This window comes from Nelumbo lutea, chromosome 6 (genome assembly GCF_056320005.1).
Source record: "Nelumbo lutea isolate HS-2025 chromosome 6, American lotus-T2T, whole genome shotgun sequence".
NCBI lineage: Eukaryota > Viridiplantae > Streptophyta > Magnoliopsida > Proteales > Nelumbonaceae > Nelumbo > Nelumbo lutea.
The window spans coordinates 72,416,236-72,488,324 of record NC_142689.1 but is presented as its reverse complement, the minus strand read 5'-3'; the positions used below and the strand labels follow the sequence as shown (position 1 = coordinate 72,488,324).

Here is a 72,089-nt window from a genome sequence, read left to right as displayed (position 1 = left end):
AGCAAGAGGAGGGGTCCTTATTTGCAGTTCGCCAACACCACTATTGCCACCACTAGAATCGGATCCCAACCACTTTTACTTTATCTTAGTTTTAATTTCTGTTATTTCAATTCCAGTTTTGTTATTTCCTTTTTGCAATTTATTTTCATGTTGTTTGATCTTCGCTTTCTTTTCTACAGATCTGGAATTCAGCCAGGTAAGACAGAAGGCCTAGCTCGAGAAGTTTGAGGGTCAAAGGAGAGATCCAGAGACTGCTACCTCTAATTGGATTATAGATTTTTATTTCATTTCTTTCGTTTATTTATTTTTGTATTTATTTATGTTTCTGCACTTTCAACACTATTCAAATTCTATATTTTTATAGTTTAATTAATTAATTTTTATATTTATGCAACTCCTTCTTGTGTTCTCTTGTCTGGATTTGAGTACATATTGATTTTTCCCTCACTTCCCTGTGGATACAACCCGTTCTCATCACTTTACTATGTTAGTAGTTGTTTAAGAAATAGTAAAAATTATAAATGTTTAAACTAGTGTTCCAGAGCGTTTAACGATCCGCTTCCGGACACACCACCTTTTTAACTATTTGCCAATGTTTCCATCCTGGATTGCTTTGACATCTCCACAACATTTCTACTGTAAAACATAAGTTAGGTCAGGTACAAATCATGGCATACATTAGGCTTCCAACTATAGACGCACAAGGGATGTTCTTCAATTTTTCCCGCTCTAAGTCATTCTTAGGACATTGATCAAGACTTAAAGTGTCCCCTTTAACAAATGGAGATTCTCCAAAAGAATAAGATTCCATGCCAAATTTCTTCAGCGTTCTCTTTATGTAAGTTTCTTATGAAAGGCTAAGAAGTCTCAACTTCCTATTTTGACATATTTTAATTCCCAAAACATAGGATGCCTCACCAAGATCTTTCATGTCAAATGAGGTAGATAAGAATTGCTTAGTTTCTAACAACATTGACCAATAATTTCCTGATAAGAGGATATCATCAACATATAATATTAAAAAAGCAACTCTACTTCCACTGACCTTCACATAGATACAATTGTCTAAAACGTTCTCTTTGAATCCAAACGATGTTATGACAGTATGGAATTTGATGTACCATTGTCTTGAAGCTTGTTTAAGTCCATAAATGGATTTTCTAATCTACAAACCTTCTGTTCTTTTTCTTCTATGATAAAACCTTTTGCTTGAAGCATATAAGTAACTTCTTCCAATTCTCCATTGAGAAAAGCAGTTTTTACATCCATTTGAAATAAATCATTGTCATAGTGAGCTACCAATGCCATTAATTAACGGAATGAATCCTTTTTGGATACTGGCAAAAAAGTCTCATCATAATCTACTCCTTTTCTTTGAGCGAATCCCTTAGCAACCAATTGTTCCTTAAATTTCTCAATGGTTCCATTAGAGCTTCTTTTGGTCTTAAAGACACATTTACAACCAATGGGTTTACTCCCCTTTGACAAATCAACCAACTCCCATACTGAGTTATGTTCCATAGATTTAATTTCTTCTTTCATGTCTTCCAATCATTGCTTAGAATTCTAATGTTTTAAGGCTTTTGAATAATTTCCTGGATCATTAGCAACCAACCATTTGGAATTGCAGGTCTTCTAATTCTTTGAGGTCTCTGTAAGGGTCCAACATCAACATTATTTGGAATAACATTTGGAATGAGATCCGGTAAACTTCATCAATCAAGTCTTCCATTTGAATTTTGTCCCTTTCAAAATTGTCATTACTAGTTTCAAAAAACTTCACATCCCTAGATTTGATGATGGTAGGGTTTGATGGATCATACAGCCTATATCCCTTTGATCTTTCTGGATACCCCACAAAGTAGCAACTAATGGATTTGGATGAAGTTTAAGGTAATCCTAGAGATAAAATCTTAGCTTCAACAGCACAACTCCATACACGTAGGTGATTCAAACTTGGCTTGTTTCCAGTCCATATCTCAAATGGTGTTTTGGGCACCGATTTAGAAGGCACTCTATTCAAGACATAAACTACCATTTTAATAGCTTCTCCCAGAATGATGTAGGTAAGGTGGCATTGCTCATCATACCATACACCATATCCATTAACGTCCTATTTCTTCTTCCAGCAATGCCATTTTGTCGAGGCATACAAGCTATTGAGGTTTATGAATAATCCCATGCTCTTGAAGAAAGGCATCAAAAATCTCAAACTCACCACCTCTATCAGACCTTACAATTTTGATTCTTTTATCCAGTTGATTTTCCACCTCAACTTTGTAAACATTGAATGTTTGTAAGGCATCTAATTTTTTCTCATTTAGATATAGATAACCAAATCAAGAACAATCATTAATAAATGTAATAAAGTATCTATGTACACTTCAAGCAGGAACTTTGAAAGGACCACAAATATCAGTGTGAATGATCTAAAGGAGCCTAGTACACCTAGTACCCATGGGAAATAGTTTTCTAGTCATTTACCCTTAAGGCAATCTACACAATCACTAAGATCGTCAAAATCTACCCTTGCCAATGTTCCCTCTCTTACTAGTTTATTAAGATGAAGGTTCCATCTCTTTTCTTTTAAGTGGCAAGTTGTCAACATGACAAGATTCAACATTCACAAGCAATAATGATTTTGCATATGATTGATCAATATAAAGCCCATCGAAACAAGTTGCAAAGCGAATATTATTCAAACCATAACTGATAGTAAGACCTCCTCCAGAAAAATAAAATGAATACCCACAAGTATTTAACTTTGAAACTGAAATTAAGTTTCTTCTAATAGAAGGCACATAATAAGTGTCAAAAAGATCTAGTGTGAATCTAGATTCTAAGATAAGTCTATAAGTGCCAATTCCTAAGACTCTGACATGCTCTGCATTCCCCATGTAGATGTAGATGCTCTCCAAATCAACATTCCTTACGTTCAGGAACCCTTGTAAGGTATTTGAAATGTGAACAGTATAGCCAGAATCAATCCAAAATGTATTTAAGGGTATATCCACAAAATTCAATTCTGAGCACACTAAGGCTAAGGCGTTACGTTGCTTGCTCTCCTTCTTCTTTAACTTCCAACAATTAGACTTGTAGTGTCCTGGTTTTTTGCAATAATTATAGAAAATTCCTTCTACCTTCTTCTATTCAGGCTTAGTGAATTTTTTCTCCTTAGGGTTATACTTATGGTTTTTCCTTTTTCCATTCTTCTTAAACTGTCTTTTTTTTTGGTCCCAGAGTAGCAACATGTGTAGATTCAATTTTGCCTTTCTTCTGTCTCTCCTCCTCTAGAACACATTGGTTTATCAACTCATTCACACTCCATTTGTGAGTACTAGTATTGTAATTAACCACATAGGTTTCAAATGACTTAGGCAAAGCAAATAACAATGCATAAACAAGGAAATCATATCTAAGTTCATCTTCAGATCGCGTAGTTGATAAACAATCCCATATACTTTACTAATGAATTCTCTAATATTCTCATGTTGTTTAAATTTTACAACAAAGAGTTGGGAAAGCAAACTCATGATCATGGCCTTTATGGAGCCTATAAACTGACTATTGATAGTATCAAGGGTTTCCCTAGAAGTATCAAAAATGGGAATGCCAGCCTTCAGTGGTTCGAAAATTCAACTTTGAATAATAAGAAGAGCCATTTTATAGGCTTGTTGCCAACTGTTATATCTAGTGTGAGCTTGGTTACTTGCATTTGTTGGAGGTTGTAAAGGTTTGGGTTGTGTGAGGCAATTGCCATATCCACAGGCTCCCAAGACTGTGTTAATCTGACTTCTCCATCTCTTTTAGTTGGTTCCATTCAAGGGTTCAATGGAGTGATTGAAATTGAGCAAATAGGTTTTGAGCGTTCAAGGCTGCCATGCAAATATGAATACCAAATTTATACATTAGGAGTGAAATAAACAAACTACAAATGACAAAGTTATATATAAAATCACCCTCTCTCCTTTGGGTTCACGAATGATTTCATAATAACCATGTGAGTTTAATCACACTACAAGGCAAACCACGCATGTATATAATGACCATTAATCACTTAAACCTCTAGGTTCAAGTATTTAATAATAAATATACACACATGAAGTTCCCTTAATCACTCAATTAAACTATGATAAATAATGTAACATTTGGGTAAATCATTCATGGGTTCAATGGAATGGTCAACTAATGCAAAATCACAAGTATTTGATACCAATTTGAGCCCCAAATGCTTTGTCTTTTAGTCCTCAAATTGATCTTAAGAACAAATGAATAATCAATCATTATATTGCACATTCCTTAGTTTATTTAAGGCTGAACCGAGCATTTTATTGCCAAACAAAAGTGCAAAAAAGCAACTTAGTTTAGAATAAATGGTCAAAAATATATTAATTAGGTGTTGATATACTAAATATCCCGTGAATCGGTCCCAAAACCTATTTTGGTGAGTTCAAAACCGATTTGGTTCGAATGGACCGGATTAAATCGATCCGAATGGTTCGGTGTGTGTGTCATGCCTGACACGGTACCATGGCCACGATGGCCCACCGTATACGGTACGGGTTTGTCGAAAATGGGTCATAGTTTACTCGAAATTTTCATCTTCTTTGCCCGACTTGCTCAATCGGGTTTTGTGCAACCTGAGTTAAAACACCAAATTTAGACCATCTATTTTTGGTCATCTCCAGCGATTGGTCAGCCTTCAATAGATCAGGTATGGACGACGGTCAACTAGGGATCTGTTTCCAACATATATTTCATCAGAATCTGGCCAAATCGCCAGTAAATGCAATTTTTGTTTTTAAGCATTTTGGATGGCTCTAATACCAATTTGTAGAAAAAGAATGTTGGAAATAACATTCACCTCTAAGCATTTTAAAACTAAAGAGAAAATCAAATAGGCGCATACCTTCCATTTTGGCTACTCAAGACTTGAAGAAAACTCTTACTCAGTTTGCTTGTCTGAGACATTCTCCACTCGACTCCAGGCTTCCAACGATGGGATAGAAGCAACTAAGAGGACGCCTTGCCGAGTGGTGACAGACTCTATTTATAGGTGCTCTTGAGGCATTCAAAAAGTCCTCCCATCAAGGACTTTGAAGTTTTTGAACACATTACATTTTGCTTCCATTCTTTATTAATTAATAGGAGTCTATTGATCTCTTACAACGTGGTTTTCAACGTTACCACTCTAATAATCAATGTGACCACTCCAACAAATATGTAGAGTGTAAAACGTTCCATATATAAATTTCAAAATTGGGTTAGTTTTGCATTGACAATTTTACCTTCTTACCAAACAGACTTTTAGTGTAATGGATGCAAACACAAATTCCATTAAAGCATATGCATTTTTTTTATCAAAAGCCCACTTGAATGGAAATTTACTTCTTTTTATTAATGTACTTTTACATCTTATTATCAATGTAAATATGCATTGGGAAATATGTTTCATTTGTCAATGCATAAATGTAATAATGCCGAATACAGTCAAAAGTGAATTAGAGTGCAAATTTACCCCGAATTGGAATTTACACTCCATTTGCATTGTTTCCAAACGCAGCCATAGCACCATAGGTTGTTGAACGAGCACCATTTACACTTTCACAATTAATCAAAGGCAATTTTGTAATTTCAACAATTTTCGTAAGAGAGATTTTTATCAAGTTTTTTAAATATTCAAGGGATGTTTTTGTTAAAGTAAAGCTACATATATGCTTTTTATATTTATCGGAAACCTTAGGCAAGGTTTTGTATCTCACCCTTTATTTTAAAAGGGTAAATTACAAAGACCCTCCCTGTACTATGCAGTCTGTGACAAAGACCCCCCATATTTGTTTTGCGACAAAGACCCCCTTATACTATGACGTGAGACAAAGACCCCCTTGACCGTTAAATCAGATAGAATGTGTTAAATTACCAAAATACCCCACTAAACTTTTTTATTTTCTTTTTTGCCCATTTCTCTTAAAACCTATTTAACCTGTTCTTTTCCCTTTCTTCTCTTCTTTTCCCCTCCCTCACCATCCTCTCTCGTTCTTTCTCTCTCCCAACTCTCCGAAATGAACCGCCGTGGCCTCCCTCACCATTCTCTCTCATTATTTCTCTCTCTCAATCCTATTTAACCTATTGTTTACATGATCGAAGAACCCATTGTGCTCGTCGAAGATGGTCTTCTGTGGGTAGCCTATAGCTAGCTGCTTCTTGATGTGGTTGGTCGAACCGTGAGACGTTGCAGAGTAGACGAAGAGCCTGTTTGGTTGGGTTGGCCCAGGAATCATGGAGAAACATCAATCAAAGATGGTGAATTCACGCACTAGGGAGGCGTATATGGGTACATTTTCGGGTTTGAATCCTTTCATCACGGTGTTTGAGAGATTGGAAGACATTGTTAGAGCTTGCTCGACAAATCCTGACATAGAAGGAATGAGGTTGGATCCAAAGACCTGTTCTTGGACAGCCTTGAATGAGTATCCAGGATCCGAATCAACAAACTTGGCATCGTCGATAAAGCAGATTGATTGGGACTATGGGGTTTTAGTTGGCACAGGGTTGCATTCCTTGCTTGTAACTCCATTGGTTGATGGGTTGACCGATTTCTTCATCCATTCGAGCATTTGATTGATGGACTGGTCCTCGAGGACAAGGATTACGATGGTTTTGATGGGTGACCGGTTAGAAGCAGCAGTAGAGGAGAAGGTGATGAGTAGGAAGAGGAGAAGAGTGGAGACATGAGGATATTCTCTGGTTTTGAATCTTTTCATGTGTGGTAATGACTAATGAAGAGGTGGAACTATAGCAAAGGAGATACTCCTCCAGTTTCTCTTGAAGTTTGAATGAACTGGGGGTCTGGGGCAGAAGTTTTTCCAATGAAGTATTGTGGAATTGGATTTTCTGCAATTGCTCAAGATAGAACTAAAATTGTCTTTCCACAAAAGGTATTCAGAATTATAAAGCTCAGAGATAATAAAATCATGAGATTCAGTTCAAGAACAGAGAAACCGGGGAGGCTTTGATTCATAGATGTAGGTTGGAGTCTGAGAGCATACTGGGTTTTTTTTTGGACAGATTGTCCAACTTGCGATGTCGTAATTGTAAAAACTAGTAGGCTGGATTTGTTCACATATGAAACTTGAGGTTAAAATTCCTAGCAGCAGTTGATTTGACTCTAATGCTTTTGTGGAGTCACGAGTTCCTTCTGTGGCAATTTCACTTGATGAAATAAAATGTATAGTTTTGTATTTGCTCTCGTTGAGGAAGAGATGGCTGGAGGCCCTGCTCATTTGGTTGCTATCATTGTTGAGTACTTACGGAGTGTGGCTGTGGAAAAACTCCCAAATCTGTATGTTTTGACTATACAACTGCTAGCTCGTAGTGATCATTATGAAGAGCTTATTCTCCTTGATATCGGGTAGAAGAAAAGGGAGGAGAGAAAGGGGAAGGGGAAGAAGAGAGATCGGGGAAGATAAATAGTATTTTTTTTGAATAATTATTACAAACATAGTATGGAGATTTAAAAATATTACAACGGATGATTTCAACGGAAGCTATCGAACTCATGATCATAATAACAAAGTAGAGGGGGTCTTTGTAATTTATCGTATTTTAAAAGAATAACTACCATTTGTGCTTAAAACGTAGAGGTAGTTTAAATATTTTACCCTTTTATATATAAACCAAGGGAAAAAAGCCCACAAAACCGGTTGAAGACGTGAGGTGACAAGTTGTTTAACATGAGGACAAATGTGCTTCCCTATTGGATGTGGTGGATTCCTCCGTCAACGTTTTTTTTGGCTCCAATTAATTACAGATTTACAGTTGGACCTGGGAATTTGGAAACAACTGTGATCACGGAGCTGCGGTGTTGGAAACAACTCATTCCTCCCTCTGCTGCGCAGTGTTTCGCTTTCCCCATGCTACCAGCCTACCAGTAGTCCAGTACCAGACCAGTCTTCTGCAAGACGCGTTGCGCGTTGACTTCTGTTCTGGGTCATCGTCTACATCAAGATTGGTTAAATTGCAACACGCAAATACCAAAACCTACAGCAATTAAGCCCGTAACCGCATCAACAGAGTCTCTCCTGACCTATGTTCAGAACAATGTATCTTCCATCATCGCTTCTATCTTTCTACTTCTTCCTCTCCTTACTTCTGTCTCTGTCCGATCTCTCACACGCCCAACAAGCTTACGTTAACAACAAGCAGCTTAATTGTTACAATAACCTTTCTGTAACAAAAGGGTTCCTCTGCAATGGCCCCCAAAAATCTTGCAACTCCTATCTCACCTTCCGTTCCCACCCTCCCTACAACAGCGCCGTCACCATCGCCTACCTATTAGGCTCAGACGCTTCAGACATCGCCAAACTCAACAACATCTCCGACATCGATACCGTGCCCATCGACAGACTCCTCATAGTCCCTGTGAAGTGCACCTGTTCAGGTAATTTCTACCAGCACAATGCCAATTACACCTTAAACTCTGCGTCTGAGACCTATCTTTTAGTAGCTAATGACACTTACCAGGCCCTGACTACCTGCCAAGCCATGATGGACCAGAACCCGTATGAAAGTCATAACCTCTCTGTTGGTATGCGACTGTTGGTTCCTCTTAGATGTGCTTGTCCTACTAAGAACCAGACTGAAAGTGGTGTAAAGTTCTTGCTCACTTACTTGATTAAACAAGGTGACAGTGTTTCTGCCATTGGTCAGATGTTTGGTGTTGATACAGATAGTATTAATGAAGCAAACGAGTTGCAGGAGAATAGTGTTATCTATTATTTTACACCCATTTTAATTCCTCTTAAAACAGAACCAACCCCGATCCAAACTGCATCCCCCCCGACACTACCGCAGTCTCCGGAACAATCTATTGGCCCTGATAAGGGAAGTAAGGCTTCGAAAAAATGGATTTTTGTTGGAATCGGAATTGGAGTTGGTTTACTTTTTATAGCCTTGTCTGGGTTTCTGGTTTGGTTCATTCGTGTCCGGTCTCGGCAAAGCATGCCAATCCCAGAAGTCAAGAAGCTTGGAACAGACTCTGTCGACTACTCCGCCATATCTGAAAGCCAGCAATTCGGGTATGTTTCATCTGAAGGGGTTAGATATATAATTGAGTCCTTGATGGTGTATAACTTTGAGGAGTTGCAAAGGGCTACTGAGTTTTTCAGTGAAGACCACCACATCAAGGGATCTGTTTACCATGGTGTGATAAAGGGTGATAATGCTGCCATAAAGAGGATGAAAGGAGATGTGTCAAATGAGGTCAATATGTTGAAACAGATCAACCATTCTAATGTGATTAGGCTTTCAGGTTTCTGTGTGCATGAAGGGAACACCTATCTTGTTTATGAGTTTGCAGAGAAGGGTTCGCTCAATGATTGTCTTCATGAGAAGGGGTATAAGAATTCTTCTTCCCCTCTTGGATGGAAACAGAGAATTCAGATTGCCCATGATGTAGCAGATGGGCTTAATTACCTTCACAACTATATCAGTCCTCCTTATATCCACAAGGACTTGAAGAGTGATAACATTCTCTTGGATGGTAACTTTAGAGCCAAGATTGCAAATTTTGGACTGGCGACAAAAGTGGTTGAAGAAGAGGAAGGTCTGCAATTGACAAGGCATGTGGTCGGAACACATGGCTATATGGCACCAGAGTATATTGAGAGTGGAGTGGTCACCCCAAAACTGGATGTATTTGCATTTGGGGTGATTATGTTGGAGCTTTTATCAGGAAGGGATGCAGTTAGTGCCTCTGATGATGAGAAAAAAGGAGATCTCTTATTGTCTGCAGAAATTAAACAAGTACTTGAAGGAGAGCATGTAAGAGAGAAGCTGAGAGATTTCATGGATCCAGTTCTGAGGCATGAGTACCCCTTGGACTTGGCCTTCTCCATGGCTCAATTGGCTATGAACTGTGTGAATCAGGATCTCAGTTCTCGACCAAGCATACCTGAGGTCTTCATTTCCCTCTCTAAGATTCTCTCATCTTCATTGGATTGGGATCCATCGTATGAGCTTGAACGCTCCTGGTCTCTTGGGCTTGGAAAGTAAAGCAACTGTTCCACTTATAAAGACGAGGTGGAAAGTTATGCAGGATGGAGGCTCTCTATGGTAACAACCATGCATCTTGCAGTGAGCAGAACACAGTATCTCCAATGAAGCTACTCTTCTAATACATGCAGAATTCAAAGAATTTATGCTCTACAGTCTGAAGTTCCTTGTTTAAAATAAAGGGATGATTTATGCAAGTCTTCTATATCAGAATACTGTCGTAAGAGCAAGAACAACTCCTTTGATTGTATTTCTGTATCAATTTCGATGCTTGAAGAGTGGGCATTGGCTCAAACCAACAATGATTTCTTTTAGTTCCATAAACGTTAGAAAAAGAAGATACTCAAATTACCGTTTTTTATTCTAGAGTTGCTTGTTGTTTTAAATAAAGGAACGATGTATGCAAGTCTGGTGTATCAGAACATTGTATTTTTGTATCAACTTCAATGCTTGAAGAGGCATTATCTTTTTTTTTTTATCAGTAACAGTAATTTTATTAAAATATATATGGAAATTACAACCAAATTGGAGGGTTAAGATATCTTAACCCTCTCTTACAGAACTGAAAACACCTATTACAATATAGCCCAAGAGAAATTAGTTCTTCCCACCCCCTGTTTAGCCAAGGTGTCAGCCGTGGAATTAGTACTCCTCTTGGCATTATCTCAAACTATGAGCTACTCACTTTAGTGCCATAGAAATAAAAAGTGCTCAAAATGGCTGCAATTCTGTATCAACTTTGATGCTTGAAGAGTGGGCATTAGCTCAAACTGTGAGTTTTTAGTACAATAGAGACGGGCAAAAGCTCAAATTTCCAAGTATTTTATAATGTTATGTCTCCAATTGCATGAATACTTTCTCCTTTTTATGTTTTTCACTTTTCTCCATAATGTGCTTGATTAAAGAAAATAACTGTGAGGATTAGGATGATTTTGATATTCTTATTACATCCATTGGATCGTTTGGTCAGTGCTTTACAGTTCAGCATATTCATCTTCCTCATTTAGGGCACATTAAGGCTGTGTTTGGTTTGAAGGAAAAGGAAAAGAAATGTAGGGAAATCTGTACACACCTTGTATGGGTTTCTCTACCTTTTCCTTCAAACCAAACACAGCCTAAGTGAAGCAATGACCTGGTAATTAATTTCTAAAATGGCAACTAGCAGAAAACATGGAAGATCCAGTATCAGTTTCGGGTCTATTCATGGAGCTGTTTGTGGTATTTTTCTAGTACATAAAAAGTGAAGGGTTTTTTTTTTTTTTGGTGTCCAACTACAAGGAAAATTGAAATGCTTGGTCGTTTAAATAATATGATAAATATCAGTTGTCCCACTTAAAATAATTATGAGCCTTCAAACAGGAAGCCAGATCTAGTTTAGCCTATGGATATTTTTTGTGTTGCTTTCTTTCTTGTTTCTTCCACTTCCATTTGCCAAGGTATTATTTCATCCACCAAGGTCCATAAGTGGTTTGTCTCTTCAAGTGACAATCTGCACTTTGGAGATTTCAAGTTCCCCTCATTGTGTACAGTCTATGGCAAACTGCACCACAGTTATGTGTGGGCATACCACATACATATAGAAGCTCATGATCTAGGCCTTACTTGCTAGGAATGGGATATATACTACATGAAATGGAACTAGTTAGCTAGATTGTAATTAAGAAACTGGAAATAAAGTTCCTATAGCTGTGTAATAAGATGCCTTAAATTACCTGATAAATTTACATTTAGTCTCAGTTTGGAAGGAGTACAAATATAAATATGTAGTGTAAAGCCATGTATGTTGTATTATTTTGTATGTATTTGTACTTTTTCCAAACTGATCCTTATGATTTCATTGTCCTTATGGACCTTATCAAAATCACGCCGTTTCTTTTTCCCCCAGCAACAGTCTCATCACACAAAGCCTCAGTTTCTATGATGCAGGTTAATGACACTAATCCTCTGGTGAGGCCTCAACAATTTTCATCTGTTCCAGTTTCTCTAAATTCTACCACTGGTTTAGTCCAATCACCACCGTGAGGGGAAGATAAGATGGATGTATTACCAAGTAGTTCTAGGAGGAAGAGGAGGAAGCGTATTAGGAAAGAGGCATCTGATGAGTTTAAGGTTGCGCCTCCTCTGCTTAAAACTGTACACTCTGAATGGCTGGTAGGATTTATTTTGAATTTCTCATTTATTCTTTGCAGTTAGACTTTTGGGAGCTTTCTTAGTTTGTTTTGTTTTGTTCATCCTTGTATTTGTCTATTTGGTATTGAAATATGTATGGTCTTTGCCACCTCATGGGGCACTTTTATATGCCAAGAAAGAGATCAACCATGCCCAGTAGTTACTGATGATCCTGATCTCTATGCTCCTTTGAAATATTTCAATCTTTAAAAAGTAAGTACTAAAAAATTCACATGTTGGTACCTTTTCATTATTTCGGTATATGCAATGGAATCATTATACTGTGAGTTAAATATGGAAATCCTGAATATCTAGTACAATTAAAAAAAAAAGGAAGAAGGAAAATCTCCTGTCACTATTTGAACGGGTAACTTGGTCTAGGAGTGCAGAGTTATGTATAGTTTGCCTGAAATGACTAAAAAAATTGTACTTGATAGGATCTTTTATATGGCATAGAATTTTGACAACTTTATTTTCACTTCTATGAGAATTTTTATGAAAGCATTTTATTTGCTTCTCTTCAATAGAGGTTTCATTTTCCTACAATGTCTCCTAATTTTTGGCCTAATTCTTGTTCTGATGCAGTTTAAAAAAAAAAAAACAAAAAATCTTGCTCCGATGGATAAAAGAACTGTAGTTAGCTTCTCAAGAAATTTCCAACTGAACAATTTCATGAAATCTTTTCAATTTCTTATTGTACTATGTTCGACTCTGTTAAGATGTGCCGAATAGGGGTAGTTTAGTCTTCTTCTGTTTATTAAGTAACTTGCTTATGTGGCAGTGTTATTAGAGTTACTCTGCTCCACACTTAAGTAAGGGCATTTCTGTCTTTGTAAACATTATTAGAATCTAATATAGATTAAGGGGGTCGACTGGATGGGTTAACCATCAGATTTTCGACAGACCCTTCTTCTTCTTCTTCTGCTTCTTCTTCTTCTCCTCTTCCTGTTCGGACTACTGTAGCAGCAGTCAAAACATGGTATCGAAGCCATGCTTCTGACCTAAGTCAGTTGGTAAAGCACCTCAGCATTGTTCGTGACTCTTCACCTTCGTTTCTGGTCAGTCGATGGAGAGAACTGGTTCGCCCTAGGTCAGAAACATTACAGCTTGTCTCTCCGCTGCGCATAACCTTCTTCAACAAGGAAAGTGACTTCAGCAGTGAATGGTTGATTGATATTCTCAAAGGAAGGTCGGTTCTCTCTTCTTCTAGTGTTACTTATATTTCTGGGTAGAAACCCTACAAGAAGCTGTTGTACTGAGTAGAACCTAGAGAACTAGGTTCATTGTTGCCCTAGGAAGGGCTGTGTGTGCAGTAGCCGAATGGTGTAGGGCTGCTGTAAGTTGTTGAATGGTGTTAGGGCTGCTGTAAGTGGCCGAGTGGTGTAAGGTAGAATGCAGTGACCTTGCCGAACTCCTTGTGGTTGTGTAATGCCCTCTTAAGTGTGTTAAACAAGTCTGAACTGGGTGCAGCAGATTTGGTTGTGTTGTGGTGCTTGAGTGGTTGTAAGAGGGCCTCTACTTGTGATTAGTGAATGGTAAACTGATGCTTATGTAGGACGTAAGTGTGTGAAGTCAGCAGTAGTGTGAATAAGAACAAGTGTGTGAAGTCAGCAGTAGTGTTTAGAGGCTGCAATAGGTGCTGAAATATCAAAATGTGAACAACATCAACTGTGAAAGAGTACAATGGCAGCAATAGGAGATGGCTACAATGATAAAAAACCTAGTGTAGTAATTTCCTCCGACTACCTAGGAGTACAAATGACCTCAATTAAGCTAAATGGGGAGAACTATGTTCCATGGGCTAAATTAGTGGAAGTTTTTCTCAAGGCAAAGAATAAAGTAAAGCATGTTAGAGATGAGAAGCCACCGGTTGACTCTCCAGGGTTTGATGATTGGGAACAAAAGATGCTCAAATCATGACTTGGCTATGGAATAGTATGGAACCCAAAATCAGTGCCAACTTCATGTTCCTTGATACGGCTAAGGATATATGGGAGCATGCTAAGAAGCTATATTCTGGACAAGATAACACAACAAGAGTATATCAGCTGTATCAGGAGTACTTTGATTTACAACAAGGAACCAAAACACTAGAAGAGTACTATGCCTGCATGAAGAATATAAGGATGAACTCAATGTCTATCATCCCCTTACTCCAGATATTCAAGTTCAGCAACAGCAAAGGGAGCAGCTAGATGTTACAAGATTTTTAGTGGGGCTGAAGTTGGAATATGAACCAGTTAGAGCTCAAATATTGGGGGGCTCTACTCTTCCTACACTTGAGGAAGTATTCTCAAGACTTCGTAGAATCTCTTTGGGCCAGACAGAGAACCCCACACAGTATGATAGATCAGCACTTGTGACACCTAGAGGTGGTGGACATAGTACAAGAGGGGGAGGTCGTTCCAGAGGGGGCCGTGGCAATTCCATGATTGGTCGGGGTGGCCGTGACTCAGGGGGAGGCCGTGGCAAAGGAAAAAATAACTCTACAAGGAAGTGTACTCATTGTGGTAGGGATGGACACACTGTGAATTTCTGTTATGACCTACATGGCCCTCCCTCTAAATGGGCTAATCATGCTGTAGCAGGCGAGGTTGCTATTAGTGACAGTAAACTGGCAGACCTAACACCTCCCACATCTACATCTACTTATGGGAGGGAGATGGTGAGTGTTCCGCGTGATGAGTATGAACGGTTCCTTCAAACTACTTCACAGCATACCATTGCCACATATGCCCAATCGGGTATCGCTTGCATGTCATCTAAAACTCCTTCCTGGATTATTGACTCTAGAGCCTCAGATCATATGACCGGGACTCCAGGTGTGTTCTCTTCTCTTTCTGAAACCTTCACATCACAAACTGTTACACTTGCCAATGGGTCCTCATCTCCCATTTGTGGTGTTGGTAATGTTGACTTGGCTTCTATCCCCTTATCATCTGTTTTATACGTACCTAAGTTTCCATTCAATCTTATGTCTGTTAGTAAAATAACCAAAGCTCTTAACTGTTCTGTTACCTTCTTTCCTTCCACTTGTGTTTTTCAGGATCTCAAGACGGGGAAGAAGATTGGTGGGGGGCATGAAGCTGGTGGATTGTATTACCTTGACGGCGGTGGATCTTCAATTGCACTTCAGACTTCCCTTACTCCTCTACAATGGCATTGCCGACTGGGACATCCATCTCTCAAGGTTCTCAAGATGTTGGTTCCATCATTGAGTCAGTTGTCAGTTTTACAATGTGCGTCATGTCAGTTTGGTAAACACCGTCGTGTGTCCTTCAGTCCAAGAGTTGAGAGTTGTATGTTGAGTCATTTTTCTTTAGTTCATTCAGATGTTTGGGATCCAATCAAAATAGAGTCTTATAATGGGTACAAGTATTTTGTCTCCTTTATTGATGATTGTTCAAGAATGACATGGATTTACTTAATGAAAGAAAGAAGTGAATTATTTTCCATTTTTCAAAAATTCCATGCTGAAATACGCACACAATTTGGTGTTCCAATCAAAGTTCTTCGTTCAGATAATGGTCATGAATACATTCTTACTGCATTTCAACAGTATTTAGAACAGCATGGCATTATTCATCAGACCTCGTGTGCTTTCACCCCTCAACAAAATGGGGTGGTTGAACGGAAGAATCGTCATCTTCTTGAAATTGCTCGGTCTATGCTTCACCACATGCATGTTCCTAAACGGTTTTGGAGTGATGTTGTACTCACTGCATGTTTTCTCATTAATCGAATGCCCTCTTTTATTCTTCATGGTCGGTCCCCCTTCTCCATCTTGTTTCCCACTTTATCTCCGTTTCCATTAACTCCTCGTGTCTTTGGTTGTGTGTGCTTTGTTCATAATCTGAGTCCTGGAATAGACAAGCTAGATGCACGCTCAATTAAATGTGTCTTCCTTGGCTACTCTTGGACTCAAAAAGGGTACAAGTGTTATAATCTCATTGCCCGAAAGTGCTATGTCTGCCCTGATGTCACCTTTTTTGAGTTTGTCCCCTTCTTCTCCAGTCATGAAGCACCCTTGTCCTCACCCTTACCTCCTCTTCCTCTTCCCGTCAGTGATTCAGTTCCAGAGGCTGTTGTTGGAGTAGACTCATCTCCTCATCCAGTGCAGGTCACCACTGAACGATCACTGATCCGACAAGTGTATACACGTCGAACGACACTGGCCTCTCCTCCTGCTTCTACCTCATCTGCGGATCCTCTCATGGCTCCTATTGCTGAACCTTTAGATCTTGACCTACCCATTGCCTTATAGAAAGGTAAACGTAGTTCTACACTCAATCCCATTTCCAATTTTGTTTCATTATCTCGTCTTTCTGCCTCACATCGCCAGTTTGTTTCACTTTTGTCTTCTATTTCCCTACCTAACAATGTTCAAGAAGCTCTTAGTTCACCTGGATGGCGGCGGGCAATGGAGGAGGAACTTTCTGCTCTTCAACATACTCAAACGTGGGAACTTACTACTCTCCCACCTGGGAAGCATGCTGTGGGTTGTAAATGGGTGTATATTGTGAAATACTTGCCAGATGGTAGTGTGGAGCGTCTAAAGGCCAGACTTGTTGCTAAAGGTTACTCACAGGTGTATGGTGTGGATTACATGGAGACATTCTCTCCGGTGGCTAAAATTGGTTCCGTTCATGTCCTAATTTCCTTGGCAGTTATGTATGATTGGCCTCTCCTTCAACTTGACATAAAGAATGCCTTCCTCCATGGTGATCTAGTGGAGGAGGTATATATGGAGCAACCACCTGGGTTTGTTGCTCAAGGGAGGGTGGTAAGGTGTGCAGGCTGAAGAAAGCAATTTATGGGTTGAAGCAATCTCCACGTGCTTGGTTTGGGAAGTTGAGCGAAGTGGTGAAGAGTTTTGGAATGAAGCAATGCCAGGTTGATCACTCAGTGTTCAGCTATGACTCAGAAGCTGGGAAGATTTTATTAGTGGTCTATGTGGATGATATTGTCATCACTGGTAGTGATAAATTGGGGATTGGCAAACTAAAGGTATTTCTGCAAAATCATTTTCAAACAAAGGACCTTGGAACATTAAAGTATTTCTTGGGAATAGAGGTTGCCAGGTCAAAACAAGGTGAATCTATGCCAAAGGAAATATGTCCTTGATCTATTGGAAGAAACAGGATTGTTAGGTGCAAAACCGGCTGAGACCCCTATGGAACCAAATGTTAAGTTGAGCAGCGATACAGGAGAAGTATTTGAAGATCCTGGAAGGTATAGACGACTAGTGGAAAAACTGAACTATCTGACTATCACGAGACCCGACATCTCCTTTGCAGTCAATGTGGTGAGCCAATTCATGTAGAACCCTCGTATACCTCACTGGGATGCAGTCCTTAGAATTGTGAGGTATCTGAAAGGAGCTCCAGGCCGTGGGCTATTGTATAAACCAGGAGGAAAACTTGAAGTAGTTGGGTATACAGATGCAGATTGGGTAGGCTTAGTGAGTGACAAAAGATCTATTACAGGCTATTGCACATTTCTGGAGGAAATCTTGTGACATGGAAGAGTAAAAAGCAGACGGTTGTAGCCAGAAGTAGTGCTGAAGCCGAATATAGGGCCATGGCTCACACTACCTGTGAATTAGTGTGGCTGAGGAATCTCCTACAAAAAATTGGGTTTCACATGGATAAACCTATGAAATTGTACTGTGACAACCAAGCTGCACTACATATCTCATCCAATCCTATCTTTCATGAGAGAACAAAGCACATAGAGGTTGATTGCCACTTTGTGAGAGAGAAGGTTCTTGCCAGAGAGATAAATACAAAACATGTGGGCTCCAATGACCAGTGGGCAGATTTGTTTACAAAAGCTCTAAGCTCAGGGAAAGTGAACTATCTATGTAACAAGCTGGGATTATATGACATACATTCTCCAGCTTGAGGGGGAGTGTTAAGATGTGCCGAATAGGGGTAGTTTAGTCTTCTTCTATTTATTAAGTAACTTGCTTATGTGGCAGTGTTATTAGAGTTACTCTGCCCCACACTTAAGTAAGGGCATTTCTGTCTTTGTAAACATTATTAGAATCTAATATAGATTAAGGGGGTCGACTGGATGGGTTAACCATCAGATTTTCGACAGACCCTTCTTCTTCTCTTCTTCTTCTTCTTCTTCTTCTTCTTCTTCTTCCTGTTCGGACTACTGTAGCAGCAGTCAAAACAGACTCAATGTGTTTCTCTTCCATGAAGTACATTGAATATATAGAAATGGCTATAACAGAGTTTCTATTATTAGTAGTAACAACTACTCTGGGAGAAATGTTATTATGTAGTGCGAATGATTTAATAACCATCTTTGTAGCTCTCGATTATTTTAGCTTATGCTCCTACCTATAAAATATTCACTCATTGATGGGGCAAATGTTTAACTTCCAAGGAACTTCAATTGTGCTTATATTATTCATCACCATAGGAATGAGGCTGTGAATGCTGCATTCAAATTCTACCTGTTGCACGAGAAAAAGTTTCAATAAATAAACTAATGCAGATATATTTACTGCAACCTTAGTGAAAATGCATAAAGAAGATGTTTCACCTAAGTTTAATAGCTAGGAGGAGCCCAAACATCATTCTTTTTTGTTTTTTGTTGCGATTGAATTTTCAAGAGGAAGAGGTTGGAAAATGTTTCCCATGTAAGGATCATTCAGGCAAAGATGTAGTTTTGGAGTATTTTAGACCAAAACAAAAAGGATGTCTTTTGGAAGAATATTCTGAGAAAGAAATAACCCATGTATGCTCTACTGAGTTGATGCTTTGTGATTATGAAACATGCAAAAGGACGACTTCTCTGTTGGGATGGATGATTTACAGGAGCTACGAAGCTAGAAAAGATACATGTAGAGTATTTTTCAGTGGGGGTAGGCATGAGGAGGCTATGGGTCAATCTAATAGATGATGAGAAAAAGGACTCAATTTTGATGGATTTTTTGGTTGCAGTGAAGCCATTGTAAGTAACTGCAAGGAGTTCATTGGTGGTTCAAAATGGACATGGTTTTGTTCAATGAGACATGATTTGAAAAAGTATTGATATGGTATTGAACAGAGTTGAGCTATGTAACACGATTTACTTAATAGCTGGGAAGATACACCAGAGGCTTGCTTAATATAGTATATGTTTGGTTCTGTGGGTGCTTATTGAAAAACGGCACCACATCAGCACCACATAGGTGTTGGTGTTTATTGCATATGAAACCACTGTTTGGTTTCACCTTTTATCAAATAAACACTAGAAAACTGAAACACTTTGATTTATGTGCATGGGGCATTTGGGGAAACATCAAATTCATGTTTCCCCCAATTCCTGGGCATTTCTTGAAATGAAATGCTGATGTGGTGCACTTTATCTGAGGTGGAAAGCAACTTTATAGGGTGTTACTTGAAACACCCATAAAACGTCCAACCAAATAGAAAAAGCGAAAAACGTTTAAAGTAGCGTTTTTTTCAGAGAAATGTTTATCTAAAAAAATGCCTCGCTGGATACTACTACAGAACCAAATATACATATAATTTGATTCACATATGAATAATTTATTCTACTTGGCAATAATGTTCATGCTGCAGTCAATAAGTGACTTCTAACTTCCTGCTTGCATGAGCCATAATATGTTTATTGTCAGAATGACAGAGATGATTCCTTTGTTGTCACTGGCCTTAATTTGAGTTGTTATAATTGTTAGACTAAAAGTAGTAGACTTCTCACTCTTTTTAGTTCATAAAAGTTACAAATTGATTTTCATATATATTTTATTCTGAGTACGATGTTGTTAATGGTATGATATTCTATCCTAACAGTGGATTATCTTTGGCTTCTGTATGCATATGGTTTCCATGATAATGGTCAGATAGAAGGGTTATGGATGTTAAGACATTGGAATGGTACCTGTAGCTTTTCAAGACTGCTATTCAGTCTTGACCACTAAGAGATTTCAGGTTCGATGAGAAGAGAAAGTGAAGAAGTAGAAGAAAGAGTGGTGAAAGAGCAATAGAACACAGTTTTTGAGGAGAAGAACAGAATGTCAATATTCTGCCACCGCCACTTTAAGTTAATATATATATATATATATATATGTAGGTTATGCTAGTTACATGAAATGACATATCTGCCCTTGGTGTTTACATCATAACTGCTAACAAATAACAAACAATATAGAACTGAAACTAGAAATAACAGAATAGCAAAATAACCACAGCTGTGAATAGATACATTCTACCCTACGGACAGAGTGGGACCACAGTTGTGGGGCCCACATCAATGTTCTCTACAGTACCCAACCTGCAATACTTGGATATTCTATCTAAATATGACTCTTATTTTTATTTTTTATTATAAAGTACAGAGATGGTTTTGGGATCTGATATATCATGTATATCTTCTTGATCATCAATGAACTGAGTTGGTTGGCCAAACAAGTGGTGTTAGCCCAATGTATATTGGGTTTCTCTTTGATATCAAGCATTTGAGACATCTTTTTTACTTTTGAATTCTTGTTCATCCTTCCTGATTTACCAAGGGTTTCAAACTGTTCTGTGATAAATAGCATTGAAATTCATGCCATTAAGCCTAGTTATACCTTGGAAACATATTTCTATGGCAGTATCCATCTATTATCAAGAAATTGTTCGGAACTTCTATGTGCCTTACATATTGTTGGGGGACCTTTTCTCCCCAAGTTCTTTATGCAAGTACTTTATGTATGAGAATTGATTGGTTTTTCTTTGTCCCTACTAAACTCTCATTTCTTACTCTAAAGGGACGGTTTTCTTGTAAGAATTACTCTCTTTTATAGATATGATGTCCTCTTGGCATCCTGAAATTATGTCTATTTTACTAATAATGTCATAATGTAGGGCAAGACCACATGTAAAGTTTGCTCTCTCTGGATTTGTTGCACTGTTATTTAACATTGAAAGACCCCAAGGTGCAGACTAGCTGGAACCAACGGTGGGTAATGGCCCTTAACCTTGAAAGACCTCAGAAAAATGTCTGATACTCTCACGAGAATTGCTGAATTTGAACAACCAGAGTTGATGGGAACTAAACAATGAAAAATTGAAAAGAAAATAAAACAGAAGAAAGGAAAAACAAAGAAAATAATAAGGATTGTGGCCGGATGAGTGGAACATGAGAACTGGGGAGGGAGTTAAAAGATCCAAACTAAATTCAGGACATAATTTAGATTCTAGGGTTAGTAACATGATAGTAAAAAAAGCTAGAAAACAAGTTATGAAAGATAAATAGAATTGAAGTGTGATAAAAATGAATAGAAAGTGGAGTCCCACCTATCTTATTGAGTTTAAAATGTGATTATAATCTTAATAACCTAGAACAAGGACTTGACAGAGTTTCATGATCCTCACAATCAAGAGAAAGTACCAGAAGGTTGCAACATATAAAGTGAAAGCTTTATCTTCCACTCAACATTGATGTGCATTCTAGGTCCTGTACTTCAATAGATAGATGTAGCTTTCCAGGGTTTGAGGGGTGTTGTTTTTTTCATTTTTAGAGTACAAATACAATCTGGCCGCCAGGGGAAGAGACAGTGAATCAAGGGCAGATTTATCTCAAAAGTAAGTACATAAGAAAATTTTGAACTGTTCAATTTGAAAACTAAATAGTAAATACATAATACTCAGTTTCAGTTTGAATAACTGAAACAAATTAGGAAGTAAATTAAAGAACCTAGAACTGAACAAGAGCAATTTAGTTTTCGAAAATAAGTGATTCTTGTAACAAATTCATATGGTGTCCACTCATATGACCGGAACTCTCAAATAACATCCATCATTCCCTATGCTAATTTAGTAAAATAAAAATAGTGGTTTCCATAACAGACTCCTATTTTGTCATACGACTATAGCTCTCTTGGATCACATCCAAATCATGTGACATTGGTAGGTAGACCAACGCCTTTCAATTTTCAAATGATACCAAAACCAAATTCATCTTTGTTTGTGTTAGAAAAGTGTGAATTAACTTTCCAAAAATCTATTATTTGATGATTTATATCCATTGTCTATAGCAAGAAAGGTCTATAGAGCCTATAATTATTAACAGGCTGAGCCTCACCACCACACAGCTACCTAATCTTACAATGGCTAACTTTTCTTTTAATTCATGAATCCTCGCTACAACTCATTTTTCTTAATTTGAATTTCATGATAAACACAATCTCTTAGATTTGATTATGGCCATGCACTACTTGAAAGCTACAAGATATTTTAGTTTTGATAATGGGATGCATTAATAAATGCCCGTATAACTCTTTGATAAGGCATATAGATGGTTAGATATACCATATTAGCATCATTTTTGGAATCAAGAGAAACATGTGTTTATCTAGCATGCCAAAAAATTCAAAAACGTTCAACATGGTATCCAAATTGTTTCGACTGCTGCTACAGTAACCCGAACCAGCAAGAGGAAGAAGAGGAAGAGGAAGAAGAAGAGAAGAAGAAGAAGGAAAAGAAGGGATTGTCGAATCTGATAGTTAAACCCTATAAGTCGACCCCTTAATAGTAATTTGTCTCTAATAATTTCTACAAAGACTAAACTGCCCTTACTTAAATGTAGGGCAGAGTGTATCTAATAAAACTGCCACATAAGCATACAACTTAACAAAGATAAGATGACTTAACTACCCTTATTCGGCTCACTTTAACACTCCCCCTCAAGCTAGAGAATATATGTCATATAATCCCAACTTGTTACATAGATAGTTCCCTTTCCCTAAGCTTAGAGCTTTTGTAAACAAATCTTCCCACTAATCATTCGATCCCACATGTTCTGTGCCTCTCTCTCTACAGCAAGAACCTTCTCCCTCACAAAGTGGCAATCAACCTTTATGTACTTCGTTCTCTCATGAAAAACAGGGTTGCATGAGATATGTAGTGCAACTTGATTGTCACAGTACAATTTCATAAGTTTATCCATGTGGAACCCAATTTCTAGTAGGAGATTCCTCAACTACACTAATTCACAGGTAGTGTGTGCCATGGCCCTATACTCGGCTTCAACACAGCTTCTAACCACAACCGTCTGCTTTTTACTCTTTCACGTCATAAGATTTCCTCCAAGAAATGTGCAATATCTTGCAGTAGATCTTCTATCATTCACTGAGCCTGCCAAGTCTGCATCTGTGTACCCAACTACTTCAAGTTTTTCTCCTGGTTTATACAATAGTCCACGGCCTGGAGCTCCATTCAGATATCTTACAATTCTAAGAACTGCATCCCAGTGAGGTATACGAAGGTTCTACATGAATTGGCTCACCACACTGACTACAAAAGAGATGTTGGGTCTTGTGATAGTCAGATAGTTCAGCTTCCCCACTAGTCATCTATACCTTCCGGGATCTTCAAATACTTCCCCTGTATCACTACTCAACTTAACAATTGGTTCCATAGGATTCTCAGCCAGTTTTGCACCTAACAATCATGTTTCTTCCAGTAGATCAAGAACATATTTTCTCTGGCACAGATTTACACATTGTTTTGACCTGACAACTTCTATGCCCAAAAAATACTTCAATGTCCCAAGGTCTTTTGTTTGAAAATGATTTTGCAGAAATACCTTTAGTTTGTCAATCCCCAATTTGTCACTACTCAACTTAACATTTGGTTCCATAGGATTCTCAGCCAGTTTTGCACCTAACAACCATGTTTCTTCCAGTAGATCAAGAACATATTTTCTCTGGCACAGATTTACACATTGTTTTGACCTGACAACTTCTATGCCCAAGAAATACTTCAATGTCCCAAGGTCTTTTGTTTGAAAATGATTTTGCAGAAATACCTTTAGTTTGTCAATCCCCAATTTGTCACTGCCAGTAATAACAATATCATTCACATAGATCACTAATAAAATATTTTCAGCCTCTGAGTCATAGTTGAACACTGAGTGATCAACCTGGCATTGCTTCATTCTAAAACTCTTCACCACTTCACTAAACTTCCCGAACCAAGCACGCGGCGATTGTTTCAACCCATAAATTGCCTTCTTCAAGTCTGCACACCTTACCATCCTCCCCCTAAGCAACAAACCCAGGTGGTTGCTCCATATATACTTCCTCCACAATGTCACCATGAAGGAAAGCATTTTTTATGTCAAGTTGAAACAGAGGCCAATTATACATAACTGCTATGGAGATTAGCACACGAACAGAGCCAATCTTAGCCACCGGAGAGAATGTCTCCATGTAATCCACTCCATACATCTGTGAGTAACCTTTAGCAACGAATATGGCCTTCAGACGATTCACACTACCATTTGGCAAGTATTTAACAGTATACACTCATTTACAGCCAACAGCATGCTTATCAGGTGGGAGAGTAGTGAGCTCCCACGTTTGAATATATTGAAGAACAGAGAGTTCCTCCTCCATTGCCTGTCGCCACCCAAGTGAACTAAGAGCTTTTTGGACATTGTTAGGTATGAAAATAGATGACAAAAGTGAAACAAACGGACAATGTGAGGTGGAAAGGCGAGATAATGAAACAAAATTGGAAATGGGATGGAGAATAGAACTGCGTTTACCTTTCCGTAAGGCAATGGGTAGGTCAAGTTCTGAGGGTTCAGCAACAGGAGCCATGACAGGATCCGCAAATAAGGTAGAAGTTGGAGGAGGGGCCGGTGTCGTTCGACGTGAGTCTACTCCAATAGCAACATCTGGAACTGGATCACTGACAGGAAGAGGAAGAGGAAGTAAGGGTGGAGATGAAGGTGCTTCAGGTCCTGAGAAGAAGGGGACAGACTCAAAAAAGGTGACATCAGGACAAATATAGCACTTTCGAGTAATGAGATTATAACACTTGTACCCTTTTTGAGTCCGAGAGTAGCCAAGAAAGACACATTTAATGAATCGTGCATCTAGCTTGTCTATTCCAGGACTCAGATTGTGGACAAAACACAGCCAAAAACACGAGGAGTTAATGGAAATGGAGATAAAGTGGGGAACAAGATAGAGAAGGGGGACCGACCATGAAGAATGAAGGAGGGCATCCGATTAATGAGGAAACATGCAGTGAGTACAACATCACTCCAAAACCGTTTAGGAACATTCATATGATGAAGAATAGACCGAGCAGTTTCAAGGAGCTGACTGTTCTTTCGTTCAGCCACCCCATTTTGTTGAGGAGTGGATGCACATGAGTTTGATGAATAATGTCATGTTATTCTAAATATTGTTGAAATGAAGTAAGAAAGTATTCATGACCATTATCTGAATGAAGAACTTTAATTGGAACACCAAATTGTGTATGTATTTCAGCATGGAATTTTTGAAAAATGGAAAATAATTCACTTCTTTCTTTCATTAAGTAAATCCATGTCATCCTTGAACAATCATCAATAAAAGAGACAAAATACTTGTACCCATTATAATACTCTATTTTGATCAGGCCCCAAACATCAAAATGAACCAAAGAAAAATGACTCAACATACGACTTTCAACTCTAGGACTGAAGGAAACACGACGATGTTTCCCAATCTGACATGACTTACATTCTAAAACTAACAAATGACTCAAAGACATAACTAATATCTTGGGTGCCTTGAAAGAAGGATGTCCTACTCGGCAATGCCACTATAGAGGAGTGAGTGAAGTCTGAAGAGCAATTGAGGATCCACAACCATCAAGATAATACAATCCACCAGCTTCATGCCCCCTACCAATCTTCTTCCCCGTCTTGAGATCTTGAAAAACACAAGAGGAAGGAAGGAAGGAAACATAACATTTAAGAGTCTTGGTTGATTTACTAACAGACATAAGATTGAATGGAAACTTAGGTACATATAGAACAGATGATAAAGAAAGAGAAGCCATGTCAACATTGCCAACACCACAGATGGGAGATGAAGAGCCATTGGTAAGTGTAAGAGTTTGTGATGTGGAAATTTCAGAAAGAGAAGAGAACACACCTGGAGTCCCGGTCATGTGATCAGAGGTTCTAGAGTCAATAATACAGGGAGAGGTTTTAGATGACATGCAAACAATACCTGAGTGGGCAAGAGTAGCAGTGGTATGTTGTGAAGTGGTTTGAAGGAACCGTTCATACTCATCACGCGGTACACTCACCATCTCCCTCTCAGAAGCAGATGTAGATGTGGAAGGAGTTAGGTCTGCCTGTTTACTGTCACTGATATCAACCTCACCAGCTACAACATGATTAGCCCATTTAGAAGGAGGGATCCAGGGTTTGACGAGCCATCTACGTGAAAGATCCAGGGTTCCTCATCCCAGTTCGCGCTTGGCCTAACTAGGAGAGAGGCCGCGCTGGTTGCTACTTCATGGCGCTCGAGCTCAACCATCTCGGGAACCCCGGGCTCACCCGCACTGGGGGCCTCGTGTTCCACTGGCCTGGGGACTTTGGAGCTATAGGTGCATTCTACGACGAAATCTGCTAAGGCTTGGGCCTTGGTAGTAGTTCACGGCTTATACTGAAGTTCGTAGTCACTGAGCTCGATGGCCCACTTTGTCATCCTTCCTGAGGCCTCGGGCTTGAGCAATACTTGCCTCAGAGGTTTGTTGGTAAGGACAATGATGGTTGGAAGTACAGGCGGAGCTTTCGGGCTGCTATGACTAGTGCATAAGCTAACTTTTCTATCTCGGGGTACCTTGTCTCTGCTTCCTGCAACACTTACTAACATAATAGACGGGTTGTTGGACCCGATCTACTTCTCTTATTAGTACCAAGCTAACCACCTCATCACTTGCCGAGAGGTATAATTCTAAAACATCACCATCTTCGGGTCAGGTTAAGACTGAGATGCTGGCAAGGTGCCTTTTGAGCTCGTCGAACGTGAGCTGGCACTTTTCAGTCCATTCAAAGCCTTTGGTTTTTATGGCCTTAAAGAAGGGCAGGCAGCAATCTACCGACTTGGACATGAAGCGGCTCAGGGTGGCTAACCAGCCGTTCAACTTCTAAACCTCCTTTAATTTCCGAGGTGGTCTCATTTCTAGGATGGCCTTGATTTTGTCCGGGTTGGCTTCAATGCCTCGCCGGTTAACGATGTACCGTAGGAATTTACCCGATGTGACACCGAAGACACACTTGTTCGGATTTAGTTTCATATTAAATCCATGCAAAATTTCAAAAACCGAATGTAAATCGTGTATTAAATCATGTGAAAATTGGGTTTTGACGACCATGTCGTCTACATAACACTCTACTTTTTTGCCAATTAGTGGCTCAAACAGTTTATTTACAAGTCTTTGGAAAGTGGCCCCAGCGTTTTTCAACCTGAAGAGCATGACCTTGTAACAGTACAGGCCGAACTTGATTATGAAGGCAATTCTTTCTTCATCAGCTGAGTCCATCATGATCTGATTGTAGCCTGAATAGGCATCTAGGAAGCTCAACAACTTGTGCCCCGAGGTCGCGTCCACTAGATGGTCGATCCTGGGAAGTGGGAAGCAATCCTTTGGGCAAGCTCGGTTCAGGTCAGTGTAGTCGACGCACATGCGCCATTTACCGTTAGCCTTTTTCACCAGAACGAGATTGGCCACCCAGCTCGAGTAATGAACTTCCCTGATAAAATCGGCTGCAAGGAGTTCCCGACCTCCTCGTCGACTATCCTCCATTGCTCTAGGGCTAGATTGTGTTTCTTCTGTCTAATGGGCCTAACTACAGGATCAGTGTTGAGCCTATGAATTATAACGCTGGGGTTTATGCCCGACATTTTTGTCACTGACCATGCAAAAACCTCTAAATTTTCGAATAAGAAACGTACCAGTTGAGACCGTAGGGGTTTCTCAATAGAAGCGCCAATCTGAAGCACCCGAGCTGGGTCCTCTACCGAAGCCGAGATGGGAATGGTCTCTTCGGTAGGTGTGGCTCGCTCCGCGAACTGCTCCGCAGGTCGCTCTAGCTCGAGGTTGTCTGCTACCTTGGCCTTTCCTTTGAGGGTGGCTACGTAGCACTTGCAGGACTCGAGCTGATCGCCCCGCATCACTTCGACTCTAAAGTCTGTAGGGAACTTCATCGCCAGGTGGTAGGTGGAGACTACTGCTCATAAGGCGTGGGTGATGGGCTGACCTACTATTGCTTTGTACAGGGAGGGGATTGCGACCACAAGGAACTCATGATTGAGCCGTACCACACTAGGCCAGGTGCCAACCTCCACCGGTACAGTGACTCTCCCTAAAGGCCTGACCTCCTCACCGTTGAATCCCACAAGTGGAGTGTTTGTGGGCTTCAGGTCACTTTCCTGGAGTTGGAGCTGATCGAAGGCCGCCTTGAAGAGAATGTCTGTCGAGCTGCCTGAGTCGACTAGGACGCGCCTAACCTCGAAGTCGTTGATCTTTATCTTTATGACGAGCGTGTCATCACGGGGATAATGGACCCCTCGCGCATCACTTCTATGAAGAAGACCAGTTGGCCGCTTTGGGGGGTTAAGCTCTTCCCTGGCGGCCTCGCAAGCTGATGATCGAGTTGTAGTTGAAGTGAAGCCTGCGGCAATTGATCCTCCGACAATTACATGGATGGTTCCCCGGACTGGTCTCTCATCAAGAGACTGCTTCTATGGCTGTTTTGCTTGCCTGCTGGACTCGGGAGCCTCTTTACTTTGCTCCCCCTGCCGACCTACTTTATTATTATTGTTCTGTACAAAATTTCTCAGATATCCGCGATGGATAAGTTCTTCTATCTCGTCGCGGAGGTTCTTACAATTTTTGGTACTATGACAGTGATCTTTATGAAAACTACAATACAAATTTTTATTCCTAGCATTGGGATCGGCCTTAAGCCGAGGTAGCCACTTCACATATGGGGCGTCCTTGATCACCATGAGGATCTCGACCCACTTTGTGTTGAGGGGCGTATAGTCCCTTTCTACTGACGGAGCTCGGAAAGCCTGAGTTGGCTTTGCCCCTTGAGCTTGGTCCTTCTTCTTGTTGTTGTCACTTGGAGCTGGTTGAAACTTGGCTCCTAGTTGTGACAGATGACACCTGAGACAAAGAGGAACGTGAAGGATTCCCAGGGAGCTCTCCTGGCAGGAACACTCCGATGGCTAAGTTAGAACTCTGAGAAAAACTCAAGGAAAACACAGAGAGTTAAGAGTGTTGAAAGTGCTAGTTTCAATACCTTTGCTTCATGAGGATCTCGACCCACTTTGTGTTGAGGGGCGTATAGTCCCTTTCTACTGACGGAGCTCGGAAAGCCTGAGTTGGCTTTGCCCCTTGAGCTTGGTCCTTCTTCTTGTTGTTGTCACTTGGAGCTGGTTGAAACTTGGCTCCTAGTTGTGACAGATGACACCTGAGACAAAGAGGAACGTGAAGGATTCCCAGGGAGCTCTCCTGGCAGGAACACTCCGATGGCTAAGTTAGAACTCTGAGAAAAACTCAAGGAAAACACAGAGAGTTAAGAGTGTTGAAAGTGCTAGTTTCAATACCTTTGCTTCATGGGGGTCGGGGTCCTCTTATACTGGAGTTTAGTCACATCAGGCGTATCCGCCACTACCCTAGCCGTTACTGCCAGGGCTGAGGTGGCAGGTGCAAGCTACTGCTGCAGGGTACGGACTCATCAGGCATGCCATGCTTTTCAGAGACTACAGGCACAACGCCGCCTGGCAAGGGATGCAGGCACTGCCATCAGATCCGGCAGATATGGATGTCAGGTGGATCTCCCTTGCAGGTTGTTGAGCTACTTTGCACCGAGCCTCCTGGGGCTGATTTGCCTTGCATCGAGGTGCCAAGGTGCTTGCACTGGAGGTGAGCCCTAAGCAAGTACGAACAAGAGTCTCGACGGTGCTGTCTCAAGGTGTTTCTCCCTCGGGACACTTAGCCAAAAGCTGGGGTGCTCCCTTCTTAGGAAGGGAGAGCTCGGGTCCCTTTGTATGGGGGAGCTCGGGGCGCTCCACCCTCAGGCTTGGGGCGAGTTGGGCCTTGCTTCTCGGCGAGTTGTCACACCCGCCGAGTCGTTTGGTCGGGCCTCGGCGAGCTTGTTATGCCATGTTGTGGCCAGGCTGTTGCATTGAGTTGTCACTTATTCCAGGTCATATCCAGGTGTCCCCATGCTACGATGTCGGGCCAAATCACCCTACATCAACGACCACAAGGAACTCGGCTAGGTCACTGCATTACACTTTACACCACTCTGCAACTTACAACAGCCCCTACACCATTCAGCTACCAAGAACTAGGGCAACAATAAACCTAGTTTTCTAGGTTATGATTAGTACTAGCAGGTTCTTTTGAGAGTCTCAACCAACCATTCACTACTGAGGTCATTTTTCTTAATGAAGAAGGTTATGCGCAACAGAGAGAGACGAGCTTAGATGTTTCAGACCTGGGACGAACCAGTTTTCTCCATTGACAGCCCAAAAATGAAGAAAGAGAGGTCACGAAGACTGCTGAGATGTTTCACGAACTGAAGCAGGTCAAGAACATGGTTCTGATACCAAGTTTCGACTGCTGCTACAGTAACCCGAACCAGTAAGAGGAAGAAGAAGAGAAGAAGAAGAAGGAAAGAAGGGACTGTCGAATCTGATAGGTAAACCCTATCAGTCGACCCCTTAATAGTAATTAGCCTATAATAATTTCTACAAAGACTAAACTGCCCTTACTTAAATGTGGGGCAAAGTGTCTCTAATAAAACTGCCACATAAGCATACAACTTAACAAAGATAAGATGACTAAACTACCCTTATTTGGCTCACTTTAACACAAATTAATTGCACCTTAACCAGTGTCATTATGAACTTGTGAATACATCCTTGAGAATTATGCTTGTATTAGTCTTTGATTCTACTAGTTGTGACCTAGTATGGTGTTTTCCTCCCCCCTTTTCTTTCTATAATTCATAACAGTTGCTACTCAGATTTAACTGCTAGCTTACTCATATTTAGGCTTGATATATATAGCTCTCATGTTTTATGAGTATGAAGTCACTAGTCGTTATGAAATTTGATTTATGTCTCCAATTGCATGTATACTTTTTCCTTTTTATGTCTTTCACTTTTCCCTATAATATGCTTGATTAAAGAAAATAACTGTGAGGGTTAGGATGGTATTGATTTTCTTATTATATCCATTTGGCTGCTTGGTCAGTGCTTTACATTTTAGCATATTCATCTTCCTCACTTAGGGCACATCAAGTGAAGCAATGCTCTGGTAATTTGATTTCTAAAATGGTAACTAGTAGAAAACATGGAAGATCAAGTATCAGTTTGCTTGATATATATAGCTCTCATGTTTTATGAGTATGAAGTCACTAGTCGTTATGAAATTTGACTTATGTCTCCAATTGCATGTATACTTTCTCCTTTTGATGTCTTCACTTTTCCCTATAATGTGCTTGATTAAAGAAAATAACTGTGAGGATTAGGATGATTTTGATTTTCTTATTATATCCATTTGGCTGCTTGGTCAGTGCTTTACATTTCAGCATATTCATCTTCCTCACTTAGGGCGCATCAAGTGAAGCAATGCCCTGGTAATTTGATTTCTAAAATGGTAACTAGCAGAAAACATGGAAGATCAAGTATCAGTTTGCTTGCGATCATTTTCTAGTTCATAAAAAATGAACTGTTGTTTAGAAAATGGCATTAAATCCTCATCTATGTTTTATTTCTAAAAATTAAAAGAAAAATGCTACAAGAGTAACAATGGCAAAGATGGTGGTGAATCCAACAGGTTTCGTCTCAATTCTTCTGATAGACTCTTCTTGCTATTAGTTGTCCCCGTGGTAGCCCGAAGCTAAATACAAAATACTATTAAGTATTAAATGGAATGGAAGGGATAAAACTGTCCTCAAGAAATCAAAAGGGGTATACAGTATACTTCCTCAAAAGTATCATCCATCATGTGCATATTATCTATTGAAAGTTTGGAACACGAGAGAGAGAGAGATTCTTACTTTGGAATTAGGTTGGAATTCAACTTCTCCCTCTATATCTCTGTTAAGTTTGAATAAGATCTTTCTTAAATTTAATATAAAGCCTAAAGCTTTCACATTATCCCAAAAATATCACACGTAAAAGTAACAAAGTGGCCCCCTCCTCCCCCAACGCATTTATGAATTGTCAATTACATTTATTTTTCCTTATCATCATTGTATTTATTTTTGGTAAAATTAGTGGTAATCTAATGTAATTATCTCTCAGGTGTTTTTAAATCCCAACTCCCAATGGAGTAACGTTTTGCGCGGGAAAACGATGTAAAATGAATTCATCTGGTACCCATCGCTTCGCCTCCCTCCAGACTGTGTTTCAGGCTTTCCTCCATTGCATTTGCACAAAAACTTTTGCATATCATTGTTGATTAGTGGAATAATATTCCGTTATTTCACAAGGAAGAAATATATATGTTCTTTGCAAGATTTTGCATTATTATGAGATTAATATGGGATGAAACTTGAAAGAAAGCTCAGAATTACATGCTTCAGCAGGAACAACAGCTAGAGCAATTGGATTGGACCTAAATATTGAGATAAGTCAGTGCCAATCTCAAGAAGAGCTCACCATTAAAATGTTTACTGATGGGTATTTTGATCCAGCAACTAGTAATGATGTTTTTGGGTTTGTTATATTCTCCAATCAAAACTATATTATTGCAATGCAAAGCCAGAGGAAGTTCTGATGCAGAATTATGAAGCATAATTCAAAGTTTCAAGGCAACATAACAGTTGAGATACATCAAGGTTACTGTCTTTTTTGATGCTAAGAATATAATTAAGAATTTAGCGGGCAGGGGCAATAAATTCAATTGGATGGATCTTATATAGATAAAACAAGTTCGGGATATTGTGAATAGTATGGGTCAGGTTAAATTTGTATATATTAGCAGGTATTGGTGATGCTTGTTCTGATGAAAATGTTGATGTATATAATCAGGAGGTGATGTACTACGCTCCCTGTCAAAGAAAGGCCGAGAGAAGCTCTGCTGCAGTAGTATGTCCTGATTTTTTTTTTGGGGGGGGGGGGGGGGGGGGGGCTCTGGCTTCCAATTCCAACTGAAGTTTGTCTGTTTTTTAATTTTTGGGCCTCGCATAAAACACTTCATCTGTAAGATTTCTGTTTTCCCGCTTAATAGTACGGACAACGAAAATAAAGACAAAAAAGGGGAGACAACCCAGCCCCAGCAAAAGAACATAAATCTTAATTAACTAGGTTTTATATCACCGATAAATGATAATTAGGTTTTGAACCCTGTAATCCAAATTGATTGAATATTTCGGTCAGATTACCAAAATCATCACCCGAATCTGAAATTCTAAACATCAAAAGCAATGACATAACACAAAAAAAAATCATAAAAAGAATGGAAAACCATGAATACCTAAGGAGAAATGAGAATGGGGTTAGGTTAAAATAGTAAAATCTCATACCAAAAGACCATGAAACAGATCGAAACAGGGCATTTAGGCAGTGGTGCATGACACTCAGAGAAGAAGAGGGTGATGATAAAAAAACCTCTCAACTCATAATCTGGGAGACTGAAATCTCTTGCATTCAGTATTCCAATAATAAAGAGAAAAACTAGGAAGAGAAAAAAAAGTTGGAACTTGGATAAACAAAGGGGAGAACACACTTAGGTCAATTTTTTGAAAACTCCACAGCCATGGAGGCATTTATCATGATATAGAATTCCCCCCAGAAGGTACAACAAACAAACAATTGAAAAGGAAGCATGAAAATAGAAGCGGATTAAATTCATCTGCCTGCTTTAATACTTGAGAGATACTCTGTGTAATAGTACAAGCAAAAAGCCAGGTTCAATGTTTCAAATAAAAGCTCTAGACCCTTTTTTCCATTACCAGTACATAAAAATCGCTCAGAGATGGTAAGACAAACAAGATCCTAAAAGGGAAAGGAAATAAATATGAAACAAATTGATATTTGATACTAATTTTTCACCACATCCAAGCTAGCTAGCTAGCAAGCAAGCAAGCCTGAGGATGAGAGGCCAAAGTGTTTACACAGAAAGCAAAGAAGGGGAGGGCTTGAAGCCGAAAGAGTGACAGGCGACGAGGTAAAAGGCGACCTTGTGCTTCAACTTCCTCCTGAGAAGGAAAACTTTGCCCTCACTCCATCGAAGGACGTAAAGGACTCGCTCTTTCAGTACATTAACCTTTCCAGCTTTTGAGACTTTGAGCATCCCTTGTGTCGTTGCATCTGCGTGTTCATCATCGATGACCTCTTCGTCGTCCCAGTTAAGAGGGTAGCTCCTCAAGAACACCCTTCTGTTGTTGTAGTCTTCGTACCTGAAGCTTCTCACTCTCTTCTCACTTTCTTCTTCCTCCATGATCGAGGAATCCATTATTTGGGAAAGCTAGGAATAAAATACACTCGACAATGTTGGTGGGCACACTGAGAGAGGAGGAGGAGAGAAACCCGACAAGGCTGATGATGATGGGGTTTGTCTGTCGTGTTTGTGTGTGTATGTGAGAGAGAGAGAGAGAGAATGCCCTGATGGTTTATCCAGATTAGAAGAGAACAAAATGGAATGAGATCTACCAAATTGAATAACACGACAGACACAAATTCGTTCGTTTATATAAAGCCAATGCATCATTGACGTACGTTGTATGACCGTTCCAAGTCGTTGATCAGGAATATAAGGGGAACAGGCTCTGAAGGAGTGTTAGGTTGTCGATTCGATAAGGCTGCAATTTGGGTCGGGTTGGTTAAGTTCAATCCGAATTGATGTTCGGATTAGGGTTAGGGTTGAAATTTCTGAATCTGTTTTTATTTTGGGTTGGGTTAGGGTTGATCTTTGGATAATCCAATTCAATTCAAATCCGACTCTATAGTATATATTACATACAAATATATATGTTATATATATTATATATCATAGGTTTTTTAAATGTATGATAGTTGTATAGCCCTCACTGCATACTATCATATATTTTTTTTAAGATAATCATTTCACTTGATCCTAAATGAAAATACTAAAAACTTAATATTGTATTTTATGTTTTTTGAATATTTTACTTCCATCTCCTCCCTAATCTTGGGCGCCTATAAAAGATTTATCATAAATCATAGTAAATTATAGTCATTTCAAACACTTATTTTTCTCATTTTGTACTAAAAGAACCAATAAAAGCATCAATAAACAAATACTAATAAAACATAGGACTAATATATAGAGAGAGAGAGAGTTAAGATTTAGATTAAATAGTTTTATGAGATTTTAAGGGATGGGAAGAAGGTTGGGTTTAGAACTTAGGATTGGCCTCAACCCGATTTAATCTGGCCCAACTTGCAGATCCAAACTGTCCATCTCATTAGTTTGTTAAAAAATGTGGGAAAACATGGACTATGGCCATGGCTCAGTCATTTTTGACTTCCAAAACTTGAGATCTTCTCTCAACAAAATAGGTTCCAACCCTCTACCAATTAGATTTAACACTGCACTGAATCCCACCATAAAAGTGGGATCCACCTCACACCCCTACAGTAAATCCCAACCGTGTATTAAAAACACCACTCATTAATAACTTGAGAGATGTTCCTAATGCACACTGAAATGTACATATGAGGCATCTGCGGGGCACAGATGTGATCTTAGAATCCAAACCCATTTACACCAGCAAAAAACACCGTCCACTCTTGCTAGTGCTAAGTCAGTACTGAGTATGTAGAAATCCAACTAACAGTTGGACTTTGGTGGGTGGTGGATAACAGGATAAAGCCCAGTAAAGAGCATCATAAGGTTATAATTGTAAACAAATTAGCGTTCCTATTCAGGGCGTTGTGAAGCCTAAATTATAATACAACAGGCTGATAATCTAATACAAGTTTACATCAAAAGCCATTCAAGAGTTATGATCATCAGACAGGCAAGGTTTAACAATATGATATGTCTCCTCTCATATAAGTAAGGTTCTAATACACCATTCATTACACCTTTGCCAATACATTTGGATGTATCGATACAATCTGGGCACATAACGTAAGCCATCGGAGGGTCAGTTTTACTGATTCAGATTCTCTGAACCTGATGGTTACACCGCTAAATGACCAAAGTATATGTCATTGACCATGACAAATCCAAAGCTGATCTTCAAAGTATAGAAGACCCTCCAGTATTACAAAATTCAAATTTTGTATGCCTTCCCCCCTCCCCTCTTTCCTTATGTGTGATGTGAGTTTATGTTCTTTTTCTTTTTCTTCTTAACCTTTATGTGTTCTTCTTTGGCACTGAATTCAGCAGATGAAAAGGTGCAAAAGAAACAGAATCGGATATTTGGAAGATCTTCTGACTCAAATAGAAACTGCACATTTCTTAATAATACTTGCCAAACGTTTCTGCATAAGCTGACAAGCAGACAACCCAACTACAAGTAGCATACATCTTCCATTTTTTTTCCAATTCAATAATTCAGCTACACAACCCCAAAAATCCAATAATTCAATTGGCCTTCAGATGGACAATAATTCGATTGCCCTCTACTTTTATTTCTTTTCATAAATGGAGCACCATGCTTCTCCATAAAAGGTTCATTGATGATGTGTGGAATCGCCAACCACCTTACTCCGCAACCCAGAGAGATATTGTGACCAAAACAAACCACCATCCATTAAATGGGAGAGCTAGACCGCACAAATCTTATACTTCTTAGTTCAAAACACCCTGTATCATATATTTGGGTATTCAATACACGTATTCATAGGTGTTTTTAAGAATTTATTTTTTAATAAATAATATATAATTGAAAAAATATGTAATTTAAGGTACTAATGCATAGGTTTATTGATACTTTTAAGGGAGAATGACAGTTCAGTTCAGGGTCAGAATTCTTAGGTTCAGAATACAGTTGGAGCAGGTGATAACTCGAAATTGATGCCAATTCACGGAAAACTTTTGATGTATAAAATGGAGGTATTTGATATTTTAAATATTTATAAATTTGCAGTAGAATTCAGAAATCTATAATAGATCTATCCTTACTTTTCCCTACTTTTTAATCAAACCATAGCCCAGCCCATATGAGACATCTTGTACGGGCAACTTTCAAGTATTTATCAACCACATCTAAGCTTGTCCCAATTAAACGGTGAATCCTATTTCACCCTTCCATTTAGTTGAGTGTCATATCCTTCATTAAATTATATCGGCCTTCTTATTATTTCTAAATTCCGCCAAAGTTTTCGCTTATCCGGTCCCTTCAACTGCTACACATTTTTTTAGACATTTGTGCGACTTTCACAAGTAATCCAACAGAAATTTGATAAGCAAGGTTCACAATCAGTCGATGCATATCAGTTTTCAAAGCCACGAATATGATAAATACAACAATTTGGGATAAATGACCATATTCAATATGGACCCTTTGAATAACAGTCAAGAAGATCTTATGAAAATTGAACGTTTAAAGATAGATGTAAAACAGATATTGAACATTCTATAAAAGCATTTGGCAATTGATTTACCCAAGAATAAATTTTAATTCCGTTGGAATTATTTCATTTTTTTATAAAATCTAAAATGAAAAATGGATTTTGAAATTTCATATATTCGAATTAGATCCAAAAAAGATAAAAATAGATAGATGTATCTAGGGAATAATTGCTTCAAAGCAAATCCTCGTATGCTAAAACTTGCAATGTAAAACAATTTTTCTCCTGTGTTACACCCTTTGAATCACATTCTATGCAATTCTTGTGTCTCACAACTTGGAACCTTGACTTTAAGTCTCCGTGTGGTCTGGGGGAACTGGGAAGATTTGGGTGGGATGGGTTGAGAAAATGTAAAAAATTTAACTTTCCATTGGCTTTATAAGAGAAAATAATAGGAAAAGTGCCCATCACAAAACAGAATCCACCTTGTATCCCCATTTTTTCCGTCTCATAGGCATTGTCGTGATGAGCAGAGGAAACGAAGCTATGCTTGTTGCATCCATTGCTGCAAAGTGCTGCTTGAAGACCGGACATCATCATGGCCATCGTCATCATTTCTTTGCCTTCACCATACCTTCTTCCATCGCCACTTCCACCATTTCTGCCTCTGCCACCACTCCCATTAAAACCATACTCTTGCCACCATACCCACCACTACGACCACATTGGCCATCACCATAACCATCCCTCCTGCTTCCCTGAAACAAGATCCACTGAGGCTGGTCACCATCGTCCAAGGTAATCGCAATTCATCAAGACTGGTCACCTAAAATAAGATTCCTGAAACAATGATCAAAATTTCGTCACATATCGGTCTGTATCAGTAGATACATATTGTATCGTGCCCTTACCAATACGCCCCTACAGGGGGTGTATCGGGCCAGGCCATTGTTCAGAGGGTAGCCAGGGCTTAAACCAACCCCTCTAATCCAGTTTTGAAAAAAATAAATAAAACACAAATAAAAAGCATTGATATAGGCCGATACGCCCTACAGCCTGTATCGATATTTAGAACCTTGCCCTAAAATACCTACATCTTCGACAGCATCAATCATGGATTCAACCTTTTATCACTCAGCAAAGCTCCAAAGCCCTTCATCCCGCTAAACCTTTTCACAAACTCCAGTTGTTTTGGCACTCTCCTGAAACATGGATTTGATCTTAACTTTGAACTAAATGTCCAAAAAAAATCACCGGATATCCAACCGTTGGGACTGGTAGAGGTTGAACCGTTGAAGAAGAATCTCTCAAAGGCTTTATTTGATAAGGCCCAAGATATTTTCTCAAATTTTCTCACCAAGGTCACTGTTTTGGTAACTTGTGGATGGTAGATCTCCTGTATTCTATTTGCTGAATAGCTAACAGCCTAATACTTGGTTCCACCCAGCTTAAGCGGCAACTTCAGTACAAGTATTACAAATAGGCAAAGCCTTCAAATCCAGAACAAGGCACAAATGGATCAAATCTTCAGGACAATAAATTCAAATAGTTTCTTTCCAGGTTGGGCTGAATAGGAAGTTGATGAATGTGCTGAAAATTGGCAAATTAGGATCAATCCATTATAAGTGTGTGCAAGCAAATGAGGAAATGCTTGAGACAACCTCTTGGGTCTATAACAATGTAGGACATTGAGAAAAACTAGGATAATTAAAATAATTGTGATTAGAACAAATCCAATTTTTGATAGGGGGCATACCCCTGTGAAAAGAACGGAAGTGATGCTTTGAAAAGACAGGCAGGCACTCCTATGCACCTGTGTACTTTAATAGGAGTACTTGTTTGTCTTTTCATAAGGGATGTGCCCCCTTTATGCAGAACCTCATTTAGAATTTAGAAAAACTGAAAATGCACAACCTCAGAAATCAACCAGTCCACTTCTGCAAAACTCTCCAGTATCTCAAACAAGACGGATTCAAATGAATTGCCCGGAGAAGCCACTTCTGCGAACTTTGAAAAGACTCCACGTAAGAAGAGTCAGAAATAGAGTCGGCCTGTCTTGCAAGCACATGCATCTGAAAATACACTTCAGCTGGCCTCATCTCTGCAGGACAAAAGAAACAAAAATTAAGCAGAGAAGAATCACAAACAATGTGAAAAACAAGTAGCATTTAATATGGCATCAAATATAGAACTTCATTTTTGTGCAGAATAATACATGCTTCTCACTGTCATCCACCAACCTTGGCCAAAATAAAAGCAACACCAATCAAATGAACCCAACTGTCCCAAAAAATCACCACCATTCAGATGGTAGAAAAAGAGACAAGCAACTTGGATATTAGCATCACCAAGTACATAGAAATTTAGTGTCATTGAAAAATCTATTGCATCATGAAAAGCAACCCTTCCAGATAACTAGAATATACATGGGTGAAATAAATTTATACCTGGTGGCCAAGAAAACCATTCAAGACGGAGGTTTTTTTCCCACTTTGCTCTGGAACCAAGGCTTGCCTCTGCTTGAGCCAGCAATGTTGAAACAATAGGTAATGGAATGATAGAGGCCTCTTGAGCCTTGGTGAGACTGCCCACTGCAAGCGATAAGAATTGAGAGCCACACTGCTGCCTAGCAAGCTCCATACAGATGGCACCTATCAAAACACACAACTAAATTAGTAAGCTAGTGTAAGAGTGAAGTAATATATATGGAAAAATCTTGTTGCTGGAAGGCATGATACTGTAAGAATTTTAACCAATCAAATACATGATTATTTACCACTTTTATGGTACAGGTTGATTGGTTACTAGTTCTTATAGTATCATAGTCGAACCATAGTAAGAACTACCTTCAGGCTCAAAGAGCAGCATATACAAACATATTATTCCTTTGGGTCTTAGAAGACTTCAAATGTCACTGGCATTTTCAGAGAATAACTACTAAAGGTTAAGAAGTTGAAATTTCATTAGCCTTTGGTTTAAACACCCCAGAAAGAAACTACAATGCAAAAGCACTGAACCAAACAACCAAATGAACAAGTACTGATATATAGATACCATGACAGAGAAATAGGCAACTTTCAGCACCCGCCAATGAACAAGCATGTGCAAGAGCCTCCTCTGCAGAAATATAATCATGACCCCATATGGAACTCTGACCCTGCAGTAAATTAAAGATGGCCATCCATTTATCCCATGAACTCCTGTTTTCCTTCAAGCTTTCCTCACAGTTCAACTCTATCTTGTTAACATCAATTTGTAGTTTATGTCTAGATTCAATTAATTTGAGGCATATCCAACCAATTTCATGGTTTGTCTTGAGTTGCAAGCATTTCAAATACTCTTTGTGCATGTTTGGAAAGTCCCCCTGTAGTGCATAGGCACGGCATAAGAGCAAATGTGCAAAGAAGAGATTGCCATCAGGAACCAGAAGCTTTGATGCATTTGTAGCATGATTCATACAGTCAATGTGGTCCCCACTTTGCAAACTGATCTCAGAAGCACATAGTAAGATCTGAAACTTTCGATAAATATGAGAAGCATCTTTCTTCAAGTATTGTTCTTCATTAAAGAGAGCAGACAATACTAGCCGCTTTAGTGTAATACATAGATGCCAAGGAAATCTCTCCTCACGAGCTTTCTGAAGAACGTTAAGTAGAAGCAAGTACCTGGCATTATGGTTCCATGGTTCTTGATGCAACCATCTGCCCATGCAAAGTAAAGAAAAAATAATTTAAGATCTAAAAGCCCAGAACAATAGCCTAGAATGAAGCCACAAATCTAAGTATAGGAGTTGTTCATCATTTGGCAGAATGTTATTTCATTTGTTGGTTCTATATCACAATAGGCATGAATTACAAAGACAGAATTTAAAAGAAAAACAAAAAAAAAGCATTCGTATGCACAGATCTCGTCAACTAATGAACAATACAATATTCTAATACCCGGTAAGAAGAAAAAAGTGGATTAAAAAATCTTGGAAACTATCTTGACATTGAGAGAACAGAGAGGAGGGAATGTGAGAGCCTTGTAAGAAAACTATAATATACCTCTGCATCTGTTGCAGTGCTTGTGCTCCATCCATGCACTGATCCTTACACGTATGGAAAGAGAACCTCTGGTCGGTAGTGCTACTGGCATAGCATGCAACAGCTGCAGCACCTAAAATCCCATATCCTGATTTTGAACCTCTCACAGCTGGACAATCAGGAGGATTTATGATGGAACACCTGGTTGCAATGTGAGTATCTTTCCATTCTTTACTGGACAGTAAAAGATGCCCAAGTTGGTTCCTGGCAGCAGCAATTACCACTCAAAACAAATTGAAAAGAAGAGTATTTAACAACTAAAGTATAGAAAAACAGGTCTTTTGAAAAGCTTAACAACGACATCCAAAAGTGTTGTACATCCAAAAAAAGGTCTTTCCATTCTTTACTGGACAATAAAAGATGCCCAAGTTGGTTCCTGGCAGCAGTAATTACCACTCAAAACAGTTGGTACATCCAAAATTGTTGTGAGAGGCAAACCAATATCTTGGAAATTCAACCAAACCCACTTTCACAATGCATTTTGGTATTTCCTTTTGATTTTGGTCGACAATAAGCTTTCAGAACAGGTTTGCCATGTTCTTTTCTCTGGTGTATAGAAGAGCTAAGTGTATTTAGTATTTAACCGAGATAGAAAGACGGAGCCAATCTGCCAGTAACCCATATGGTGAAGGTAGGCGTGGTTTGGAAAGGACTAAATGTTTACCCTCAAAATTTTCATAATTCATATAAGCTATTGATTCATTTACGGATCTTAGAGAGCTTGATTTGGTTTAGGGACCATGGAGAGGCATAATGGATTTTGGATGAGTTCCTTTTGGAAGTTGTTCTAATTTTTCAACCTTGCTACCTCGTTGGTTTGGAGCTTGGCGGATGCCTGGCGTTTGGCTGGAACTCTTGCTTGGTTCGACAGACATTCTCTTCATTAAAATTAAAAGGTATATTTTTCCATTATTATAATACCTTGTTAATTTTGTATATTTGGTCAAGCACATGCATATGCATTATTGCTGCCAGATGAAGATTTTTTTTTGATAATAACAGAAAAAGGAATTCTTATTAAAATAAAAAAAAACACAAATTACATCCTGGTGTAGAGATTACACCACAAGCCATTACAAAGAACATATGCCAAATAAAAAACATATGCCAGATGAAGATTATCTCGTGAGTATTTGTACAAATAATTACTATCACCTATTCGCTACATGATTTGACCACCAACAGCACCATTTAGAAAAAGTGATTTGTTACACATTGAAGGGGCTATAAGAGCTCGAGGTAGACCAAAAAGTACAAAGGGTAGAAGTAGTAAGAAATGATTCAAGCACTAATAGTTTAACAGTGGATCTGGTTTTAAATAGAATGGATTAGCGAAACATAATTCATGTAGCTAATCCCATTTAGTTGGGATAAGGCATGGATGATGATGATGACCTATTCACCACCTGGTTTGATGATTTAGGGAAGCTAAGTATCCGGATCATACATTGGAAGTAGAACTCTCCTGAAATGTCTGCTAACTTCTGCATTGATGCCTTAACCTGCGTGGGAAATAGTAGACCATTCTTTGATACAGTAGATTAAAGAGCTATGCTTTTGAAGATTTGGGGGCTTTTCTTGGAAAAGTAAAGGAACAGCAATGGACTAGCTTCAATAGAAATGCCTTACTGTATTATATTGAGACTGTATACTTCTGTAACTACTATATACACTGATGCTTGTAAAGCTTACCTCACCAGTTACTGATATAAAAAAGTCAAGAGAAATAGCATTCAAAAGAACCACCAATAGTTCAGTGGTTCCACTACTAAACTACTATCAGAAAATGAAACATTTTACGTCAAAAGCAAATCCTTCTAATTACCACATCAGCTTACCTTATCAAACTACTATCAGGATACATGTGAAGAGCTTTTCTGAGGTGATTCACTCCACTCTGAATTACCAAGCTCTCTTCTGATCCATGTCTAACCTATAAAAAATAACAAAATGTATTCACTTGTACCAATTTCTCCAAAAGCCAATTCAAGATTGAAATCTCAAGAAATAACTAGGAATGAAAAACTTACTAGTTTGCTTATGGCAATTAGAGAATGCATTCCAGTAATCTCTTCATAAGATTTAAGAACATGACGAGTACTTGGAATAAGCGACTCAAGCCGTTTGCTATGATCCAGAGCATTAATTGCAGAGACAATAAAACTTATCTTTGAGCTCTGCAATAATTCCTTGGGCATTTTCATGATGCTTGTTATTGCAGATACCTGCCCAGAAATGTGGTACAGCAATTTACAGATCAAACTTATAGAGACTACACCAGATGTTCGCTCCATTGTGGGAATACTTGCTGCTAGATTTCTTGACACAGAGAGGGCCAGATCATTCTTTCCAAGCTTCCACAAGGAGATAGCATATATCTGCAAGACCCTGCTATCAAGCATACCTAGGATGTTGACAAATATGTAGACTCATCAGTAGAATGAAATATGAAGCAATCATGTATGACTCATTGGCTCTGCTCCAAAAGTATTGTCATAAGATAGAACAAGAGAAAAACAGATACATTCATATACTTGAATAGCTTCCATACTGTAAATATTAGTATTACTTTTATTATAAATATAAATAAATCTCACTCACCTTCATCTATGACAATTTTCATCATCTTAAAAACAGAAATGGACCAAATTATCTGACTCAGAAAATACGGGGCAGTTGAATCAGTGACCCAGTGACTTTTCTAAGCTCCAGTTAAATGACAGTTCATACAGTTTGAATGGGATAAGCAGCTTGTTAACTGATAAAACCATGACCCAGTGAGCATTCCAGTTTCTATTAAAACTAAATGAGAACTTCTTTCTAAACTACAAACCCAGACTAACTAATGCAATTTAGGCAAGCAAGCATCTAGAATTATAGTCCACAAAAACATAGAACCGCTGAAAGAATGTGCAAGGTACAATTATAGTCAATGGCCCATACCTTCTTTCTTCAAAAATTCACATTCTTGTGCTGCATCAAGGGCATTACCTGCCTGGACCAACCAGAAGAATTCAAAAACAGGTCAATTGATAAACTGAAATGATTATCACAAAGTTCACAACATAACTCTAAGATAAATATGCTTCCTTTTTGTGTAGACAAATAAGGGGAAGACAGATAAGCCAGCAAGAAGCCACCACTGGCAGCATTTCGAGTACAAAGATCCCACTTATGCAAATTGATGTTAAGGCAAGTTTTGATCCAAGCACAGTTCAAAGTATTGATACACCCAATACACAAGAACATGCGTATAGATGTTTTGATTGCTTATAACTTCTTTTCAGTTTTTTTCTCAAAAACAAATGACTCAGGGGGTCAGTCTTAGGCCTGCCTACCCCATGAAAACACTCAAAACTGCAAAGGCATTTTATTTCTCATATCGGGGCATAATGTATCAAAATTTTGAACCAAGCAAAGATCTTACCATCCATGTTAGCTGGCTCGTTCAATTTAACTATGTTTCGTTGACAACATAGAAAAACAAAAGAAAGAGAACTTTGGAAGAATCCGTTTACCTGACAAAGCGACCTGGCCAGATTAATTGATACATCATAAAAATGGGACTTAGGTGCACTGATTGCTAAAGTGCTGATGGCGCATTGTGCTAGCTTATAAGCAGCAATTGCAGACTTGTAATCAGACCGTGCCTCACAAATCAGCCCATTCAAATTATGGGCCTCAGGACAGTGAGGTGCATGCTGCACAGCCTGTTGGATGGCTGCAAAAACCTGTAACAGTAATTACCCGTATGCTTTTATTGAAAACTCCTAAAATATCCACATATAAACATATCTCATACTGACAGATCATATATCCCCCCAAAAGGAAAAGCAGGTAGGTTTTAGTTTCAACACGACCAATTTTAGACTGGATCTTAAGCATGTAGCCATACCTGTGAAGATACAAGTTGGCCTGAATCAAAAGCAAGCTTTCCAAGACCAATTTGAAATTCTGCAAGCTACTAGAAAACAAATTTGTAAGTACATTATGGAACACTAAAACAGAAAACAACATAAGCTATACAACTACATGCACTATGCAGCAGTCTATCAGGATTCATTTAACAACTCTTTTAAAACTTGCTTTATTAACATGGTAGAAATATAGTATTATACTGCAATAGAAATAAATATTAGAGAAACATAGTTCTCTGTTTTATGATTGAACCTTGGTCAACAATCTTACCCATTTATTTCCTTTTAGTGTTCAAAATCCCAGTAAAGGTTGCTAACAGACTGGAAAAGATGGTGAGAGACTTCCTTTGAGAGCCGAGAGAGGAAAAGAGGGGGCATAGGGTAAGCTGGAAGGTGGTGACCAGGAGCAAAAACAGTGGTGGGTTGGGGCTTGGGAACATTAGAAAAAGGAATTTGGCCCTTTTGGCGAAATGGTTGTGGAGATTCCAACTAGAGAAGGAGAAATTATGGGCCAAAATAGTGGCAAGCATACATGGGTTGGAGCTAAATGGATGGGATGTTGGACTCCAGGCTAGGACCACAAGCGTTTCGCCTTGGAAAGCCATTCATGATCTATTACCAGTTTTCTCCCCTCTTATCAGGTATGGTTTGAATTCAGGCAACTCCATAAAATTCTTGGAACAAACTTGGGTGGGGAATGCCCCTATAAAGGACCAGTTTCCTTCTCTGTATGCCCTATCTGTATTATGGGCTAAAATAGTGGCAAGCATACATGGGTTGGAGCTAAATGGATGGGATGTTGGACTCCAGGCTAGGACCACAAGCGTTTCGCCTTGGAAAGCCATTCATGATCTATTACCAGTTTTCTCCCCTCTTATCAGGTATGGTTTGAATTCAGGCAACTCCATAAAATTCTTGGAACAAACTTGGGTGGGGAATGCCCCTATAAAGGACCAGTTTCCTTCTCTGTATGCCCTATCTGTATTATGGGCTAAAATAGTGGCAAGCATACATGGGTTGGAGCTAAATGGATGGGATGTTGGACTCCAGGCTAGGACCACAAGCGTTTCGCCTTGGAAAGCCACTCAAGATCTATTACCAGTTTTCTCCCCTCTTATCAAGTATAATTTGAATTCAGGCAACTCCATAAAATTCTGGGAACAAACTTGGGTGGGGAATGCCCCTCTAAAGGACCAGTTTCCTTCTCTGTATGCCCAATCTATTTTTAAAAATTTGACAATTTCCTCTTTCATCACCCCTTCCTCTTCCAATTCTGGATCTGATTGGAACTTGGGTTTGAGAAGGGCTATGAGAGACTCAGACCTTGACATTGTTTCGAGTCTCCTCCAACTTCTTGATAATTTATTCTTAGACCCAGCTAAGGAAGACTCTAGAATTTGGACCCACACCCCTACTGGTTCCTTCTCTTGTGCCTCCTTTAAATTGTTAAGCCAGTCCACCAATCCTGTAACCCCCCCTTCCCTGTTAATGAGGTTTGGTGCAAACCAATTCCTCCTAGGGTTGGTAGTTTTTGCTAGGAAGCATTTCTGGAAAGAATCAACACTGGTGATCAACTCTAAAAGAATAAACTCAATTCTTGTTTGACCCCTCGTTGGTGTGTTCTTTGTAAAGCTAATGGGGATACTGGTTTCCATCTACTGGTGTCTTGCCAATTTGCAAAATCTATTTGGGAGTGAGCTTTCTCTCTATTTGAGTGTACTTGGAATCCTCCATCAAATATGCAAAGTCTTTTTGCTCCTTTTTTCAGGTGGCGTATGAAAAGGGGAAGGACTATGTGGAGAGGACTAAGGGCAGCAGTCTGTTGGTCTTTATAGGAAGAAAGAAACTCCAGGATTTTCTCTGAAGAAAAGAGAAGTGTTGAAAACCTGAGGGCCCTGATCCATATAAGGGTTGTACAGTGGATGAAATCCCTAAAGCTATTCGTAGATTTTATAGTGGATGACATGCTGAGGAAGTGGGGTGAGATTGCTAGTTGTACCCAGACTAAAGCAGTAATGAGTGTGTCTTGGACTCCCCCACCTGTGGGCTTCATAAAACTAAACTTTGATGGAAGTAGCAAATGGAACCCTAGACAATCAGGGATTGGGGGTGTTTTTAGGGACGAGAATGGGGTTGTTTCTGCCATGTTCTCAGGCCCAATTGGAGTGGGTGACTCCCTTAGAGCTGAGATCCATGCAGTCTTGGAAGGAGTCCAGAAAGCTAGGGAGATGAACCTCAGAAAACTCATAATTGAAGGGGACTCAGAGGTGGTGGTAGGGTGGCTGAATAAAGACGATAGTGGTTTATGGAGATATAGCAATATGACAAGAAAATTCAGATGGTTGGTTCGAAAAATGGATGTTAAAATCAGTTGGGTAAAAAGATCAGCTAATTCTTTTGCTGATGGGTTAGCTAAACAAGGGGCGGCCAGGGAGTCAATGTTCTGGGCACAGTTGTAATTTAAATCTGTTTTCTTTTTTTTCTTTTTCCCTTTCTCTTTCTCTCTGTTTCATTTCTTGGGGCTCAAGCTGAAGTTGAAGGATAAGAACGTTTGTCTTCCTCTTTGTATTTCCCATTGTGATAATTAATGAATTGTGTTATTGATCAAAAAAGAATTCTATAATACATATAACACAATGGAAAAGACAAGCATCCCAAATGTCCACTTTCTGTTTTAATACTCAAATAATACAAAAATTAGGACTCCATATTAATACAAAGTTTAGTTGATGTTCCTTTCATTGATCTCTCAGGAGGGGCTTCTGAAGACTATTGCTTTGTTGCATAAGTTGTGTTCATGAAGTATGATAGGAATTCACATGATGTTGATATCAATCAAACAAAAAGAAAAAGAAAATTCAGTTAATATCAAAAGATATGAGTATCACATATAGGGCTGCAAACGGATTGGATTGAATTGAATCAGATATAGGTAAATCCGAATTTGATTCATTTATATTCAAAATTTCTAATTTGAATTGGATCATATCCATCAGATTCTAATCAAATTGGTATTACAATCGAATATTGAAGTGTTAATAAATTAAACTAAAAGTGATCAAAATATCATATATTTTGATGGAAGCAGCATGGGTAATCCAGGATTATCCGGAGTGGGGGGTGCTTTGAAAAATGAGAAGGGAGAGATTTTGTTGCTCCACTCAGGTCCCTTGGGAATTGGGAACTCCATCAGGGCAGAACTTTTAGCTGCTGTACAAGGGGTGCAATTTGCAAACCAGCTGGGGGTACAACACCTAATAATCGAGGGGGATTCCAAAGTGGTGGTGGGTTGGTTGAAAAATTCTGAAGAGACTATGTGACGATACAAGAATGAAATGAAGAAATTTAGTTGGTTGACAAGGAATATGTTGGTCACTGTACAGTGGGTGGGGAGATCAGCAAATACTTTGTCAGATGTGTTAGCTAAGCAAGCGGTAAATAGGGAAGAATTATTTTGGGCTCAGTTGTGATTCTTGTTTTTCTTTCCTAGTTTACTTGTAAGATTCAAAGAGGGGCTGCAGCTCGTGCCTCTCGTTGGGATGATGTATGAACTCACTCTAAAGTTGCTGCTGAATCAATAAACATATTATTATTCATCAAAAAATAAATATCATATATTATATGGGAACTCGTGAAGACCAAAAAATTTCAGAGGAGGGTTCAAAAGGAATGCTCTCAATAGTGTCATTGTTGGGAGTTTAGGAGTGTACTTCTAAAGTTGCAATACAGGGTGGAATTGAAATGCTACTAGAATATGGCTTTTGGTGCTCAGCAATGCAAAGATGCCAAAAGACTAATACAAAAATATGAAGATGCCAAAAGGCCGAATATTTGGAAGACAATTCCGCTTTTAGTTTTCTTTTCTTTTCTTTTCTTTTTTTTTTCTTTTCTTTTCTTTTCTTTTTTTTTTCTTTTCTTTTTTTTTTTTTTTTGCAGGGGGATCTGGAAGCAGCATAGCAGGTTTCTTTGGAGTTGCTTCGCAGAATATCTGAGGACATCAATTCTTTTATTATGATCAGTATTGTATTAGAATAATCAAAGATACATGAGTCAGCTAGACATTCTGTCATTCCCATATCCATTCTTAGTGCTTTAATTCTAGTTTAACAATATTGTGGAGATGAGGGGCAACGGAGAATTCAGAACAGCAGGTAGGTGGCGATCTGAGCTGGTGATTGAAGCAAAGAGTTTCAGGTTCAAACAGGGTCAGTCCAAAGGTAAGAGTTTACTGAAAATTAGAAAAGGTAATAGGGCTACCAGAGGAGGCAAATTTATGGGTGAAAGGATTTGTCAATATAGCACTTAACTCCTTAAAGAAGTGGGATGGAAAAACTCCATTGTCTTATCCGGGAAAAACTTTGAAGTGGAACTGAGAAGGAATGTGAAGGGCTGGTATACTACTGTAACAGAATTTTTTGACACCAACAGAAGACAAATGGTAATGTGAGTCAGAAGGGAAGAAGGACATGGGATGGAAGGCCATTGCCAATAAATTGAAGCTTTTTCTTATAGCTGCAGAGAGGAAGGAGCAAGAAGAAAAGGTTTTCATCAACAGAGGTATTGAAAAACAGGGTCAAAAGGACCAGGGGGATTTTAGTAAGACTGATGCACATGAGAACACTGAGGAACAGAGCCCCCCACCCCCTGGACTTTGCGGTGGTCTGCTCAACTGAACATCGCAGAGTAATGATTGAAGCTGGGAGTGAAGAACTAGACAAAAGCCTTGGACGCAGTAGCACAGAAGATAGGAATTGATGTAGATGCAATCCTGCTACCGTTTGCAGAAAGAAAAGCAGTTCTTGATGTCAGTGAGATGGAGCTGAGCCTCAATATGGTAACTGTAGACGGAATTATGGTCCAGATCCAAACCTGGACTCCAATCTGCAACGAGGTTGAACTCAAAGAAGGTAGCACTCTGTTGAAGTTGCTAGGATTCCCTTTTAATCTGTGGAACGAACCTGTCCTTGAAAACACTGTACGAATGTTGGGAGGTGTTCTGCTGGAAATAAACCAAAGGAACCTAAATGCAGTCGAGCTTCGAGTTGCAGGAATCAAACATGAAAACCTGCCTCGTTCGTTTGAAATATGTTCCGAAGTTGTTTGGTATCGGGTATGGGCGGCTTCAGGAGTTGAAGTGTCACTGTGGCGAAGGTGAGCTGAGGTTGAAGACGATGCTGAGTTGGCAGGATGGAGAACATGTGGCTGTAGGGGAATGGAGGAGAAGATTGACTTGCAGGAGAAGATAAAGAAAGAAATGGAGCAGTCAACAGGGGAAAACCTACCGACAAGTCATCCAATTATGGAAATTAACTCAAAATTTTTTGACTCATAGAAACCGAGTTGGCAAGCTCTCCTATGCTAATGTGGCCAGAAAAAGCTGTGGCCTTGATAAGTTAAGCCGAGCCGCACTGTCTGAACCGTTTGGGGTTATGGGCAGTCTAGTTTCTGGCCCAGGTAAGAAACAACTCAACCCACATGACATGGGTCGGGGCAAGATAAGGGAGAAGAGGGAGACTATAGACGGAAACTCCTGTCTATCTCCGTCTAAAATGAGATGTGTTGAAGGAAAAGGGGTGCAGCGGTGGAAACCAGACCGAGAAAGCTCTCTATAGTGGGTTCCTTGCCAGAACTCAGATGAAGACAACAATGTACTTCGTTCCCCAGAGCATCCTAACCCTAGATATGCAAGGAAGAGGCTGGAAGGGAGGGAGAAAAAAGATGAAGGGTGGATTGACTGTAGCTTGGAGGAAGAAGATACTGATGACTCCACCAATTTAGGAAGTGTGAGTGATGGAGGTTTTTGCAATGAAGAAAATATGGGAACTATCAATCTCGAAAGGTTATTTAAACGGGAAATGGAGGAAACACAGCAGGCCCAATCGGTGGGTCAGAACGGCATGGCAAGGGAAGGAAATGAAGCAGAAAAAGGCCAGGAAAATAGGGAGGAAAATCTGGGCCCAAAAAGAAGTGACTATTCCCCAAAGTTTCAATATGCCCAAGGTATTAACAGGGGAGCGAATCAGGATAACCTGAGGCAAAACAGGAATACATCGAAAGGGGGTAAACCACAGGGTGAAGAAAGAGATTACCATGTTGACCAAGTGACAGGACTGTTTTCTCACCAATGCAAGGAGACAGATAGAAACCAATCCTCTAAACAGGGAAGGATAGCTGAAAATGCCAGTCTGTATCTATCTCCCATCTCTCGGATAAACCTAGGTAACCAAGTGAATTCAGCTTTTGCTACTGATGATTACTCTGTGTCTCGTGTTCCAGATTCCCTTCCCATCCCAGATCTGGAAGCCCATGGAAGAGAAGCCATTGTAGCAAAGTGTTTTTCCAAATTGAAGGAGGTGAAGGTTAGGGAGGAGTGGAAGAAGTGAATAGAAATAGGAAGGTGTGGGAAATCATTGAAAGAATAATGAAAAGGGAGTTAGGGATAAGAGGTGAGTAGGAGGGAGGAAAAGGCTAAGACTTAGAAGGACTCCAGTAGAGAGGATTCTGTATCAGATATTGTGGGAAAATTGGGGTGTAAATTGAAGGATCTGAATGACTTAAAAGTTTTCCTATAAAAGGAGGAGAGTAGAACTAAGAAGAAGAATTGAGTGAAGTTGAGAGGCTGAAAAGAGATGTGGAAGGAGACAAGCCGTTTGGGGCAAAGGGGGATAGGAGGAAAGGGGTGAAGTAGAGTCCAGATGTAGGAGGGGGGCAAGGAACAGGTTAATATGAGGATTCTTAGCTGAAATGTGAGAAGTTTCGGAAGTGCAAGGAAAAGAGCAACGATTAAAGAGGTATAACCTTGATGTAGTGCTAATTCTAGAGTCCAAAAAAATGGATTTTGATAGTAGATGGGTAAAAAGTGTATGAAGAGCCAAAGGGATCAATTGGGCAGCTGTTCCATCTTGGGGATCCTCAGGAGGGATTGTGACTCTGGAAAAGGGATGTGCTTGAAGGGATGGGGGAATTAATTGGCAAATACTCAATGTCTTTGAAATTCAAGCGGGTAGAGAGTGGATTTGAATGGGTGTTAACGAATGTATATGGACCAAATGATTACAGGGAAAGAAAGAAAATGTGGGAGGAACTGGGTGATGTTAGGGGATTATGGGAAGGGCCTTGGTGTGTGGGTAGAGATTTCAATGTGGTTTGGTTCACAGAGGAAACTAACAACCCTAATTAGAGAGTGACAACAAGTATGGGGAAATTCAACCTCTTTGTGGCTGCTTTTGAGCTTAAAGAGATCCCATTAGCTCACAAGACCTTCGCTTGGGGGAGTTTAACTTCCAGGGCACTTCCTAGGCTCACTTTAGATCATAGGCCCATAGTGATTTGCAAGGAGGAATGGAGGAGTGATAGACCTACTCCATTTAGATTTAGAAATATGTGGCTACTCCACCCGGGGTTTACTAAAAAATCAGAAAATGGTGGGACCAGTGTAATCCTTTAGTGAAATGGGAAGGCATGAGATTTCCCAAGAAGCTCCAATTCTTAAAAGTAAGGATTAGGGAGTGGAACCTATTGTAGTTTGGTAGACTAGAAGAAAGAAAGTGAATATTGATGGATCAGATTGAGGAATTGGACTTGAAAGATGAAAGGGGAGATTTTGAAGAGGGAGACAAGGAACAAAGAGGGGGATTGAGAAGGCAGTTGGAGGATTGCTTGCACAAGGAGGAAGTTAGTTGGAGGCAAAAATCTCAATGCAAATTGTTGGAGGGAGATAGAAACATTGACTTCTTTCATACTGTGGCAATAGGAGAAGAAAGAATTCTATTTCAAGATTGGAAGTTTAGGGGTCAATTTTGACCCACTCGGATGAGATAGCAAGGGCCTTTATAGATCAATTTAAGTCCATATTTAGAAGGCCTTTAAGTGGGAGGGTGTCATTAGAAGGGTTGAATTGGCCAAATTTAGGGCAGAAAACAAACAAAGGTTGGAAAGGAGGATTGAATTTAGGGAAACAAAGGAGGTTGTGTGTTCCATAGACAAAACAAAAGCTCTAGGCCCGGATGGATTCACAATGGCTTTTTACTAGGACTGTCGGGAAATCTTGGAGAGGGATCTAATGCTAGTGTTTGATGAATTTCATAGGAGGGGAGTAATTAATCCTAAGTTGAACTCCACCTTTATTGCTTTGGTCCCAAAGAAGAAAGATGCCTCTCATCCAAAAGACTTCAGACCAATCAGCTTGGTAAACAACTTGTACAAGATAATTGCAAAGGTGTTGTCTCTAAGGATAAAGCAAGTCCTGCCTACTATTATTGCACAAAAAGAAGGAGCTTTTGTGAAGGGGAGAGGGATAGCTGATCAAATATTAATTGCAAATGAGAGTGTAGAGAATTTCAAAAAGGTCAAGAAGAAGGGAGTAGTGTGCAAACTATAGATTTAGAAAAATCTTATAACTTGGTTGATTAGTCCTTTCTGAAGGAAGTGATGGTTAATTTTGGGTTTGGGGAAAGATGGTGTAAATGGATCATGGGATGTGTCAGGGTCACAGCCCCTCCACAGCTAAGAGTATCTCTTCTTTCCACAGGGTCACAATCCCTCCTGAGGAACCCCATGAAGAAGCAGCCACCCACTTTATACCCCTAGAACTCCACACACTCCTTGCCCATATGCAATCAAGATCCATTCTTTTGGACTCCTGAATCATTACCACATCCGGATTAAACTTCTTAAGTACCCCTTTAATTGTTGCTCTCTTCCTAATGCTGCCTAGCCCCCTCACATTCCAACTTAGGATTCTCATTGAAAACTCTTGGCCTTAACCCTAACTCCTCCAAGATCTATTTAGACCCTTTTCTTCTAATCCCTTTCACTTCAAATTTCTTGTCCCCCTCAATATCTTTTTTTAACCTCTCCACTTCACTCAGCCTTCTAAACTTCAACTTGTTGTCCTCTTTTTTTTGCATGTAGGCTTTTAGATCATTCGGGTTCTTCGGCTTGCACCCCAACTTTTTCACAAACTCTGCAACTGACTCTTCCCCATTAGTTTCCTCTTTTTCTAAAGATGCACTCTCCTCACTCCTAGGAAACTTCTTGTTCCTTCTCACATTACCTCCAACTACAACCCTTTCTGTCCCCTCCAGGCTCCCTCTCTGCAATTCCTTCCTTTCCACTTCACCCAAAAGGTTTTCTAAGACTTCCCATATTATTGTCTCTCTGCAAGTTTCTTCACCCACTTCCCCCCCTTGTAGACGCACTGTGGCTTTCAGACCAAGGGCTTCCGACTCTTGGTTCGGAAGAGAATCTGGACAAGAGACATAGAGCACTCGTCAATATCCAAAATGGTATTGATAGAGTTGAGGGATTTACCTGAGGTAGAGAAGTGAGGAGAGAGCAAAGGCGAAGGAGTGGTAGTCACTTTCTTTTTTGAGAAATTAGAGCACTCTGTCTACCAGAGTTGGAGGAAGAAAATCCTTGTCGATGTATCAACACAATGACCCCTTTCTGTACCCAAGTATGTACCTCTCTGTGAGGTATCCTTGTTTAGCTCTGAGAAGACCCGAGCTACCTCCTTTTCGGCCTCTTGCAAAGCACTAGAACTAGGGGGGCTCAGCCAGAGTTGGGTTAAGATCATTCACCCGCTCCTCCCCCTTCTCCTTTCCTTCCCCCACCGAATCCCCTAAGAAAAAACAATCCATGCTAAAAGGATCCTTGTTCTGATCTTTAGATAGAGCTTCATCTGCCGCACTGCCTAAACTCCCACAAGCTTCCGAACTTTCATCATATTCAGAATCTAAGTCGTAGCTTATCCAACCTTGGTCAGCCTCTTCCTTCTCTTCTATTCTACCTCTCGAATAGTGTGGGTACGATGATAGATGAATGTTGCCATCTATCATCGCCCCAAGCTTGCCCCCGCCCCACGTGATGACTTAAGTTGTCACGTAGGCTTTTAAAACCAAGTGAAGGCTCACCCACTAACTCGTCTGGCCCAACCTTACTTAAAGCCAGTTCAGAGAAAGACTTTGAGCACAAACAACTCTTTCCCATTTTAGTCACGTCAGCATAGGACGAGCCACCCTCTTTAAACAACCCCTCTTCAAAAAAAATTTGAATTAGAAGCCTTAAAGGGAAAGCTTCAAGACTCAGGGCACCCCTGTGACTGTTCTCCTTCCTCTGTATTTCGCCCACACACATCAGGCTTTCCCGCCAACCCCTGAAGGCCACATGTACACCAACCTGCAAACTCGTCGGTTCCTTCAACCTCTGTTCGTCTTCCCCAAAGCAAGGCCTCATCTTCTGAAGCTAACCAGACCTTGTACCAAGCACCTTCTGAGAGAACTTCGAAGGCCCGTGGCAAGTTCTCCGGCTTGATCCCAGCAACCTTAAGTTCCACAGCTCTCAAGTTTCTTAAATCAACCTCCAACAGACTCCACCCAACGCTCTAACAATTTTCCTCAGTATTTGATCATTCCAAAGGTTGAAAGGAAGACCGAGAAGTTTAATCAAGAAGTTGTCGGCTCTAGATTCAACTTCATTGCAGTATAGAGCCCAATTCTGGGCCTAAATCAAACTTCCTTCTACAAGGAAAGTACAGAAGATCAGTTTCTTATCTCCAATATCTAATAAAGCTTTCTTTTTAGCAAAAGGCAGCAGCATTACATCTTCATCTAATCCCAACCTCTCTGCAATTACTTCTAAAACTTTCGTCCAATCTTCTATCACCCTGTCTGCCACTAGGACCACCCTCTTCTCCCAGCTCCCACTCCCTTCTTCCAAAGCTACTCGTCGGAGGACAGTCGAGCTGGACACCAAAACTTCAGGATAATGCTTAAAGCAGGGCACCTGATTACACAGGACAGAAAGATGACAATCCTTCAAGCTAGGGGCTTCTTCCACTCTCCCTTCAACCTCCAAGAGAAAAGCCTGAAGATTAAAAGCGAAGGAAGCCCACCCTCTCCGCTTCAGGCCTTCTGGAATACACAACACTTGCCTTTTGTTATTACCAAAGAGTTCGGTAACCATTATGAACCACCCTTTTCCATTCCTTTTTAGCACAGATTCGAATCTCTTGTTCTCACAAATCACCGAGTGTCTCGAACCTTCTTCCCGTAAGGAATTGACAGTTCCATCTACAAAACCTTTCAACCACACGCAGGCCTCCTCTAGTAAGAGAATCGTCGCCCTGCTCCCTTCTTTGATTTTCAAGTGAGCCTTCCCCTTTGTCCTTCCATGCTCAAACAAGAAAGATTTGGCTTCAATGAACAACTCTAGTCTCCATTTCCCCGCCAGCTTGTACTTCCTCTCCATTTCCCCTTTGTCCTTCCTCTCCAGTCTCTCAACTATCTCCCCTCTAATCAGGTATGACTTAAACAGGCAACCTCATAAAATTTTGGGAACAAACTTGGGTGGGGAATTCCCCGTTGAAGGACTAGTTTCCATCCTTGTATGCTCTCTTAGTCCTGAAAAAAGAGTCCATCCCCTCTTTTATTGTCCCTTCATCTTCAAGCTCTAGGATTGGATGGAATTTGGGTTGAGAAGGGTTGTTAGAGATACAGATTTGGACAGCACCTTGACTCTCCTAGGTATTCTTGAAATTGCGTTCTTGGACCCCCTCCCCCTTGGGCTCATTCTCGTGTGCCTCTTTCTTTAAAATCTTAACTCAACCAACCAGCCCCGTAGGCTTATCTTTCCCTATTAAAGAGATTTGGTGTAAGCCAATTCCAATTAGGGTTGGGAGTTTTTGTTGGGAAACCTTCCTGGAAAGAATCAACACTAGTGATCTCCTTTAAAGAAAGAGACCCAAGACCTGTTTATCCCCACATAGGTGTATTCTTTGCAAAGCTGATGGGGAGACTAGTTATCACCTATTAGTTTCTTGCCATTTTGCTAAAACTATTTGGGAATGGGCATATTCTTTTTTGGGGTGTAGGTGGAACCCCCCTTTGAATGTGCAAGGCCTTTTTTTCCTCCTTTTTAGGTAGCATTTGAAGAGACGTAGGATTATGTGGAGATGCCTAAGGGTTGTTGTGTGTTGGTCAGTGTGGAAAGAAAGGAACTCAAGAATCTTCCCAGAAAAAGTGAGGAGCATTGAAAATGTAATAGAACTGATCCACATAAGGGTGGTACAGTGGTTAAAACAGGTCTAAGTCTGTCTTGGATCCCTCCCCCCACTGGTTTTATAAAGCTAAACTTTGATGGCAATAGTAGAGGGAACCCTGGGCAATCTGGCATTGGGAGAGCGTTCAGGGATGAGAATGGGACTGTCTCAGCCATGTTCTCAGGCCCAATTGTAGTAGGTGACTCTCTCAGGGCTGAGGTCTTTGCGGTCTTGGAAGGTGTCCAAAGGGCAAATGAAATGAACATTAGGAGGCTTGTAATTGAAGGGGATTCGGAGGTGGTAGTAGGGTGGCTGAAAGAAGACAAGGCTGAGTTATGGAGCTACAGCGATGAAAAGAAAAAATTCAAGTGGCTGGCTAAGGATATGGAAATAAAGTACAGTTGGGTGAAGAGATCTGCTAACTCGTTTGCTGATGGGTTAGCCAAGTAAGGGGTGATTAGAGAATCTATATTCTGGGCTCATTTGTAATTCTGGTTTTTTTCTTTTTGGGGAGTCTAGCCTCTGTTGGGGGAGTTAAGATAGTTTATCTCCCCTTCTTTGTAATTAATTATTCTTTTTGATTAATGAAAGTTTTGTTATTGATAAGAAAAAAAAGATAATGAATCAGCTAGACAGAGACTAAGAGATGATGAAGCATTGACAGTGCACCTTTGTGCTTTTTGTATAGCTACATGCAAAAGAAACCTAATTTACCTGGTACATTTTCTCCACATATATAGTGATACTTCCTGTTACCATCGATTAAAAGAAAGACTTAGTCTCTTGTTTTAATAGTTCAAATGTCCTAGGCAAAACTCTAGGCCAGCATTAGTGTTTATTTCTGAAGAGCTGTTAAAAACTGCAAGCACAAACTCAAAAAGCATTATCATATAAACAATACCAATCTTCAGCTACAAGCTACAGAAGTAGGGACTGATTTGGACATATTCCTTTTTTGATAGAGGTGGCACAGTCCTAATCATTAGTGAAATATACATGCATCAAAAGACAAATGCACCAGTGTGTTTTGATTTTCTTTATCGATAACAGAAATAATTAAATCAATATATTAATGAGAAGAAAGTGAAATAGTTAGAGGAGCAGGGAGAGGTAAACTCTCTTAACTCTCCCCCAAAATAGTGTGTTTTGATTTCACTGGCTGTTCACTCATCTTTTCACTAGAGACATCCCTGGTTTACCAAAATTGGTATGTACCCAAAACACTGCCTAGAGAAAACTGATTAGGACAATAAGATTTCCATAAAACAGATAAGAAGAAAATTACATTTACAAAAATATATCATATTCAGGGAAAAGGGAGGGAAGAAAGATGAGAATATGTGATAGGTAATAAAGACTAAAAAGTACAGCAAACTTACAGGCAATATCTGTACAGCCCGTAGGCAGCTTTCAAATGCCTCGTCTGGCATGCAACCCCTAAAAATGAATTTAAAAAAAAATCTAAGGGAAGATTTACAATCTGAACAAAATCAGATATTTCATTTACAACATTGAGACAAGCATTTACCCAGAATGGGTATCAACTGACATTCCCGCCCATGGTAATGCAAGGGAAGGATCTATGCTTCTAGCATGATCAAATGCTTGGCGGGCTAACTGCTTCTCACCCTGTTTTCTGTAAAGCTGCAAAGAATACCAATTCTCTAGTGTTCAGGCAACAAGATACATATATCTCAAACATATGTAATGTTTATGAAAATAATTTGCAATTTATGAAAAATTATGTATTCTATTATACTACCTAGTTTTTTTTAATGTAGAAATTAAATCTTATCAAAAAAATTAGTGAATTCGGTAACCTTCACATTTTTTGCCCCATAACTAAAAGAAAGACCTCCCTGCATGCATTTAGTCATTCCATATTGTTTGTAGGGGGGATAAACACTTTCACAGAATTATTTACCCCCAGTCTAATAGATACGGAATTGCAAAAGTACCTGTCAAGCATTTATTGGAGTTCAAAACTATGTACCAAGAAGCAATACCAATGAAAGAAAACTTTTAATCTAGAAGCTTTAAAAAAATCCTCATGAAAGTTACTCTGATCGCCTACAAAAAAACACACTCATGAGAACTATACTAATAGATATTTATAGCATTACTTTTCCCAGGTATGCCCATGCAACAGCAAGAGATACATCCAACTGCAATCCTCTGACAAGAGCATGCTGCTTCAATGCATTGTTGTCTGACAAGCATCCTAAAGACACCCAGAAGTCATCATTGTCTCCTTCAAGCAACAAGCCACCTAGGGACATCTTCTCAGGCAGCTGCCTGATAAGCAAGTAATCAGTGTAAATGGCCATATATAGGAAAATAAATGATCTAATGAAAACAGTATGCACAAAATTCTTACCAAACATCTGACTCAGGTCTACTTCTTTCCTCCAATGAATAAATGAGATCTACAGAGATTGCAATGTCTATGTAGATATTAGGCTGCCATGGTGCCAAGTGTAAAGCCCGCTGATAAGAATGACTAGCAGCTATTGCAGTCAAATGGCACTTCCTTTTCCAGGAAAAGATGGAAGTTCTAAAAGCCTCTTCGTTGGTTCCTAATTTCTGGCCTTCATCCACCCATGGCAAACATTTTGCATATGTAAGCTGGGAAGGAGGGGGAAAAACAGAATATACTTCAAACCACTGCCATCATGTAGAAATTTTAAACTTTTAAGTTCTTAAAACATATAGTGACACACCTAGTAGATCAAAATGCACCAAAATCTTTAAGCAGTAATCAATGAAATGCACAGACCATTTCTGATGAAAGTATATCTTAAGATAAGATAAACAGGAAAAGAACAAGGAAAAAGAAGGGTGAGGTAGAAACTTTGAAAAATCTTGAAAATGTGCAACAGGTATTTTCATTAAAAAAAAAAAATCAGTGGAAGCACACTCCGAAAACCATACCTGGATATCACCACACAACTTCCAAATGCAGGTAATATTTCCTGCTAAAAGCGTACTTTTTTTCACAATATCAGATGCTTCCTACAATCACAATGACAAAAATCTCTTCATTGCTGCTTGCATTTTCAATGGAGAAACGTGCAATTTCAGAATATTCCCAAGAAAACAAACCTCCAGTAATGAAGCTCCCCAACTAAATGCACCTGAATTTACACACTCCCTTGACAAACCAAGCAACCCAGAAGCTAGACCATAATGTGCAGCTATGTTGCAAGGTGAAGTTTCCAAAGCCTGTCGAAATTGCTCCACTCCCTAAAGACAGAAAGCAAGTAGTATCACACCTCCTCCGTGTTCATGTAAATAAAAATATGATTAGATGCAAATAAAGATTATCTCAACAAGCGCAAAACTCAAGTCCATGAACCATAGCAGCAGCCCACAAGTTTTCTAAGTGTTACAGAAAACCTAGGCTAATTGTATCTAGGGTATAACTGCTTCTAAATCAGAACCACAAGGATTCTTTAGTAAACATTGAGGATAATCTTAAAATAAGTGACCATACAGAAATATGGAGTTTTTAATTATTATTGTCTGATTATCCATGTCAGTCAGTTCCATTTTGAAAGGGTATATGCCTTTAGGCTCCGTTTGGGAAGAGTGTTTTTTTAAAATAGGTAAGGTATAATTTATTAAAAGAAAAGCAGAGCATACAATAAGTATACAGAAGAAAGAAGCTGAAGTCAAGATCAGCCTCATAAAAAAGACAAAAAACAACAAAATTCCCAAGCCTAAAAATGGACAGAACCAACCCAATGGAACCAAAACCTCAAAACAATGCACTACAAAAAACAACAAACAACCCCACCTGGGCTAAGACAACAAGGACCAAAGCCTGGAAAAACTACAGGAAACACTTAACCCCTCCCTCCCCTTCGTCTCCTACCCCTTCCACACGTGCTGCTGTGGGGCTCCCTACTAGAGGGTCTGACCACCACATCAACATAAAGATCCGCAACGATCTTAGACATTATGCTAGCAGGAAGGCAACCCAAACTGTTGACAGAGCAGTTAGAGAACTCGCTATCTATATCTAACTCATTCAGCTGAAGTCAAGATCAGCCTCACAAAAAAGACAAAAAACAACAAAATTCCCAAGCCTAAAAATGGACAGAACCAACCCAATGGAACCAAAACCTCAAAACAATGCACTACAAAAAACAACAAACAACCCCACCTGGGCTAAGACAACAAGGACCAAAGCCTGGAAAAACTACAAGAAACACTTAACCCCTCCCTCCCCTTCGTCTCCTACCCCTTCCACACGTGCTGCTGTGGGGCTCCCTACTAGAGGGTCTGACCACAACATCAACATAAAGATCCGCAACGATCTTAGACATTATGCTAGCAGGAAGGCAACCCAAACTGTTGACAGAGCAGTTAGAGAACTCGCTATCTATATCTAACTCATTCCTTGAACTGAGGTCCAAATAAGAAGATACACAACGATCTTAGACATTTTGTACTTCTGTGACCATTTTTTATTAGCAGCCTTTCTCCCGATCTCCTTTCTCTCCTCTACTATCCCAGGAAAAGGAGTGTTACCCTCCTAATCCTTGTTTTGCTCCTTCCCAAGTTCTTCCTTCACTAGGATCCTAAAAATCTCCATAATCATCTCCCAGTTTCTTTCTCCTTCCTCTTCATCAACTTCTTTCAACTCATCAGTAACCACCACTTCTGTCAATTACTTGCAGTGGCAATCTTAGAGGTATTTCTATCCTTGTATAAAGTTAGGGTAACACAGTCTGTCCTATCTGTCCTATTATATAACTTAAGCAGGGACAAAAGAATAATTCTAATTATAGTAAGAAATGGACTATGGAAAAAAGTAAGATGCTATCTGTCCTAACACAGTTTGTCCTATCCTTCCAATTTCAAAAAAAAAAAAAAGTAAGATGCTACAACACTAATGTCAAACAAATGAGGTGAGGCAAACATCCAGACAAATTCCTATAACAGGTATGGACTATGGAAAAAGGAACAAAGATCCTCCAATTCCTGTCCTTTCATAGGCACCAAAAGATAACAAATGGTACCACTTTCTACATATGCAACCACAAAACACAAGACGCATAATGACTATGACTCCAAAAGTCCATGCAACTGTGAAGGACATTCCTACACCACCCTGAACAAGGCAATAGAATCCTGAGTTTTTAATCTTAGTAAAGTGTTTGTAACAATAAAAAGAAGAATGCCTTTATATTTATACTAAATAGCTTTTTCAGCTGCAACTCCAAACTCAAGTATTTAGTTTTGACATGTAGACAAGAAAAAGGAAGACCAAAGACTTTATTTGCAAACTAAAGACACATTTGAGCAGATGGGAAAAATCAGGCAAGGTAAGACACATTTGTATCCCAGAAGAACCAGTTTCCAGTGGCTGGAACTCTTTCATCCAGTTTTTGGATTGGGCTGTTCCGCCTAGAGGAAACCCCGCCATTTTAATCTCACGCAAGAAGCCTTTCCCTTGCTCGAAGTCAAAAGCAGAATCATAAAATCCGGACGGTCTGCGTTTCTTTCGATTGCACATCAGGGAAAGCCATTTGGAAACTGGAGTTTGGCTTTTGTCTGTACGAAAACACCTGCGTTAAGTTGAGATGAAGTTGAAGCTGGACTATCTGCAAATTTGCATTCTGAATCCCTGTTGAAACTGCGCCCTTTTGAACAAAATAAAGCAGTGGGGTTTGCCCCTTCGGAAGACTTGATTATCTCTTGGACCAAGCTCAAAGCAATCTTCGTTTTTGGTGACTAGGTTCAAATTGAACGTTGGTGGCCAAAGATTAACGCAGTCCCTGATCAGTTGAGATTCAACGGATGGCTCGAGTTAAGAGGGCTTCCATTCCACCTCTGTACGAAGGAAAATTTTTCTTTGATAGGAGACACCGGCGGAGGTCCTTAAGACATAGATCCCTGATCCTTGAATCTTTTTGAGTTAAGTTTTGCCGGAATCAGGGTGAAAAACCATGGTATTCATGCCATCCCTCGTTCAATCCCAGTTCTGGATAGAAACATCTGGTTCTACATCTCTGTGGAGGTGGAGAAGAAAAACAAGTCACCTTCCGGACTCTTGACCCAACTCGCTCAAAGGTTTCTCCTCCACGTGGCACTTCCACCTTTGTTGCTCAGAGATCTGGTCGCAGTAGAGGCATGAACAGAGAAGGTAGAAAGTCGACGGTGGCTCCTCGTGCAACTGCGCAGGAGCTCTCCTCCATCCCCAAATCCAAAGGCCTTGTGGAGCTCAAAAGACACGAAGAAGATGGACAGGCGCAACCCCTCATTAAAAAGTCTCAAATTTCAAAACCCCCCCCTAATTCCTGGATTTCCAATATTGTCCCAACTCCCAGCCGGTTTGAAAACTTGGGCCGCTCTTCTCAAACCCAAGGCCCACTTAAGTCTTCCGGCCCATCTAGCACCTTAAGCCCACCAGCAACCCCCACCTTCAGTCAGGCGGTTCCCGAAACTCGTCTCAGCTCGGGCTGGCATCTTGGTAAAGTTTTCATGGCTCCAACTCCGTCCGTGAGTTCTGGCCGGCCTGCCGCCAGTGAGGAAGAAGACACAGAGGATGACCTCAGCTCGTACGCTACTGAAGCAAATCCAGACCCTCGTGAGTTTGCTCTTAAAAGAGTAAAAGACCTGTTCGCAAACAAAGGGAGTTGGGGTTGTGTGGAGATTCTCGAGCAGACCCAATTGATCGATCCAGGCTACGAAATGTCTTCAGAATCAGACCCCCCTGTTAGCAGACAAGGGAGAGATTCGTCAACCTCCTTTCCTGACCAAAACCATAAATCGCACTCAGGGAGATCCCCCGCCCCCCATTCGGTTTTGTCTTCTCTTCAATCTCCTTTTTCTCGCTCTGTTTCTGCATCTCACTGCCTTTTCTCCTCTTCCACTCTTTCAGGTTCGCATGAGTTACCATCCCACCCAATACAGATCGTTCCAATTCAGACAGTTGTTCCATCAAGCATTGACAGGAAGGAGAAAGAGAATTTGGGAATTGACAGTACAGCCGGAACTTTGGGGATTGTGAGAATTGACAAAGAAGATGAAAAGGAGAGAATCTTTAACAAAGAGGTGACTAAATCTGGAAAGGTCAGTTCAAAACATTCCATGGTGTTTAGTGGGTGATTTCAATGTCACCAGGTTCAGTTCAAAACATTCTAATGGTAGAACCCCAACCAAAAGCATGAGAAATTTCTCTAATTTTATTGACAGACACAATCTGTTTGATCTCCCTCTTACCAATGGACTTTTCACCTGGTCAAACATGCAAGAAAATGCCATAAGCTGCAGACTTGACAGATTTTTGCTATCTCAGGATTGGTTGGAGAGATTCCCAAACCTGTGTCAAGAACTTCGTCCAAGATGTACCTCAAAACACTAGCCCATATCGCTGAACACCGAAAGAATCATCAAAAGAAAGACTCCATTCAGATTGGAAAAATTCTGGCTTCAACACAAAGACTTCAGTAAAAAGGTTGCAACATGGTGGGAAGAATAGAAAGCTTTGAAGGGAAGAATTTAAAGCTTGGGGGAGAGAAGAATTTAAAGCTGTTGAAGAAGAGAAAAAAAGAGTTCTTTCGGAACTAGATGACTTGGATAATAGAGAGCAAAATGGGACCCTCAATGCCTTAAACAGAAATAAAAGAGCAGAATTCAGAAAGGAATGGGAGCAACTAGTTAGAAGGGAAGAGATCTATTGGAGACAAAGATCAAGAGTGAGAAGGTTGAAAGGAGGCAATAATTCCAGATTTTTTCACACCTATGCCTTGGGAAGAACTAGGAATAACTTTATTTCCAAATTCAATCTCAATCAGAGAAGTGGAGAATTCTAAGGAAATTTCTAAAGCTTTCCTTCCTTTCTTTAAAAGCCTCTACTCCAAGGATAGTGAAAATCAGTTTACATTACATAATTGGGATGGCACTACCCTATCAGCTGAAAAGAGGGATTGGTGGAAAGAAGCTTTGACGAGGAAGAAGTCAAGAAGACTATTTTCAGCATGGACGAAGATAGGGCTCCAGGGCCGGATGGCTTCCCTATTCTTTTCTTACAAAAGTGTTGAAAAATTGTAAAGTCGGATCTCATGGAGATTTTCATGGACTTCCATTCATTTGCCATTGTTAACAGAGGCCTTATCTCTACCTTTCTCTGCCTCATCCCTAAGAAAGGGGGAGTTTTGGAAGTTAAAGACTTTAGACCTATAAGTTTGGTTGGGAGCATATACAAAATTTTGGTGAAGGTTATGGCCAACAGACTTAAAGAAGTCCTTGAAAATCTAATATCCCCAAATCGGTTTGCTTTTGTAAAAGGAAGACAAATTGTTGACATCATTCTTATTGCAAATGAGTGTATGGAAGACAGAAAATCCTCGAGGATCCCGGGGGCCCTTGTGAAACTTGATCTTGAGAAGGCATACGACAAAGTGGATTGGGACTACATTCTTGACTACTTAAGGCTAAGACAGTGTTTTAAAAGCGCAGGTGCAAAAAAGGCGCAAGCCATTTTGAGGTAAGGTGCACAATTTAAAAAAAAATGCAAAAAATTCGAAAAAATTCAAAAAAAAATCAAAAATTATAAAACATAATATTAATAAAAATACTAACTTAGGTTTTAAAACAAATGTTTAAAAAAACCTATTATCTAAAATTAAAATACATAAATATGTGTAAAGCATATTCAAATGAGAATTTAAAAATGAAATCAAACATATAAAACATTTTCAAGCATATAAAACCCACAATCTCTTTTTTTCTCAATTGCATCAAGTAGCCAATGTGATATATTAAATTCCTAATTCTACGAGCTGCCTTTGTGCCACGCCCCTCGAGGCAAGCCTAATTCGCTCGCTCATCGAAGTTTCAAGAACCCCCTATTTGGTAATGTTGTCCATTCAATCATCTTAATAAATTATCTTCTTAAAAGCAATTCAAACTATAAAATTATTATTTTGTGTGAAATCTAAGAATTTAAGACCCTAGCATGGACTTGTTTGGGCTGGCCTCGAGAGGCGTGGAAAAAGGGGGTCGGGGGCTCAGTGGCCAGACTCAAAAAAAGGGAAAAAGCGGCAAATTTTCAAAAGGCACATGCCCAGTGCACCTTTTGAATGGGCTGCGCCTAGAACCTGAGCGAGGCGCCTACCCTAAAATGCGCCTCGCCTGAGTGCTTAGGCGCGCCTTTTAAATCATTGGACTAAGAGGTTTTGGGAGAAATTGGATAAGGTGGATTAAAGGTTGTATTGGCTCTCCTTGGTTTTCAGTATTGATAAATGGTGAAGCGAAAGGTTAATTCAAGGCTGATAGGGGTAAAAGACAAGGTTGCCCTCCTTCCCCATTACTTTTCACTTTGGTGATAGATATATTTAATTATCTCTTTGACAAGTCAATTCTTCTCAACTTGGAGAAAGGTTTTGAAGTGGGTAGAGAAAAATGCACATCTCTCACTTACAGTTCGCCGACAACATAATCCTATTCTTGGATGCCTCCATAATCAACATCACAAACACTAAAATGGTAATCGAATGTTTCGAGATTCTAACTGGTTTGAGTGTTAACTTCTGCAAAAGTAGTATTGTTGCTATTAAATCAGTGGAAGTGGAACTTCTAGAAATTTTCAAATCTTTATTGGGGTGCAAAGTGGAGAATCTCCCCATTACCAATCTTGGGATGCCTCTTGGAGGGAATCCAAAATCCTTCCATTTTTGGAGCCCAGTGATGGAGAAATGCGAGAAAAAATTATCGACTTGGAAAAAGTGTTATCTCTCCAAAAGGGGTAGGCTTACTCTCTTAAAGGCCTCCTTATCAAATCTACCGGTCTGCTTTCTTCTTGTCTTCCAGATTCCGACCAAAGTTAGAAACCAAATTGAGAAGCTTCAAAGGAACTTTCTTTGGGAAGGTGGTGGAGATAAGAGAAACCATTTAGTCAACTAGAAACAAGTATACAGACCAAAAGAGGAAGGTCGTCTTCTCTCCTAGGCAAATGGCTCTAGAGATTTCTAAATAACCAAATGCTCTTTGGACAATTGTCATCTCAAGTAAATATGGACGAAATACAAACGGGTGGGATTGCAATCTCCATTTGAACAAGATAAAGGCCACAAATCCTTGGAAAGGTATATGTTCCATTCATACTTCTTTCTTTCCTTTTATAAGGTATAAAGTGGGAAGCGGTTCTAAAATTAAATTCTGGAAAGATCTTTGGTGGGGGGAATCTACCCTGGAAGCCTCTTTCCCTAGGTTCTTTAACCTCACCCTTGACCAAGAAGCCTCTATTTCTTCTTGCCTCCCAAACTAGACCGCCGAGAATTCTTTAAACCTCCACCTCAGAAGACCCCTAAGGGACTCGGAGATTTCTGATTTAATAGTCTTAATCCAAACCCTCAAAGATGCCTACATATCCCCCTCTCATTCTGACACCCGAATATGGACCCTTCACCTAAATGGCAAAATCTCTTCTAAGCCTATGTTCAGGGCTTTGACTGCTGAAGATCAGCATTCCTCTTTTCCTTACAAGAAATTCTGGTGCAGCCACATCCCCTCAAGAATTTGCTTCTTTGTATGGGAAGCCCATCTCCAAAAAGTTAATATTTGTGATCTCCTACAGAAAAAACTTTTGGGAAGATGCTCCATTTCTCCTCATGTTTGTATTTTATGTCTCAGCGAGGGTGAATCTGCAGATCACATTCTTCTTCATTGCAGTTTCACTCAAAGGATATGGTCCCACTTCTTGAATATGGCAGGGTACAGCTGGGCTTTTCCAAAACACATTATGGACAACTTGAATCAATGGCAAGGAATAGGGCTTACCAAAAGGGGTAAAGTCTTTTGGCAATCAGTGCCTCATGCAGTGATGTGGGGTGTTTGGGATGAAAGAAACATCCGTATCTTTGACAATAAAAGCAGAACCTTGTAGGAGTTAATCTCAGATATTACCATCTTTGCATCTTTTGGTCGGTGAATTCAACTCTGTTTAAAGGACTTCCGGTTAATGATCTTATCAAAGATATTCACCCCTTTCTGTTTCCGCCTCATCCCCAGCAAACTTCCTAGAGGCATCCCATATCCATCAGTGAAGGTGCGATAACCCTTAATTTTGACGGTTGTGCCTTAGGTAATTCGGGCCTTGCAAGTATTGGTGGTATAGCAAGGGACGAAAAGGGCAATATCCACTGGACTTTTAGTGGTTCAATCGGTTGGGCTGACTCCACAAAGGCTGAAGTGATGGCTGCTCTCACCGGAATCAATATAATAAAGAATTTGGGAATTCGGAATTTGATCATTACAGGTGATTCAGCAAATACGATAAAATGGTTAAGAGACAAAAAAAAGGGGCCCCTTGGAGACTGTATCACTATCTGACTGAAGCTTGGGATTCTTTGGATGGTTTAAATGCTAACTTAGTTTGGATTCCTAGGGAACACAACCATACTGCAGATGGCCTAGCTAAATTTGGTGTGTATTTGGAGCATTTGTATAGCAACAAGCTTTCTCCTTTGTAACTTGTAGGAGTTCCACCCCCTGCTTTGTATATCTCCTCTTGATCCCCCTCCCCCTTTTCTTAATAAATTCTGGTTAAATTTTCTCAAAAAATAACTTCACACTAAAATGAAGCAGCCACAATATAGCAAAAAATAAAGGAAAGAACCCAACTTAATCTTACCTTTCTGAAGGAACCAAGTGTCAACAAAATGTTTCCACTCTCAATCAATGCAAAGACTCTTGAATTCTCCAATTCAATGGCTCGCCCATATGACTGTTATGGTAAATATAAAAAACAATAATTAATTAAACTTCCAACAAGGTTTTATTGTAATAGTTATGATTAACTTAGAGAGCTTTTGGATCCTTGTATGCATTCAAAAGCTGTGGCAGAAGACTAATTCCCCAATAATAACACATTTTTTCGTCAATCAAAATGGTCATTCACAAGAGCATTTGATTTAAGGCAGGCTTATTAAACTGAGAAATAGTTTCAAACAGATCTACAATCATATGTCTGATTTGCTACCTCCTTTTTTATAAGTATATTTGCTACTTCCTTTCTTATAGGTAATAAAAACAAGCAAAAACTTAGGCCCCATATTACTGCTTCTAATAACAGCTACATGCAATGCAGCAATTAACGAATAAGATGACTAAATAACTTACTTTTATAGCAGCCGTAAACATTCCCAGTCGCTGGTATGCAAGACCAAGAGCCTGAAATGAAATTAACATGATAGACATTAAGTGAAACCAAAGGTATTTAAAAAGTCGCAGCCAAAAAATATATATTAAAAAACAGATAGAAAACATGAAATGGAGAACTGTTACAAATAAAAATGCATACTTCCCATAAATCTGCACATGTAGGGTAACCCCTTATAGCATGTTGAAGGCTCTGTACGGCTTCAGACCATTTCTTTTGATGCACCTGAGAAGTTTAAGTTAAAAATAAATAAATAAATAAGAATTCTTAAACAACATCCAAATTTTAAAATAAAAAAACATAGACTTCAGACATAGGACATAGCCAACTTGGAAGGGGTGGACTGTGCTATGGACCTAACCTCCACCATGTTTTGATGCACAAAGTGGCCACTCTCAGACTAGAACCCACATTCTCACACTTGTCATCCCAAGGTTTTACCATTGCACAAAGGAATGGCAATTAAGAGAAATATAATCTAGAGATAAAAGGTTCAATCAGGCAAAAAGAGACGAAAAGAAAACCTGCAGGTAACCTAGCCTCCACCATGTTTTGATGCACAAAGTGGCCACTCTCAGACTAGAACCCACAGTCTCCCGCTTGTCAGCCCAAGGTTTTACCATTGCACCAAGGAATGGCAATTAAGAGAAATATAACCTAGAGATAAAAAGTTCAATCAGGCAAAAAGAGATGAAAACAAAACCTGCAGGTAACCTAGCCTCCGGAAAGCCCAAAAAGCCCTCGGTGACTTCTCTGAAGCTTCTTTGCACACAACAATTTCCAAACTCTCTTTTCCTTCATCATCCAATAAATCACACAGAGCTTCCTGCAAACGAATGAGCATTCAAATTTAAAACTAAACCCGCAAAGAATAACAATTCCCATGATACACGCAAATAAATAAATAAGAGGGGGGCAAGTCTTCAGCTTCCAAAAGGTGATAACAAGGAAAACGATAACTGACCCCAGATTCAGAATCATTGGGATTGAGAGTGAGAGCTCTCTGGTAACACTTAGAAGCTCTTTGTGAGTCAACCGATACTCGACTGTAGTAGTGGCCTAAGAACTGAAAGGTATGACTATTGTTTGGATTTAGTTTAGCTGAAATTACGAAATGCTCTACTGCTTTTTCCTTCAATTCCTTCGTGTCTTCCCCCTTCTCCCACAAGAAAAGCCCCTGGAGAAAAAATAAATAAAGGAAAGAACCAAAATTTTCAATTTCCTTAAAGAAACCTCCAAAACTAGAAACTTCAAGAAGAAAAACCAACCCCCTAAGAAACTGAACATGTCAAATAAGATTTCCCAATTCGTTGCGAAAACAAACAAATAAATAAATGTCAAAGTTCTCGGTTTTATTTCTACATTTCTAGAAAGAAAAAACGAAAAATCGAAAAATGCAACGCAAAACTATATAAAGCAAATATTGACTTTTCGATTTTGTTGCGAAAATCTACAGAGATCGAAAAAAAAAAATCGAGGGAAAAAAGTAACACAAACCATACAAAAGCGAAGAAAATATAAAAACTTTATTTTGGCTATGTGATTCTTAGAGAAAGAAAGCAACGGAGCTGGAAACTTCAAAAAAAAAAAAAAAGCAAAGTCCCCCTAAATTTTTAATTAAAAAAAATGGTCATCAATTTGGTTCAGTTCAGACAACGGTTTGAAATGCAAGTCGTACGAGATTGTAATGGTGGGAATAATTGTCCGGGTCGGAATATATGGCTTCCTGCAATTCTCTTAACCGATCTTCATCTTCCTACAAAACATAAATAATAAATAAATAAATAATGAAAATAAGAAGAGAGAGAGAGAGAGAGAGAGAGAGAGAGAGAGCATTATGGTAGAAGAAGATGAAGGGGTTAGAAATAGTAGAAGTGAAGTTCAAAAAAAAAAGACTAACCGTATTTTTCATTTCAACCGGTAAAACCCTAGAGAGGGTTTATGTGCGCGCGCTGGAGTTGGACGAATACGAGAAGAGGGACGGGAAAGCGGAAGTGTTTTCTTACATGTTTCATCAACGGAGTTTGCGAGCGCTTGACTATTTGAAAAAAAAAATCTTATTGCCATGTTGTACTTTGGGCCTTGAGTATCCGAACTTTTAAAATGTTTCAATTCAGTACCTACGGTTAATAGATTATTAATTAGTCATCAAATGAGTGTCATCTAATTTTCTTTAACAACTGTCCATACATGGACAAAAAATTAACAATCCTAAATTCTTACTCTTTTATTCAAGAAAGATGGGGTTCAAGATGCCCACTAAGATGTAATCCCAACTTTCTTAAATAGAATAAATAAAGAATTGGGATTATTAATTTTTTGTCAACGTTTGGATGGTTGATAAAAAAGA

At 39.5% G+C, this 72,089-nt stretch overlaps 2 protein-coding genes across 7 annotated transcripts; one reads left to right on the top strand and one right to left on the bottom strand.

Moving 5' to 3' along the window:
* The first annotated feature begins 7,802 nt into the window (after positions 1–7,802).
* LYK5 (Protein kinase superfamily protein) lies at positions 7,803–10,534 on the top strand. The gene has a single exon (XM_088950533.1). The coding sequence runs from the start codon at positions 8,089–8,091 to the stop codon at positions 10,051–10,053; it is 1,965 nt and encodes a 654-aa protein (XP_088806659.1). The 5' UTR covers positions 7,803–8,088; the 3' UTR covers positions 10,054–10,534.
* A 27,140-nt stretch (positions 10,535–37,674) lies between these two features.
* Positions 37,675–71,849, bottom strand: LOC148849629 (Tetratricopeptide repeat (TPR)-like superfamily protein). 6 transcript variants are annotated; one of them, XR_016100912.1, is made up of 24 exons: positions 71,640–71,811; positions 71,418–71,495; positions 70,704–70,916; positions 70,443–70,565; positions 69,881–69,964; positions 69,700–69,750; positions 69,212–69,304; positions 60,670–60,810; positions 60,499–60,579; positions 59,945–60,231; positions 59,691–59,862; positions 59,096–59,211; positions 58,947–59,004; positions 45,506–45,571; positions 45,129–45,341; positions 44,554–44,605; positions 43,641–44,014; positions 43,449–43,543; positions 41,572–41,814; positions 40,580–41,226; positions 39,973–40,176; positions 39,440–39,626; positions 38,620–39,115; positions 37,675–38,365 (listed from the first exon to the last, which is right to left on the bottom strand). XR_016100912.1 is itself a non-coding variant. In XM_088950530.1 (23 exons), the coding sequence occupies exons 1-22, from the start codon at positions 71,649–71,651 to the stop codon at positions 39,448–39,450; spliced, it is 3,543 nt and encodes a 1,180-aa protein (XP_088806656.1). In that variant the 5' UTR covers positions 71,652–71,849; the 3' UTR covers positions 37,675–38,365; positions 39,440–39,447. The 6 variants fall into 6 exon arrangements, 5 of the variants coding, with proteins under 5 accessions (XP_088806656.1, XP_088806657.1, XP_088806653.1 ...); XM_088950530.1 differs by lacking the exon at positions 38,620–39,115 and having other exon boundaries at positions 59,945–60,192; positions 71,640–71,849; XM_088950531.1 differs by lacking the exon at positions 38,620–39,115 and having other exon boundaries at positions 37,675–38,283; positions 59,945–60,192; positions 71,640–71,849.
* Between the last annotated feature and the right edge of the window lie 240 nt (positions 71,850–72,089).

Bases quoted from the DNA above. Each gene is read 5' to 3' on its own strand.
- LYK5 (XM_088950533.1), top strand. From the start codon at position 8,089: ATGTTCAGAACAATGTATCTTCCATCATCGCTTCTATCTTTCTACTTC.
- LOC148849629 (XM_088950527.1), bottom strand. The intron at 70,917-71,417 runs GTACGACTTGCA...TTTTTTCTCCAG, and splicing joins ATTCCCACCATTACAATCTC to GGGCTTTTCTTGTGGGAGAA. The intron at 59,863-59,944 runs GTAAGAATTTTG...CTTGCTTATCAG, and splicing joins AGACCTGAGTCAGATGTTTG to GCAGCTGCCTGAGAAGATGT.